At 53.0% G+C, this 69,187-nt stretch overlaps 2 protein-coding genes across 4 annotated transcripts; one reads left to right on the top strand and one right to left on the bottom strand.

The window, feature by feature from the left end:
• Positions 1 to 33,942: 33,942 nt before the first annotated feature.
• On the top strand, positions 33,943 to 45,394 carry GPAT2 (glycerol-3-phosphate acyltransferase 2, mitochondrial). Its single transcript, XM_081254187.1, has 22 exons — positions 33,943 to 34,048; positions 34,977 to 35,101; positions 35,236 to 35,349; positions 36,062 to 36,135; positions 36,488 to 36,592; positions 36,827 to 36,955; positions 39,368 to 39,467; positions 39,874 to 40,007; positions 40,317 to 40,416; positions 40,517 to 40,729; positions 41,067 to 41,186; positions 41,355 to 41,437; positions 41,777 to 41,895; positions 42,564 to 42,634; positions 42,708 to 42,966; positions 43,055 to 43,203; positions 43,385 to 43,462; positions 43,988 to 44,119; positions 44,201 to 44,321; positions 44,425 to 44,490; positions 44,725 to 44,780; positions 45,131 to 45,394. The coding sequence occupies exons 1-22, from the start codon at positions 33,967 to 33,969 to the stop codon at positions 45,245 to 45,247; spliced, it is 2,547 nt and encodes an 848-aa protein (XP_081110313.1). The 5' UTR covers positions 33,943 to 33,966; the 3' UTR covers positions 45,248 to 45,394.
• A 148-nt stretch (positions 45,395 to 45,542) lies between these two features.
• LOC308628178 (oxaloacetate tautomerase FAHD2A, mitochondrial) lies at positions 45,543 to 55,344 on the bottom strand. 3 transcript variants are annotated; one of them, XM_081254868.1, is made up of 8 exons: positions 55,189 to 55,344; positions 52,342 to 52,613; positions 50,926 to 51,142; positions 47,501 to 47,560; positions 47,143 to 47,305; positions 46,093 to 46,201; positions 45,893 to 45,960; positions 45,543 to 45,771 (listed from the first exon to the last, which is right to left on the bottom strand). In XM_081254868.1, exons 2-8 carry the CDS (start codon positions 52,584 to 52,586, stop codon positions 45,749 to 45,751), a joined length of 885 nt encoding a protein of 294 aa, XP_081110994.1. In that variant the 5' UTR covers positions 52,587 to 52,613; positions 55,189 to 55,344; the 3' UTR covers positions 45,543 to 45,748. The 3 variants fall into 3 exon arrangements, with proteins under 3 accessions (XP_081110994.1, XP_081110992.1, XP_081110993.1); XM_081254866.1 differs by having other exon boundaries at positions 45,893 to 45,980; positions 55,189 to 55,343; XM_081254867.1 differs by having other exon boundaries at positions 45,893 to 45,980; positions 52,342 to 52,592; positions 55,189 to 55,343.
• Positions 55,345 to 69,187: the final 13,843 nt, after the last annotated feature.

Here is a 69,187-nt window from a genome sequence, read left to right as displayed (position 1 = left end):
CTCTATGCCCACAAATTTGATAACCTGGATAAAATGAACAGTTCTTTGAAAAATGCAATCTGCCTAAGCTTACACAAGAAGAAATAGACAATTTGAATAGGCCTATATATATTAAAGAAATTAAGGCAATAATTAATAACCTTCTAAAACAGAAAGTGCCAAGCTCAGATGGGTTCACTGGTGAATTCTACTAAACATTTGAGGAAGAAATCATACCAATTCTCTACAATCTCTTGCAGAAGATAGAAGCAGAGGGAATACTTCCCTAACTTATTTGGTGAGGCCATTATTACCCTAATACAAAAACCAGACAAAGACATTACAAGAAAAGAAAACTACAGACCAATATCTTTCATAAACATAGATGCAAAAATCTTCAACAAAATATTAGCAAATTGAACCCAGCATGTATAAAAAGAATTATACACCACAACCAAGTGGGATTTATCCCAGGTATGCAAGGCTGGCTCAACATTTGAAAACCAGTTAATGTAATCCATCAACAAGCCAAAGAAGAAAAGTCACATGATCATATCAATAGAGGTAGAAAAAACATTCACAGACTCCAACACCCATTCATGATAAAAACTCTCAGCAAACTAGGGATAGAGGGGAACTTCTTCAATTTGATAAAGGACATCTACCAAAAATGTACCGCTAACATCAAACTTAATGGTGGGAAACTAGAATCTTTATTGCTAAGATCAGGAAGAAGACAAGGATGTTCCCTCTCATCTCTCCTTTTCAACATCATACTGGAAGTCCTAGCTGTTGCAACAAGACAAGAAAATAAAATAAAATGTATACAGATTGGAAAGGAAGAAATAAAACTTTGTCCACAGATGACATAATTGTGTGTGTAGAAAATCTCAAAAAATTAACAACAGCAACAAAAAAACTCCTAAAACTAGTAAGTGATTGTAGAAAGGTTGCAGGATAGAAAGTTAATAAGCAAAAGTCTATTGCTTTTCTATATGTCAGCAACGAACAAGAGAAAAATTAAATTGAAAAAAATACCATTTACATTAACACCCCATCAAATGAAATACTTAAGTGTAAATCTAACAAAATATGTACAAGATATATATGAGGAAAATACAAAACTCTGATGAAAGAAATCAAATAAGTAAATAAATGGAGAGGTATTCCATGTTCATGAATAAGAAAATTCAATATTGTCAAGATGTCAGTTCTTGCCAACTTGATCTGTAGATTCAATACAATCCCAATCAAAATCCCAGCAAATTATTTTGTGGATATTAACCACCTGGTTCTAAAGTTTATGTGAAGAGGCAAAAGACCTAAAATTGCCAACACAAAACTGAAGGAGAAGAAAAAAGTTGTAGAACTGACACTACCTGACTTCAAGACTTACTATAAATCAGCTTCAATCAAGATGGTATGGTTTTGGTGAAGGAATAGACAAATAGATTAATAGAATAAAATAGAGAACCCAGAAATAAGTCCAAACAGATATATTCAACTGATCTTTGACAAAGGAGCAAAGGCAATACAATGGAGAAAAGACAGTCTTTTCAACAAATGGTACTGGAACAATTGGACAGCTGCATGCAAAAAATTAATCTAGACACAGACCTTACATCTTTCATAAAAATTACCTCAAAATGGATCAAAGACATGAATGTAAAGTGCAAAATGATAAAACTCCTTGACGATAATATAGGAGAAAATTTACATGAACTTGGGTATGGTAATGACTTTTTAGATATAACACAAAGACATGATTCCATGACAGAACTATTTGATAAACTACACTTAATTAAAATTTAAAACTTCTGCTCTGTGAAAGACACTGTCAAGAGAATAAGACAAGTCACAGACTGGGAGAAAATACTTGCAAAATACTTATCTGATAAAGGATTGTTATCCAAAACTTACAAAGAACACTTAAAACTCAATAATAAGAAAATGAATAACTCTAGGACTTCCCTGACAGTCCAGTGGTTAAGACTCTATACTTCCAGTGCAGTGGGCGTGGGTTCAATCCCTGGTCAGGAAACTAAGACCCACTTGACAGTGTGGCCAAAAAAAAAAAAAGAACAACTCAATAAAATGGAAAAAGACCTGAAGAGAGACTTCACCAATGAAGATATACAGATGGTAAAATAAGCATATGAAAAGATGCTCAACATCATATGTCATTAAGGTACTGCAAATTAAAACAACAATGAGATACCACTACACACCTATTAGAATGGCCAAAATCCAAAACACTGACAACACAAAATGCCAGTAAGAATGTGGGAAAATAGGAACTATCATTCACTCTTGGTGGAAATGCAAAATGGTACAACCACTTTGGAAGACACTTTAGCAGTTTCTCACAAAGCTAAACATATTCTTACCATATAATCCAGCAATTGTGCTACTTGGTTTTTACCCAAATGAGTTGAAAACTTATTTTCACACAAAAACTTGCATATGAATGTTTATTAATAATAGCCAAAACTTGGAAGCAGTTTTGTCATTTGGTAGGTGAATGGATAAACTGTGCTATATCCAGACAATGGAATATTATTCAGTGCTAAAAATAAATGAGCTATCAAGCCATTAAAAGACATGGAAGAATCTTAACTACATTTTATTAAGTGAAAGAAGCCATTCTGGAAAGGCTATGTACTGTATGATTCCAACTGTATGATATTCTGGAAAAGGCAAAACTATGAAGACAGTAAAAAAATCAGTGGTTGCCAGGAGTTTAGGGGGGGAGTGATGAACAGGTAGAGAACATAGGATCTTTAGGGTACCGAAACTACTCAGTGATACTACGTCACCACAGTGATACTACAGTGGTGGATACCTGTCATTATACATTTGCCCAAACCCATAGAATATACAACACAAAGAGGGATCCCTAATGTAAACTATAGACTTTGGGTGATAATGATGTGTCCATGTGGGTTTATCAATTGTGAAAAATGTCCCACTCTGGTGAGGGATGTTGACAGTAGGGACAGGGAGAATATGGGAACTCTCTGCACTTTCAGCTCAATCTTGCTGCGAATATAAAACAGCTATAAAAATAAAATAAGCAAATTGAAACTCTGGAATTAAAAAATACAATATCTGGGGGCTTCCCTGGTGGCGCAGTGGTTGAGAGTCCGCCTGCCGATGCAGGGGACACGGGTTCGTGCCCCGGTCCGGGAAGATCCCACATGCCGCGGAGCGGCTGGGCCCGCGAGCCATGGCCGCGGAGCCTGTGTGTCCGGAGCCTGTGCTCCGCAACGGGAGAGGCCACAGCAGTGAGAGGCCCGCGTACAGCAAAAAAAAAAAAAAAAAAAAAAAAAAAAATACAATATCTGAAATGACATATTCATTTAATAGGCTTGATAGCAGATTGGAGACAACAGAAGAAAGGATCAGTGAAAACTGAGAGGCCAGTCAAAATAAATTATCCAAACTGAAGCGTAGAAAGAAACCACCACCAATAGCAGACTAGAGTAAAAATCAGGAGCCTATGGATCCATGGGCCAAATCTGGCCTTCTGCTTATTATTTTTTAAATCTCTTAATTTAATTTAATTTATTTATTTATTTTATTTTTGGTTGCATTGGGTCTTCACTGCTGCGTGTGGGCTTTCTCTACTTGCAGCAAGTGGGGGCTACTCTTGGTTGTGGTGCGCAGGCTTCTCATTGCAGTGGCTTCTCTTGTTGCAGAACACCAGGCTGAGTAGTAGCCTGCAGAGCGCAGGCTTCAGTAGTTGTGGCACACGAGCTTAGTTGTTCCACGGCATGTGGGATCTTCCCGGACCAGGGATCGAACCTGTGTCCCCTGCGTTGGCAGGCCGATTCTTAACCACTGTGCCACCAGGGAAGCCCCCTGCTGCTTATTTTTATAAATGAAGTTTTATTGAGACATAGGCATTCTGATTTGTTTAAGTATTGTCTATGTCTGGTTTAGTACCACAGTGGCATTGCTGAGTAGTTGTGACAGAGACCATATGGCCTGAAAAGCCTAAAATATTTACACTCTGGTCCTTTAGAGAAAAAGTTTGCCAGCCCTTGGAATAGAGCAACAAAACCTATGAAACAATATTAAATAGTATGACATACGTATAATTGGAGTCCCAGAAGACAAGGAGACAGAGAATGGGGAGAGTAAACAGCTGCAGAAAGAATGACTGAACATTTTCCAAAGCTGATGAAAGACGTCAACCCACAGATTTAAGAATCTCAGGAAAACGAGTAGGATAAATACAAGGAAGGCTATTTCTAGGAACATTATAATCAAGCTAGAAAACAGAAGTAAAGAGAAAGTCTTAAAATCCTCCAGAAAGTATAGTCATATTACATTCAGAGGAAAAACAGTAAGAACAATAACTGACTTTTTAAAAAAATACTTATTTATTTATTTGGTTGTGCTGGGTCTTAGTTGTGGCATGTGGAATCTTCATTGCGGCATGTGGGATCTTTTAGTTACAGCATGCAGGATCTAGTTCCCTGACCAGGGATCAAACCTAGGCCCCCTGTATGGGGAGCGTGGAGTCAACCACTGGACCACCAGGGAAGTCCCACTAACTTATTAGAAACTAAGGAAGCCAGAAGACAATTGAAGAACAATTTTAAAGGGCTTAAAGGAAACAAACCCTGCAAACTTAGAAGTCTATTTCCAATAATAATCTCCTTCAAAAATAAAGGCCAAATGAAGACATTTTTAGACAAATAAAAGTTTGGAGAATTCATTGTAAGGAAACCTACACTACAAGAAATACTAATGGAAGTTCTTCAGGCCAAGGGAAAGAATCCCAGACGGAAGTCGAGACTACCAGAAGGAAATGGAGAGCATCAGACATTGTAAACATGTAGACAAATAGAAGAGATGAATTTTTTTTTCACAACAGAAACAAAAGCCTTTGGGCTGTTTGAAGCAAAAAATAATAAAAATGTAGAAATAAAGTATATGGTAACACTAGCACAAAAAACTGAGACGGTAAATAAATTATACTGTTGCAAGGTTCATTTATTATCTTGATGTGAGTGATGGATACAGGGGTGTGTATATATTTGTAGAGATTCATGGAGCTGTACAGTTAAGATTTGGGTACTTCATTATATGATAATTACACTGTACTTCACTATACATAAAAAGAGAGAAATGATGGACACGACAGAGCTCTGTCAGCTGTACTGGACTCACAAACAGAGCGGATGTTTATGTTTGTCAGGGGGCAGTCAGGTCCTGCTCCCTGGAAGAGGTCGTTACAAGCTGAAGATGGAGTTGGGCTGAGGTTCAGTCTGCTTCCTGCCGTGCTGACAAGGCAGGAATTTCCTTCTCTGACTGGAGCCCTGCTGGAACCCATCTTCCTGTCTTCATGGAGAGATACACCAGGACTTGACCCATGACATGAAGGGCCCTGAGGCCTGGCCTTCCTGTCCTGGGACTCGGGGGGTGGGGCTGGGGGGACTGGGAGACAGCCTATCTCCTTCCTGGGACCCTCTTGTTTGTGGTGAGGAAAACTAGAATGTCAGCCTGGAAGAGACTTCTGATTCAGTCAGTTCCCTGCAGAGGTAGGACCTGGAGCTCAGAGTGAATAAATTCAAGAAACTGGATTTGAAACTAGGCCTTCTCTTTGTGCTATAACAGCTGCCTTGGGTCCATTTAAGCTTGTCCTGCCTGAACAACAAAGCTAGAGGATCCACAGTTATCTCTTTCTCTGCACCTTTCTTAAAAATCCTCATTCCATCAATGCCCTTGCTTTGTTAGTTCAGGGGGAAGCAGCTGATGAAACTAATTCATACTATAGTATGAGTGACTGATACCCATTTAAAGCCTGCCTGAAAGGGCAGGTATATTAACCACCTCCAAGAAACCATCCTCACAGTGCGATCCCATTCAGCATGGCAGGCTGAGGAGGAATATTTTGGGTCAGGGGCAGGCAAAGAAAGTGAGAAGAGTTACCAGTCTGGAGGCAGCATAGGGTAGGAGGGAAGGCAGAGTTCCATCTCCACTGTGTCCCACCCTGGGCACATGCTATGGCTTCCCTGCGCCTGGTTCTTCCTTTATAAAATGAGGGCTGGACACGAGGATAGCTCAGAAGCCCTTCCTCTCTGACATCCCAGGCCCTTTCACTCACATCCTTCTAGTGTGTTCACTTTACAGGGGTGGTCTTGTTATCAGCTTAGGCTCTCATGACCACCCTAGAGGGTTAGAGCCTCAGGTATGGGGGGATCTGCAGGGCAGAGAAGGAAGGTCATTCTGTGGGGTGGACTCTGAGTTCCTCCCTCCTCCCCGTCCCGCACCCCCCCAAGCTGTCTCATGAAAGGGGCTGGGGTAGCCTTCTTTTCACACCTGAACCCTGGCTGCCTCTCTGGCCAGCCCCAGGCAGCAGTGGTGCCCTCCCTGGACAGCGGTGGAGGTGGAGTGGGGAGCCAGGCCCACTCGAGGCCCCAGAGAGAAGTAGGGGACCCCTTCCAGAGGAGCTCTTCCCGCTCAGCTCCTTCCCAGCATCAGGCGCCGCAGCCACCCGAATGCCCTCACCGACTCCCAGCTGCCCCCCACCCTCTGCCCCCCTGTGCTTTTGCTCACACATCCCCTCCATCTCGGCTGCGCTTCTCGCCTTCTCTGCCTGCCATGCTCTCACTGAGGTGGCTGCCCTAGCAGGGTGCAGTGCATGATGACCGCGGAGACAGGCATTTCTAGCTTACTCAGGGGTCTCCCTTGCTCTCGGGGGACTCCCTGAGGGAAGGACCATGACTTCTTCCCGTCCACCCACTCCCCAGTGCACAGAGCCTTTTAGGGTTTGGAGACACGCATTCTTCTTCTTTTTTTTTTTTTGCGGTACGCGGGCCTCTCACTGTTGTGGCCTCTCCCGTTGCGGAGCACAGGCTCCGGACGCGCAGGCTCAGCGGCCATGGCTCACGGGCCCAGCCGCTCCACGGAATGTGGGATCTTCCCGGACCGGGGCACGAACCCGCGTCCCCTGCATCGGCAGGTGGACTCTCAACCACTGCACCACCAGGGAAGCCCTGGAGACACGCATTCTGATCCCCTCAGTATGCTGGCGCAGCACAGCGTCCCTGAGCACCCTCGAGGTCCTGGCCCAACCCAGGCACATTCTTGGGAGGCTGAGGAAAGGACAGGCTGAGAAGCTACAGAGGCAGAAGAATCTGGGTTCAAATCCCAGCTCATCACACCGGAGCTGGTGGAAAGCAAAATCGTGTTATGTGAAGGAAAATGCTCAATTAATGACAATTCTTCTTCTTACTGTCCACCTGTGAGACCCCGGCAGGCCATTTACCATCCTGTTTTCTCACTGTAAAGGGAATAACGGCCCCAGCACTGCCTGCCTCGCCAGGCCCTGGTGTGCATTAGAGGCAGTTCAGGTGATGACGGCAGTCAGGGGGCCAGAAGAAGTGAGGAGGGCCGGATGGGGCCCGTGGCAGCTTCCCACAGCTCTGGGCCCAGAGATTAGCGGCCCCGCTGCTCCCCTCCGGCCACAGAAGCACCAGCTGCTGTCCTGCCGGCTCCCAGGCTGTGTTTGCTCACTGACTGGGTCCACAGGAGCCTGGGGACCCAGAGCCCCACACCTTCCCCAGAAAGAACCCCAAGGTGGTGTGCTCTTCTCTTGCTCTGGGGATTTAAAACTGTTTTATTTCCAGAATAAAGAGAACAAAGCCCCTCTGACGGCAATAATTATGCGGTAATAAAAGGAGGCTTAATGGGCTCTCATTAAGAGGTGCGCTCAGGGAGTGAGAAAGCTCTGGCAGCTGCCACTGCCGGCTGTCACAGAATCATGGTGCCACTCCTCAAGCGACCAGGAGGAGGGGAGGGCACCGTGGGGGACAGCCTGGAAGGCACGTCTGCCCAACCCCAACCCTGGGCTGCAGATTCTGCTCCGGAAAATGGGGTTCCAGGTAAAAAGGGTCAGGAGCATCGGTTCCTCGTCTGGCCCCTCAGAGCCATCTCAGGTGGCTTGTGGCCGTGTCTGTGGCACTTGCCATCTGATGAGAAGAGCAATGAACATGGGCCAGGACAGGATCTCAGGGGCCATCTGGACTAGGTTTTGCAAATTCTTGGTCACACGTAACCATTCCTGTGCCCATCACACATCCGTCCCTGCTGAGCCTGGGGGCAGCCTCGGGATTCCTCTTAAGATGCCATTCAGACTGCCATGCCCAGCTGGCCTGTGAGTGGAGGCCTGTAGAGCCACAGCCAGACCCCAGGGCCAGTGCAGCCCGGTGTGGGTGGATCCATCCCGCGGCTTGTTTTGCATGAGGAGGAAGCGGCAACCTAGGCCTGGCTGAGGGACCCGGGCAGATGCTTCACGTCTTCGTCCTGAGCCCTGTTTCCTCTGGCTCAGGCCAGGAGATGCACTGAGTCCTCAAAGTCCACGCAAGTGCACATCAGGGTTAGCTGGAGCTCCGGTCTTAAGCTCTGGGAAAGTCAGGGTACCATACCCCAGTTCTTTTTTTCCCCGTTGTGTCTTTCCTCATTGATCTGAGGCATCGAAAGGGTAGGGTTTGTCCCATTTTGGTTCCATGAATGGAAGCTGGCCCCTCTGTGTCGAGTTGAACAGGGGTAGGAGTGCAAACACCCCCCAGGGGTATAACACAGGTCACAGGTGCAGGGAAGATGCATGTCTTGGGGCCAGAGGTGAGGAGGCCACGTAGGAGCCCCCAAGGAGGCAGGGAGGGAGGAGCGGAGGGACAGAGAGAGGAAAGAGAGGGGAGGGGACTGCACACACCACAGTGGAGGCCTTCTGTGAGGCTCCCTGGGTCCTCAGTCATGTGACTGAAACTCAGTAGATGTTCCCTGAGCCCGGGTAGCAGGGTTGGCCAGGAGGAGGCAGTCCCAAGCTGCCCTTAGAGAAGGACCCTGGACTCCCCACCCCAGGCCAAGGACAGGGGGACAGGGAGGGGCTCCAGGCAGTGTCATTGAGCTCTTGGGGTCAAGGGGCAGGGGCAATATCCGGGCTACATTTTTATTCCACAGCAGTGATGTGAGGGGGTGTGGAGCGCTGGGCAAGCAGTGGGTAGACTCCATGGGTGTGAGGCTGGCCTCTACAAGCTGCCATTTTTGGTTGTACAGTAGCCAACCTGTACAACAGGACCCTTGCCATGTGCCCACACATGGCACAGCCAAGGGGTCTTGGGAACCTGAATCCTGAATTCACTCCTATGCTCTTCTTCTCTCTGTGGACCACTCGAGCCAGGTTGTCTGGGTTTGTATCATGTTCACCAACCCAGCTTCTGCCTGGTGCCCCCCAGCCCAGCCTTGGCATTGCTTGTGGAACAAAGACGGAGGAAGAGTCGCCACTTTCAGGAAACTGACCAGTGACAGGTCTGGGCACTGCCAGTGTGGTGACTCTTTCTTGTTATATAGTTTCTCGTTTTGATGGAACATCTCTTCCAAAAGTTTCTTGAGAAAAGGCACAGAAGAGGAAGTTATGTCTGAAAATGTCTTCAGCATTCCATCCCACTTACCGGATGGTTTGGCCAGTGTATTCATCCAGGTTCTTGTAGCAGATGGCTGGCTCCAGGGCGGATTTGACCTCCCTGGCTGGTCGACCCTTTTGGCTCCCAGCTGCAGGGGCAGCATCCCCCGACCTTACGTTCATGTCCCTTTCGCGACGTCCACTGTAACATCCCATCACTCAGAAGCCCTCAGCAATCATTACAAACAAGGCAAATAGGCAAAGGAAACACTAACAAACAGCAACTTTAATCACCAGCAAAGCACATGGAGATCATATTCTAGGAATGTATCTTTTTTTTAACATCTTTATTGGAGTATAATTGCTTTACAATGGTGTGTTAGTTTCTGCTTTATAACAAAGTGAATCAGTTATACATGTACATATATCCCCATATCTCCTCCCTCTTGCATCTCCTTCCCTCCCACCTTCCCTATCCCACCCCTCTAGGTGGTCACAAAGCACGGAGCTGATCTCCCTGTGCTATGCGGCTGCTTCCCACTAGCTGTCTACTTTACGTTTGGTAGTGTATATATGTCCGTACCACTCTCTTGCTTTGTCACAGCTTACACTTCCCCCTCCCCATGTCCTCAAGTCCATTCTCTAGTAGGTCTGTGTCTTTATTCTCTAGGAATGTATCTTAACTACAGGCACCTGCTGGGGAAAAATTGAAAATACTAATAAGAAAAAAAAAAAGCCCGCCCCTGCCTCTGCCATACTTGGCTCTAACAGCAGCTGCCTCCTGTTTGAGAAGACCTACTTCCCAGGAATATTAAATTTTTTGTTGTTCCTTTTTATTTTTTATTTTTTTTTTGTGGAGGGGGTGTTTATTTGTTGAACCAGTAGCAGCAGCAGTAGAAGGAGAAATGGGGGAACTGCAAAACTTGTTCACGGTGTCTGCCTTGACTGGGGGTGGCCCATGGGTGGCTCCCAAGCCCGCTCTACTGGGCCTTGCAGGCCACACAGGGCACACACACTCCCGGTCCGTGTGTGACATTCTTACGGGGCTCATGCTATTAGAATGAATAGAGAAGTGAAGGGGGGACAGGTGTAGTTGTGCCCTGGCTGGAGTTCTGGCTGGTGGGTTTCTGGCAGGAGGGGCCATCTACTAGGAAAGGCACAGCCGATGTGACCCCCTGCCCATCCTTGGGGAGGCTGGAAGGGACAGGTAGACTCCACCCGCCACCCTCATCCCCCAGCTCCAGTGGGGGAACTCAAGGCCGGTGGCTGGCCTGAGGTCACCAGCATCCAGGAGGTGGCAGGACCCTCCTGGGGCTGCCCTAGGTCCCCACAAAGGCAGCTCTCTTTCCTGGCAGCCCGGGTCCCTCTGAATGCCCATCGCGGCACTCCGAGCGCTAATGGCGCCTGGCACAGCAGCCTGGAGCCAGGGTCCCTGTGCTCTTCCCCAGGGTGCCGGGGAAGCTGGAAACAACCCAGTGGTCCACCCTGGGGAGAGGGTTAAACAAAGTGCGGGAGCCAACGCACGATGTGCAAGGAAAAACCTCCGAGGGCGTTTGTGAGAACACCCAGAGGCAAGACTGCATGCTGAATATGACCTCATTTGTGCAGAAAAATAATGATTGTATATTTTATGAGGAAACGACGAACCTCTTATGCCTGTATGTGAGTTTTAAAAGATTCAGAGGAGTACCACAAAATTGTTAATAATGATTATTCGGGCAAGGGAGACGTTTCATCTCAGACATTTGGTATTTGCTTGGATTGTTAGCATGAACATGTATATATTTTTTATGGTGTATTACTTTCGTTAAAAAAAAGAACTAGCTTTAGTCATTACCTGTGGAGACAGAAACATGTTTTGGGGAGGGGGAGGTAGTTGAGAGACACATTAGCATTGTCTGGAATATTTAAGTTTTTTTTTTTTTTAACAAAGATATTCTTGAGCAATTTAAATACATCTTAAAAACCTAGTAAATAAATAAAAAATAAAACTTCTGGCTGTGGCTTCTGAGCTCCCTCCACCCCATACCTCCTTTACTCTCACTCCGCTTGGGAAGCTCAGGTCTTAGGAAGGTAAATCTTTGCAACTGGAAGAGGGCCTGCAGAGGCCTCTCTGGCTGGGCTCGAGCAGGTGCCAGGCCCAGAGAAGCTGTGTGCTCTGGCCAGGGCAGCTCAGCACTCAGGATCCCAGCTCCATGGGGCTCTAGGGGGGCTCAGAGGTCACATAACTTACCCAATCCTGCAGTCAGCTTCAGAGGAGCAGGGCTGGACCCATGAGCCCAGCAGAGCTCCCCAGAAATGGATGGTCCCTGCCCTACTGCATGGGTGAAACACCATTCCAGTCTCTAAAGCCCTCCAAGTCCCCCTTGTTGGGTTCCCCAAGGGGCCCTGGTGGTCCCTGAGCCCACCAGCCCAAGGGTCCACACCTTTGTCCAGAGTGAGGCTTGATCCAGCATGGGCTGGGGGAGGGGTGTGTGCTTGGGGGAGGAGGTCCCAGGTCCCTTCCCAGGACCGAGCTCCCTTCCCCCTCCTCACCCCCTCTGCTCCTCAGTGGCTGGCAGGTCAGCTCCTGCCTCCCGAATTGTCAGGCCAGCTCTGAAACACACCCATCGCCCAGACTTGGTTCTGGAAAGGGCCCTGGACAGGAGCCAGGAAACCCATCTTGGAGTCCTCACTCTGCTCCAACCAGTCTGGTGACCTTGGATCTCCTTTTCCCTGGGGAGTGAGAGATTTGCCACTTTCCTGCCTCGTAGGGCAAGAATATTAGGAGAGCTGAGGGCTGGAGAAGGCAGAGGAAGCAATGTTTTCATTCATTCGATGCTCAGCTTTTACGAAGCACCTGCAGGATATCAGGTACAATGCTAGGGGAGACCCAGATAAAGGAGAAAGGGTCTTTGCCACTGAGGAGCTCACAGTGCAGTGGGGTGGCCAGCTGACAAGTGGACAGAGAATTGTGTGGAAATTTTACATGAAGACATTTGAAGTAGCAAGACAGTCCTTGAGGTCTGCCTGAAGGAGTTCAGAAGCTTTGCAGAGGAGGGGACATTTGATCTGGGCTTTTAGGGATGGCTAAGCCTTCCCCAATTAGAAGAGAACAGAGGGGCCTTGTAGGCAGCAGGCAAAACGAAGAGAAAGCAAAACGCGTTTCTCCTAGAGATGCATTAGAAGGGTAGAGGCGGAAGACGAAGCTGAAGAGGCAGGTGGGCACTAGACAGCGTTGGACCTTTTCATCAGTTAGAGTGCTTCTGGCTGCAAGGAAAAGAATTGCCCACTTAAAGTGTGTAAACACACGTAATGTTTTATTATGTCACATAGCAAAGAGAGACAGGACATTAATTTAAAAACTCATGGTATGGTTCATATATATATATATATATATATATATATATATATTCTTATTCAGATTTTTTCCCTTATAGGTTATTATAAAATATTGAGTGTTGTTCCCTGTGCTATACAGTAGGTCCTTGTTGGTTATATAGTTTATATATATATAGATATATAAATACATATATATATATAATATATATATATCCTTCCCCCCTTCCCCTTTGGTAAGCATAAGTTTGTTTTCTATGTCTGTGGGTTTATTTCAATAAAAAAATTTTTTAATTTTTTAAAAATAAAATTAAAAACAAATAAATAAAACTCCTTAAGCCCCCCCCACAAAAACAAACAAACAAACAAACAGAAAAACCTCATGGTATGGTTAAGGAACATTGTTTTCCACCTTGGGCTGGTTTCCTCATGATCACAAAATGGTTGCCATAGCACTAGACAACGTGCCCGCACACATCCAAAGACACAAAAGGGTAGTTTCCCTAGAAGCCTCAGCAGACCTCTCCCCAGGTCCCCTTATCTAGGATTGGGTCACATGACAAGGCTTAGGCTGAAAAGGGGTCTGGAAAAAAGGCGGCTGGCATTTTCTCTCTCTAATGGGAGGCTGAGTGGGCCAGTAAGGAAGAAGGGTGGAAGTAGAGGACCTGGCAATGGCCATTGTTAGAGAACCAGAGAGTCTACCAGGGTCTTGAATGCCAAGCTTATGAGTAAGGCCACCATGATGAAGCAATGGGGCAGCCATCAGAAGCCTGTGGCCAGGGCAGTGGTGGTGTAGGCTGAGTGCTGGCGAGCTCTCCCTCTCTCTCTCTCTCTCTCTCTCTCTCTCTCTCTCTCTCTCTCTGTCTCTCATACACACACACACACACACACACACAGGAGATCTCACCTTATTCCCCAGAGGAAGGAAGGGTAATTGGGAGGGGATCACCCAGTTCTCAAAGAGCAGTGACCTCACTTGCTCAGTGAGTCCCTGAAGGTGGTGGTCTCGGGGGGCGGGGTGGCGTCTGCAGATGGCAGTGGAGAAGGGAGGGGCCTGGGAGCCCAGGCCAGGCTCGGGACACATGGAAGGGCAGGGGGTCCCACGCCAAATTCTTCCCCACCAATGCCTAACCTCCCACCATTAAAGCTTTACTCCTTTGGTTAAACATTACCCTCCTCTATTTTTTTTTGCGGTACGCGGGCCTCTCACTGTTGTGGCCTCTCCCGTTGTGGAGCACAGGCTTCGGACGCACAGGCTCAGCAGCCATGGCTCACGGGCCCAGCCACTCCGCGGCATGTGAGATCCTCCCGGACTGGGACACGAACCCGCGTCCCCTGCATTGGCAGGCGGACTCAACCACTGCGCCACCAGGGAAGCCCAGCCCTCCTCTATTTTACAATACAAATACCCCTAGCAAGGCAAAGACCACAGTGGGAGCAAGTTGACAGTAACATCGTTATCCCAGAAAGGGCCCAGGGCAGCTGGCTGGGGGAGGCTCTAAGAGTGAGGAAGGGGCCACCCAAGACTACCACCGCTGCCATTCCTGGGTTTTCCTGTTCTTCCTCTGGAGCCCTCACTCTGCCACTGAGGAAGAAGCAGGAGGCCCCCATCATGGTTGTGGCCCCAGAGGCCCAGGCGAGGATGGGTCAGGTGGGGAGCAGTGGGACCAGAGGAAGAAGCCTCATGGCCTTCAGCCTCCCCCGAGTCCCTGTGAGAAAGGCCCCTCTCCTGAGAGTACGGGCACTGTCACCCTGTCCTCCTTACAGACAAGGCAACCGAGGCCCAGAGAGGCCCGGCGCACGGCTGAGGAGCACGAGCAGAGGGAAGAAAGGCAGGATTCTGCACGTGCCTCCTCTCGCTGGTGCTGCTGGGAGGTTCGGGGCTGTGGGCTGGGGGAGGGGCTCTCCCGACCTCAGAGCAGAGCCCCTGAGTTGGCTCCGGGCTCCCCACAGACAGGTGTGAGAGAGAAACAAACTTCCATCTCGTTCAGGTGCTGTTGCTGCGGCAGAAATGAATCCCGTCGGACACGAGCCCCTCGCGTTTGGAGTCCTGCTCGGTGGCCAAGAGCTGACACCACATCATCTCCCTTGGGACCTGCCCTCCCCTGTGGGATTCTCTGAGTGTTCCCACTTGGCAGGTAGGAAGACTGCGGCCCAGGGCAGTGAGGTGGCCTGCCCAGAGGCAGACCCCGCAGGGCGGCTCCAGCCATGGGCTTCCAGATGGGGACGGAAGGGGCAGTGGCCTGGACGGAGGCAGGGTGGTGCGGGGGACAGTAGCTATGCTGTGGGGGGGGGGCAGATTTGGTGATGGGCGGGGTATCAGGGAAGGTGGTCTGGGAGGAGGGTGGGGAGGATGGGGGCCGAGCCCTGCAGCTGGGGACGCGGGTAGGGAGGCCATAGGCCGAGGCCGAGGTTCGACCTCATCGACCTGCCTCTCTCCTGCCATCTCCTGAGATCCCACGGTCTGAGCCGCAGCTGTCCCCCGTGCCCCTCCATGGCCAAGCGCTGTAGCATTCGGGGGATACGGGGTGTTGTGAGGATGAGTCAGGCCACCAGTCACGGAGCCCAGCACAGGGCAGGGGTGAAGAGGGCGCCAGGGAGCCACATGGCCCAGGGGTGAGGCATTTACTGTTGGGCGGGGGGGCGTCTCAAGTGGGTGCCCGCAACAAGTCTGCCGCGAGAGCCTGGCGGCAGCTGTGAGTGCAGGTCTCTGCCAGCTATGCCAGAGCCTCTGAGAGGCCTAGGACGAGGCAGAGGATCCCGCGTGCACGTTGCTGGGCACAAGCCTAGTGGCTTCCGGAGATGAGCCTCCTCCCCACCCGCCCTCTCCCCAATCGTCCCTGAGTCACCAGCACCCTTCCCTTCCACTCGGTTCCCTGAGATGCTTCCTGTCCCCCACTGTCCTGTGAGTCACCTCTCCACCCTCAGCATCCAGCCCACGCGGTGCGATCATCATCCCCGCTCCCCCAGCCCGCTCTCTGCACAGCGCTTTCAAAAGGCTGACTGGAGGCGGGCCGTCAGGCGGGCAGGGCGCTCACTCTGCCTCTCACCTCCCGGTCCATCTTCTGGGCCTTCTCCTGGGCTGTCTCCTGTCAGGTGGGGAGACTGACCGAGTTGGAGGGCTGAGTGCAGGGCCAGGGTTTGGGGAAGGTGCTGGGTGCCCAAGGGCCTCAGACGGATGGAGAAGTTTCAGAAGGTGTGACCTCCAAGGCGCCTGGGCAGGCTTCTTAGTGGTCTGCTGCAGGCCCACCTTCTCTTTAGCTGGCATGGAGCCCACATTTCTACCGTTAGAGGTGTATCCCTCCAGGCTGTGCACTGGGTCTCCAAGAGACCCTGCCGAGATGAATGGGCTCAACTCTGGCAGGGCCTCTTCAGTTCTTGGCCGTGACTTCACTCCTCAGGTGCTCTGGCCACCTGCCCCCAGCTCAGCACAAGGCCCCGCTGGGCAGTGGCCAGGGGAGCGTGCCTGGTGGAAGCAGGCAGAGCCGGCCTTCCTGCTGTCTGCCCTCCATCCTGCTCTGTGGCCACCTTTCTGGACCTCGGGTCCCCTTTTACAGCATGGTGGGGGGAAGGGGTGTTCTTTGAGCTTCCTTTTGTTTCTACATCAGAAACCAAGACCCACTTCTGTTTGCAGCTGTGACTTTGGTCAAATCACTTGAAATTCCTCAGCCTCAGTTTCATTCTGTGTGGAGGAAACAGATAGTAAGAGCCACCGAAGGTGAGATTTTTTTTTCTTTTCTTTTTGCGGTACGCGGGTCTCTCACTGTTGTGGCCTCTCCCGTTGCGGAGCGCAGGCTCCGGACGCGCAGGCTCAGAGGCCATGGCTCACGGGCCCAGCCGCTCCGCGGCATGTGGGATCCTCCCGGACCGGGGCACGAACCCGTGTCCCCTGCATCGGCAGGCGGACTCTCAACCACTGCGCCACCAGGGAAGCCCGCAGGTGAGATTTTTGATGGAAGAACTGTAACACCAGTGATCCCATAGGGCTTTACCATCTGCAAGGTGATTTCATGCAAACTATCTCATCGGGGCGCTCCCAAGGACCCTGAGAGGTGGTGATGCTTTCATCTAGTCCCCACCCCGGCCCCACACTTACAGTTTGAGAAACAAAGGCCCAGCTACAGGGAGACAGGCACAAGGGCTGGTCCTACCTCCAGGTTCCCTGTCACCAGATGAAAGGCCAGATCAGGGGAAGGCCTGGGCACAGAGCAAGGGGCGGCTGCTCTGACTGTTCTTCTCACCTTTCTCTCCCTGGTCGGGCATCTCTGGGAAGGCAGATGAGCAGCGGCCCCACCCCAAGTGTGGCGTGAGGGGGCAGGGAGATGCTTCTGACAGCTGTGCAGATCATCAGCACTTCTCCCTCGCTGCTAATAGCATGTTTAGCTTGCCGACTCCTCTGTTTGCCTGGCGCCTCCCACGGGCCCAGAGCTGGGAGTCTCTTAGCTCTTGCTTGGGGCGGGACAGCTGTGACAAAGGGGGCCTGCCTGCTCCCCAGCCCTGGTCCACCCGGGACCTCGGGGATCCCCCTGCACTTCTGTGCTTTGGCCCCCCCACCCCAGGGAACTCCCCTCAGGCTCTGGGAAAGTGGAAAGGGCCTCTTGCTCTGGGACACCTGGGTGCTCCAGCCCTCCGAGCTCAGTGCTCCATGGATCTCTTATCTCCACGCAGGACCAAGTCTGGGTCCTTCAGCACAGAGTGGGTCTCATGGACCAGCGGGACCGGGGCCAGGCCACCTTCCACCCCTTCCTGCAACCCCGTTACCTCCCCCAGGCCACCACGGGACACATCTCACGCTTGGAGCAGGACGGACCCCAGCCCCTCAGGCCCCATCACTCCTGAGCTCTCACTTGCTAGGTTAGTAGAAAACCCAGCTCACACTCTCAGGGGCTTTCCTCCTCTGGCTGGAGACGAGCTCATCTCCTCTGCAACCCTTAAGGGTTCATGGACTTCCCAAAAGCAGCCTGCCATATTCCCCTCCACGGGGAGAAGACTCTTTGGTCTGGCTGTGCCCACTGTCCTGGGCCTGGTGCCCTCGGACTGGTGCCTTCACGGCAGCCCTGGCTTTTTTGCTCCTGGGCTCAGCTTCTGCGTGATGAAAGGCTTTTCCCTTAGGGGGTCCATGGCCCTCTGCTGACCCACCAGCCAGATGGAACGGACCCCACAGTGGATAGCAGAGGACCGGGGTGAAGACACTTGTCTGTCTGTCCATCTCCTGTCTTACGGGGGACATCACCTCACGATGCTGTGATTCCTTGTTTACCATGCGGCTCAGTGCTAGAGGAAGTGCGGGGGCCTGGCCATTCGCCGTGGTGTCTCTAGTGCCAGACAGGGTGCTCAGCCACCGTCTGCTGACAGAATGAATATGTAAAAGTTTGTTCTCTTTTCCCTTAACATTATTTCACGAAGAATTTTCCAAGTTTGCCCTTTTTCTGGGCTGCGTAATAAATATCCTGCCTTATTGACGCATCATTCCGTTCCCCCCCTGCCACTTGCAGAGCATCTTGGCACAGTCCACTTTTGTACTATCATAAATAATGTTGCTATAAACAGCTGCGCACATACAGCTATTTTTCCTTCTGCAATTATGTCTTTGGGAGGAATTCCAAACAGTGGGATTACTGGGTCAAAGAACATGGCATATTTACGGCCCTGGATATGGTGGGACTGGCTAATTCTCAGCCCCCAGGCTGGCCCTGTTGTCCCCAAGGTTGGTCTCTGAGGGACGCCCACAAATGTTCCTTCCCTTTGGCGCCAGAAGTGACCCCGGCGTGCGGGGGTGCTCCCTCTGGCTCCTGACGAGCTGGGGGCCAGGCGCAGTGGCAGGGGGTGCTGGCAGGGGGCTGAGTGGAGGGGTCAGGGGGAGGTAGCTGTGGGGACGGTGCGGATGAGACGCGTCCCCCAGATTCTGGGGCCAGGAGCCCTGTTTGAGGGCCCAGGAAGGCACTGCCTCTCCCAGACCCCCTTCTTTCTCTTGGATCAGCTCTCTCCTCTCTTGGAGCCCCTACCTACCTCAGTCTCTGAGGCAGGGGGAGCAGTCCCCACCTGGAGGGCCACAGGAAGAAGGGAGGGGGGCTCTGGTGCCTCAGCTATTCCTGACTTCCCTCCTCAAGGCCCTCGGGTGGAGAAACAGAAGCTAGTTTTGAATTAAAAGTCTGCATCGGGCTTCCTTGGTGGCGCAGTGGTTGAGAGTCCGCCTGCCGATGCAGGGAACGCGGGTTCGTGCCCCGGTCCGGGAAGATCCCACATGCCGCGGAGCGGCTGGACCCGTGAGCCATGGCCTCTGAGCCTGCGCGTCCGGAGCCTGTGCTCAGCAACAGGAGAGGCCACAACAGTGAGAGGCCCGCGTAACGCAAAAAAAAAAAAAAAAAAAAAAAGTCTGCATCATTGTAAAAAATGGGTCTGAGATCTCCTCTCCCCCAACATGCTCTGTCTGCCTTCCTCCCGGTCCCCTGCCTCCAGCCACCCCTCACTTCCTCAGCTCCCCGAGCCCCCTTAACCCATCATCAGAACCCGGAGCCAGGGGCCTGATGGGAGAGGGGGAGGGGCCCACATCAGCCCCACTGGGCCCTGCCCCAGAGCCGAGAGGAGGGCAGGGTGCACCCCATCTCAGGCACACCTTCCCTGTACCGGGGAGGCTCGTTCCGTTTGGGGTGTCGGCCTGGCCGGCATTTAATGGGTGCCTCTGAGGCTTCACTCCACTGATGGCGTCGTGTATTGGGAACAGTAGTGCAGTGCAGGGTGGGGGCCGCTGTTTCTGAGAGCTGGCCGAGCCCCCGCCCAAGCAGCGATGGACAGCTGTGGGGCCCCATGTCCCCAGGCTCTCCTTCCCTGGTCTTTCTGGCTTCCAGGTCTCCAGGGCCAAGTTCTGGGAAGTAGCGCAGAACGAGCACAGGACTTGGGAGCTCTCATCCTGTCCCTGCCTTAACTGGCTGTGTGATCCAGGCCCCCTGCCCTCTCAGTCCTCAGCTGTAACAAACACCAGGGTGCTGACACTCACTCCTGCCTTGGGCGGCTTGGGTCAAAGCCTCAGCAGGGTGAGCCTCGCGGGCGGCTGACCCGGCACAGAGCTGGCCACGTGGCTGCAACCCAGGTGGGGTGGGAATCCGGGAGGAAGCTGGTCCCTGCCTCTCGGTGGCACCTTTGGCCTGGAGCTAGGGGCCCCTGTGGGGTTAGGGCCGTCAGCCCCGCTTTCTTCAGCTTCCCCCTCCGTTTCCCACACCTCACCCTGCTTCTCAGAGATAGGGAGCTTTTTGCTGGCTGATGAGGGGAACAATGGTTGTGGGAGCGTGTGGGTGCCCATGGCGGGGCTGTGAGGGTTGTGTGATTTTCCCGGACAGGCAGGCGTGAGAGGGAGAAGAAATTATTCTGTCTAAAATCTCAGAGATGAGCTCGTCTCCAGAGCTGGTAGAATGACTGCTTCGTGTCTGGGCGGGGAGGCATGAGATGGGGTGGGTTTTAGGGGCAGGATCCCAGGAAGGGCCACAAGAACCAACATGACTTTTATGTCTGCCCAGGTGTCACTCCTTACAAATAGCCGTGACAGCCATCATAACAGCCAGTCCTCACAAGGAGGTCCTCCAGAAGGACCTGATATCAGGTGGGTGGGCATTGTAATTAACCCAGTTTACAGAGGAGGATACAGGCTCCGAGGGGTTAACTGACTTGCCCAGGTCACAGAGCCAGTTAGTGGGAGAGCTAGGGCTTGAACCCAGGCCTCTGGGTCCTCAAGTTCCCATCTGCCTGGCACCTCCTCCTAAATGACCACATGGAGATGATGTTTCTGAAGATGAAGCCAGGGTTGGGACCACTGAAGCAAACAGCAGTTGCAGTTTATGTTCTGAATCCTCAGGCAGGATTTGCCAAAGGTTCCCCGCTACCCCGACCCTAACCTCCACCCTCGGTAGTGTGTCTTTCCTGCTGGAGGAGAAGAAAGGTTAGACTGGGGAGAAGCCTGTCCTACTGGGACCCCAAGTCCCAGGGGGTGGACTTGGCAACTCTCTGGGATCCAGAGGGAGTCTCAGGATCTGTTGGACTCCTAGCTCTCTGACATGATGATTTTTTTTCCCACCATGAAAAAGGAACCAGCTAACAATGGCTAGAGACTAAACCCTACTCAGGAATCTCTTGCTTCTTTCCTGGCAACATTTCATTTACATAATGGGAATTCCTGTGGTGACAGTCAGGTAAAAGGAGAGTGGGCAGGGGCTCTGGGTGACAGGTCATTATGGTAGCCATTGGAGCTGATCACAAACGTTCAAGTCTCTTTTATCCCAGGCCCATTGGAGGAGATGACTTTTCTATCCACTTCAATTCAGCCTGGCCATCCAACTTGCTTTGACCAATAAATAAAATTGTGGCCAATAAAAAGTGATGTGGGTATAACTTCCAGGAAGGAAGGAGTTGATGAGAATGTCTGGGGGCCATGGTGTTGACACCCCTTGAATTTGCATATTGCCCTGCAGCTCACAGCAAGCTTTCACAGTCATTTGGGGCTGCATAATGCGGCGGTGAGGGCAAAGACTGACATTAGCCACTCCTGAGTCCATCTTGCTCCCACTTCCTAACTGGGTGTGGCTCATCAGACATCCCAGAATCTCCCAGAGTCGTCAGCTCCTTTCTAGTTAGGCAGGGTCACACCAAAGCATAGAATTCCCAGTGTGTGGGCTCTTCCAGGCAGAAGCATTAAGTGGTCCTTCTTGTCTCTTTCCTTGTCTCTGAGGTCCTGGACACACCTGTTGAGATGAAGCCTCCATCAGATTGGGTCACGAGTGACTATGATGTACAGGGCCTTCCTGCTGACCCACAGTGGACATGTCACATGTGCAAGAAATCAATTTACTGTTTGAGTCATTGAGATTTAGGGGCTGTTTGTTGCTACAGCATAGCCCAGCCTATTGGGACTGATACAATCACCAAGCTAGTCAATAAGAGCCTTGCCCAGGACTTTAGAGTTAGGACCTAGGCCTTTCTAGTGGGCTGGACTCATAAACCTTGCTGCTATATTTTCCACCATGGGAATGTGGGAGCTGAGAAAGAATTTTTTAAAGAGAGAAAAGGCACACATCGAGGAGAGGCGGAGATACATCCCCAGCATTCCATTTCCTGCCTAAGATGCAGATGTGTAGAAGTCCCCTGGGTCCTTTTACGAAACACTTCCCCCTTTATTATACAAGCTTGGGTTGATTTAGGTTGATCTCAACCAAGAGTCCTAATACTGAGCGAAAGGAGATTCGGGACAAGCCTCCATTTTCCAGATGAGGAAGCTGAGGTTCCGAATGGTTAAGTGGCTTGTCCAAGGTTATAGAGCCACTGAGGGCAAATGTTCACTTGCTCCCTTTCTTAGTAAAATAATTCAAACAGTAAAGATAAAATGCTAGTCTTCCCTTCTCACTCTCCCAATCCCACTCTCCAAAATTAACTACTCATCATTTTGGTGGGCATTTTACCAAACTTTTAAAAACTATATATTTACAAATAAAGGTACACCACATTCAAAGAGTTTTTTTTATTAGAAAAATGGGATATTATACCCATTTTTCTGAAATTTGTTTTTTTCACTCATCAGGTTGTTGACACTTCCAAATTCTATCTGTACCTGGCTCATCTGGTGATCTGCCAGGGAGAGAAGTGGTGAATGAGGTCAGGGCCCAGACTCGAGGGACTCAGGTCAGAAAACCCTGGGGGTGGGGAGTGGGGAGAGAGTCTGGGCAGAACCTTCCAGGCACCTGGTTCCGCCCCTTTCAAGGCTCCCAACAGCCCTCGAGGCAGCACCTCCTCCGGCCAGCTCAGCACCAGAGGAGCTTGGCCTTTTGTTTAAATTGAAATCTGCTCCCCTGCTGAGTCCTCCCACTGGCCCAGTACTTTCCATTAATTCCGGGGCAAATCGCTTTAACCGCCTCCCAGCCTCCCACGGTAGATCAGGCAGGGGTGCAGCGTCTCCTGCTGGCTGCAGATGCAACTCCTGCATCCGGGGCCTGAGAAGCAACAAAAACCAGCTCTGCAGAAGGTGGAAACAAACACCAATACTGACCAGGAAGAAGTCAGGAGCCCAGAGGCTGAAAACCAAGGGCCCAGGGGGCATGGAGAGAGCCAAGAGGAAGCCCAGACGAAACCGAGACAGCCAGAAGGCAGGCAAGCAATTAAAGGAGGGGACTGAGTTTTCAATTAACAGGTACCTCTGCTAGCAGTAGATAATTAACGGATTAGCAAGGCTGTTAGTTAGCAAGGCTGCTGCCAGTGAGGACTGGGGCAGGTGCCTGGGCACGGGGAACGAGGGGTGAGACTGGGGCTCCAGATTCCACAGGAATGAAGAGGCAACTTCAGGCTCAGGAACCTGAGGGCAGCTGAGGGTCGTGGGACTCAGCAGGGATGTAGTGTACAGGCTGGACGGTGGGAGGGCAGGCCGGGAGTTGAGGTGGTGACGGTGGTGTCATTGAACTGTCCCCCGGCCTGCAAGGGCCGGTGGTTTGCAGAGCTGTCTCTGCCTGGAGCTGGGCCAAGGAGGGAGTTGATGAGAATGTCTGGGGGTCATTGTGTTGACACCCCTTGAATTTGCATAGCGCCATGCAGCTCACAACAAGCTTTCACAGTCATCTGAGGCTGCATAATGTGGGGATGAGAGCAGAGACTGATATTAGCCTCACCTGAGTCCATCTTGCTTCCACTTCCTGACTAGGTGTAGCTCATCAGACATCCCAGAGTCTCCCAGACTCGTCACCTCCTTTCTAGTTAGGCAGGATCACACCAAAGCATAGAGGAGCCAGCGTGTGGAGCCTCCGGCTGTATCTTCCCCTGATAGGGAGTTTGAGAAGGGCACTGCTCCAGAGAGTGGAGCCTTCATCATCCTGAATCCCTGAGTGGCCTGCGTGGAGCAGACCCCCCTCCCAGCCTTGAGGAGACATATAGTGGGAGTGAGAAATACCGTTTTAAGTTATGAGACTTCAGAGCTATTTGTTACAGCAGGATAACCAAGCCTATCCTGGCTCTTACCCAGGGTGACCCTCACCTCCCTGAGCCTCTGTTGCCTCATCTATAAAGTGAGTAAGAATGATACTCACCTTGAATGATTATTGGGAAGTTAAGTGAGATGATATATAAGTTGGCTGAAAGATCTTCTCAGTTCCTGGGTTGCACGCCTCCTCCAAAAAAGAGGAGTGTTGCCTTGTGCCAAGGTCAAAGGCCAGGGGCATTTGCTTGGCCACTGCTAATGGTTGGAACTTTTATAGTGCTGAGCAAAGAGTTGAAAGGTTGAGCCCACATGGGGACAGGCAAGGTCCATGGGATGCTGGAGGCCTGGGCGGACCCTCCCAGGGGGAAACCAGGCCAGGTCCCTCCCTCTCTGCCTTTTCCAGCTCTCTTTTTTCTGCATTGTGGGGAGAGAGGCTGACGGCTGCTGCCCTTGTCCATGCCTGGGGAGGGCTGGCTGGACCCGTAAGTGCTTCTCCCTGAGCTACTGGGACCCAGACGGGCCTCCCTTGGTTCTTAAAGGCCTCAAGCCGTGTGTGACCCTAGTGAACGGCCAGCAGTAGAGGCTTCCCCTCTGGCCCCTCTCCTACAGCATCCCCAGCTTCCCTTCCTCTCCTGGCTACCTGCTTACCCTACCATCTGTCCATCATCCCTTTCAGCCTATTCCTGGGCTGGTCCCAGTTTCCTCCATAGAAGAGGAGCCAGGTTACAGGAACAGTCAGGAAGCGGCTGACTGTTCTCCACTCCGTTTTTGGCCTATTCCCCACTGTTCCTGTTTGGTCTACAAGATCAAACCCTTTTTTTTTTTTTTTCCAGCTGATCTCATTCCTCCTGGAGTTTCTGATGCTCTGCGTCCAAAGCCTGAGCAACTGTTTCTGTTCACTTTCCAAATATGAAGCCTTCTCGCCCTCTCTCTGTAGTTGGCTCCCTGCTCTGAGCTCACCTGATTCTTTAGAGGCAGAACGTTCCAGGCACAGGCTTTTAAAATTTCCTTCTTAGTCTGAGCATGTTCCGTTGGGGTTCTTCCCCTCTCAACGCAGGAAGCTGCCATACCCCGCAACAAGCAGCCACAATGCCTCTTCTCTGGGGCCTTCCTGCCCACCATGACTGAGCCCAGAGGTCTGGACTCTGAGATATACAAATACAATCAAGGTGACCTCACGTCCACGGAGCATCTTGATCAGGAAAGCACTTACTCACAGCCACAGATCAGCAGGGATTGGCAGTTTCCCTCGTCTCTCTCACAAATGAATCCCTGTTCTGGCTAATGCCAGCAGCTGCCACCCTAACAGCTAGAGGTACAGCCACCAGGCCTGTGCTGTCCAACACAGTGGCCACTGGCCACATGTGGCTTTGGGCACTTGAAATGTGGCTCCTTCCTTTGTGTCAGACAGATGAGACTGCTGAGGCTCAAAGCATTAACTGAGCACCAGGGTCACAGAGGGCAGCAGGAAGCAGTGCTGGGCTGAGTCCCAGGTCTTCTGGCTCATGTGGCTAGTTGTCTACCCAAAAGCCACCCTCCCCTTCCTTTCCCTTAAAGCTGAGGATGGCTATACAACCCAGGATGACTGATGACAGATGTCCTCGAGTGGGGTTTCCAAGATGGCTACTGCTTTCCCGGCAGCTCTAATGGCTCTTCAACTTTGCCCTTCACCTGCCACTTATTCTTCTCTGAGGCATCAACCACCTTGTGACCATGAGGATGAGGTACCTGCTGAGGATGGCAGGATGGCAGAGCTGAAAGGACCCTGGTCTCTGATGACCTCACTCCAACCCTAACAACTTGACTAGCCGTGGCCTCCTGACCTCTAGACTTCTTGTTACTTCAGGAAAAAAACCCCAAACCCTATTTGTTTAAGACACTGCTGTCAGGTTTCTGTGTTTTTGTTACATGCAATTCCAACCGATCCTGTCCCGTGTCCTTTGGGAATTTTGGTCATGGGCAGAATTTTCTGGTAGGAAAGGAAATAGCTCAGGGAATCTCTAATCTCACCATTTGTCCTCTCAAGTTTGCAGGGACAGACAGAAAGTTAGCAGGAACCTAGTTTTCCTCAGTGGCCTGGTGGGTGAATTCTAGGAGGATTCCCTCGTCACAGAGCATGAGAGCCCAGAGGAGGATGGCCACAATCAGAACCATTCTTTTCACATTACTGATGAAGAAACTGAGCTCTATGTCAGTTAGGGTATGTTTGGCTGCAAGTAAAGAAGACTCAAGTAATGGGAGCTTCATTAAACAGGAGTTTATTTTACTCACATAACAAATCTATGTGGTCGCAGGACTGTCCCACAGCCCCCCAAAAGCCAAAGCATGAGGTTGGCAAGTCTGAGATTTTCTTCATATTTCCCTCATTGTCGCAAGATGGCTGCCAAAGCTCCAAACATCACATTCTCATTAAATGGCAAACAAAACTGGAAAGAAGGGAGGACAGAGGAGAGAAAAGGGGAGGAGGCTTTCTTTATAGAAGACAATCTCCCAGAAGGATCCCAGCAGAGTCCTCCTTCTTTCTCCTTGCCTGGGAGTAGGTCACATGGCTACCCCTAGTTGCAGTGGAGGCTGCCCAGGCAAGTAGTTAACAAAGGGCAGAAGTGCTCCACAACCATTTCCAGTCATGATCCGTTCCCTGGCTGGGCACAATGCCACCAAGCCAAATCAGAGTTGTGTCGGCAAGGCATGAGGAGAGAATGCCTGTGGGTGGGGGACCGATGGGGGACCTGACTTGTCCAGGGTCAGACAACGACTGGTGGAGAAAACAGGACTAGAACTCCAGTCTCCTCTCCACCGGTCTCTGAGTGGGAAGAACCTCTGTGTTCTGGTGCAGCAGATGCTGCTAGAGTATTAGAATTCTGTGCTATTGGGGGAGTCCATGTAAGCTAGTCATGGATTTCCTGTGCCCTCTGCTGGAGACTGACCAAGAATGGGTGTGTGATGCCATTCTGGTCAGTGAGCTATGACAGAAAAACTGCTTACGGGGATTCTGGGGAAGTTCCCTTACTCTTAAAAAGACATATCCAGGAAGAGGTGTCCTCTCCTGGGTGCTATCCCCTGCTGGATGTGATGGCTAGAACTGTGGCAGCCCTCTTGTGATAATGAGGGAAGCTGATTTGAGAACAGACCTGGACCACTGAGGCGGGCAGCATGAAAGGTGCAAGAGGCTTGGGTCTCTGTTGATGCCACTGCAGCGATGAGCTAAGCAGCGTCAGGCTGTCCTACCTTGGGGCTTCTTTGCACAGGAGGCTCATCTCCCTTATTGTTTTAAGCCCCTTCTAGGTGGGCCTTCTGTTCCTTGCAGCTGGAAGCATTCTAACTAATCCACCCATTTGCCTCTGCTCTATGTCCTGCTCCAGAGGCAGGCGCAGACCAGCACCAAGCAGCCGCTACCCATTCTTTGCCCACACAGCTGGAGCTCAGCCTCGCGCGTCTAGCTGCTCAGTACATAACCACGCTGCCCACCACAGCCAGAAAGAGGTTGAGAACTACATTCAAAACCCCAGGCAGTGGGCAGGAGTGGTTTGGGGAGAGGTGTTATGGGGGCTGCATAAAAGAAGTTCATTCCTGACCTTCAGAACCCCACCATGGCCCTGCCCAGCCCAGCCTGGCCCCCAGTGACTCTGAAGACAATGCCAGCAGCCACCTTCCAGCTGCTCCCGGGCGGGGTGGGGCAGAAAGGTTGGTGGTTAAGTGCTGGAGAATTCCCAGGCCCTGGGGCTGGCCCAGAATTGGTTTTTGTTGCGGGAGTGTGACCATTCTGTCCCCAAAGCTTGCCTGGCACGGGATGAATACAGGCCAGTTACTTTTCTGGCCACTGATTATATAGATTTGCTTCCACGTGGACACTCTTGCAATGACCCAGGACCCCACGAGGGCCTTCCCCCAGCCATTTGTGTTGAAACACAGCACGCTGGCCTCTTTGCTCTCTAGGAAAGGGACTCTTTGGCAGGAAGGAGGGCCTAGAGGGAGGTATTTCTTGAGGCACTTTCTTTCTTGGACGAAATGCTAGAGGGCCCTAATGTCACTGCTCCCCCATGCCACCCACCACCAGCTGCCAAGTGAAGGCCTGCAAATTTGATCATACCTCACCCCGTCCAGGACTCTGATGGTGCCTGCTGCCCTGGAATTGCCAGGCAGCAGGGAACTTCACATTCTGCTGGTCCAGCTTCATGTTGCTGGGCTTTTTGCTTGTGCCAGTCCCCATGCCATGATCCCCTTACCGACCCAGACCGTTGTGCCACCCTGGTGTGGCCATCAGAGCCATAGGGATTGGTTCAGGCATGGGCATATGTGACTCTTTCTGGGCCAAAGAGCATCAGTCCTGGGGATTCTGTGGGAAACTCTGGGAGAGGGATGCCGACACCTCTAGGTTTGTCAGACGGAGAGTATACAGCTGGCACTGCCGGGGACCATCTTTGTCCCCCAAGGGGCTCAGCCTAAGAGTGAAACCAACCCAGAAGGAAGCAGATCGGAAAAGCTTTAAGGGACATCCTGACGACATTATTGCAGCACCTGAATGCATCGATGCCTGAAAGCTACCTCTGGACTTTTCAGTCACTTGAGTCAAGAAATTCCCTTTGTTCAAAGAAACCAAAAAACAGAAAACAATTTGAGCTGGGCTTTCGGGCATTCACATTAAAAGTCATTCGTTATGGGACTTCTCTGGTGGTCCAGTACCAGGGTAAGACTCGGTGCTCCCAGTGCAGGGGGCCCAGGTTCAATCCCTGGTCGGGGAACTAGATCCCGCACAACTAAGAAGCCCGCGTGCCACAACTAAGACCCCGTGCAGCCAAAATTAAATAAATAAATATATGTATATATTTTAAAGTCATTCATTGTGAAGAGACAGGCAGGACGCCCTATCAGGCAGGATTACTTCCTCCTTTATTGCTCTCCATAAGCCGCTCTCACAGCACTTACCCACTGGGGTAGCACTGGCTGTTTCTTTCTCCGCCTGCCCAACTGAACCGTCCCTCTTGAAGGGGGGGACATTGCTGCCACCTCAGCTGCCATTGGACCTCAGGTGCGGCTCCTTATACTCTCAAGTTGAGTTAAATTCCTTGGCACATTTTCATCTTTGGTCCACATAAAACTCCTCTCTTGTTTTATTTATTCTCTTTTAGCTCTGTATCTCTCTCTCATTCCCTTCCTCTGCACAGGATACATGCAAATGGATCTTCCCCCCACCCGCCCCCGCCACTGTATACGTGCTTGCAAAATGGCTACTGTCTTTACGTGGTTTTTAATGTACGCAAATGGTAATGTTTTGGTTCTTGCAAAATGCCTACTGTCTTTATGTGGTTTTTAATGTACGCAAATGGTAATGTTTTGGTTCTCATGTTGTTTCTTTTTAAACTCAGCATTGTTTACTCATCCACGTTGCTATGTGTGCATTTCATCTCTTCTAGTTGCGGTATAACTCTCCACGCAGCGAACCATGCCCACTTTTCTTTCCATTCTCCCCGTGGTGGGCACCTAGGTTGCCTCCAACAGCCCTTGCCCCGCCCCTCCACAGACAGAACTCTGCAGTGAACATCGTGAGATGCATGCCTATGGGTCTGCGTCAATTTCGTTCGCATCTACACCTGGAAATGAAATTGCAGGTTGTAGGCGAGGTGGACTATTGACTAAAGTACCTCCACAGGGGCCTCTCCAGTCTACCCTGACCAACATCCCCACATTTCCATCCAACACAACCACTCGACTTTATACAGCTAAGTTTGACCTGTCTATAGATTGCGTTAGTTCTCTGCTGCTGTGTAACAAGTTACCATAAATTTAGTGGCTTAAAATAACATACATCTTTAAAATATTTATTTATTTTTGGCCTCTTCGGGCCTTTGCTGCTGTGAAGCTTTGGGCTTTCTCTAGCTGCGGTGAGCGGGGGCTACTCTTCGTTGTGGTGCGTGGGCTTCTCATTGCGGTGGCTTCTCTTGTTGCGGAGCACGGGCTCTAGGCACACAGGCTTCAGTAGTTGTGGCACGTGGGCTCAGTAGCTGTGGCGCACAGGCTTAGTTGCTCCACGGCATGTGGGATCTTTCCGGACCAGGGCTCAAACCCGTGTCCCCTGCATTGGCAGGCGGATTCCTAACCACTGCGCCACCAGGGAAGTCCCCACACTGATTCTTTAATCCACCAACTGAGTATCCACCTTGTATGGGATAACATCATTTTTCTCTATAAAGTGAGTCAGAGTTTTCCCAGTAAGAACAACAACTCTTTCCCCACTGGCTTGTGATGAACCTCTTAGCACATACTAAGCTCCCCTATAACCAGAGATCCAACTCTGAACTCTCCATGCTGTCCCAGCAGGTTGTCTATTCTTTCATTAACGCCACATGGGTTTTTCGTTTGTTTGTTTTTAAAACAACGTCATTGTAGTATACCTGAGTATCTATGGGAGTGCGTTTCCTGCCCACCCCCATTTCACTTAGACATCTATAGACCTTTATTTCTCCTCACAGATTTCAGAGTAAGTTTACATAGCTGGAATTGTTATTGAGATTACAGTGAAGTTTAGGTTAATTGAGGGAGAACTGACATCATCATATATGGGGCCACCCTCCCAAGAGTGTGAGATGACTACTTGGGGAGCGTCTACACCCCCAATTTGTCCCCATCCAGCAATTAGCAGGAACTAGATAGTTTGATAAATCAATGCTAGGGAGGAAATCTCCAAGGGGGAAGGAAGAGAGGGCCTGGAATGTTCCTCAGCACCAACTCCCTCTCTTCAGCCAAGTCAGGCAACAGGGAGGACACATCCTGCTGAGCCCTAGAGAGAGGGGCCAGAGCCCCTCTGCCCAGATGAATGCCAGCCTAAGTCCTCTTTTCCAGATGACGTACAGAAGGAAAGCCCATCTAATTCAGGGAACACTGGCCCCCAACCACAGGGCGGGCCTCTGTCCTTCTGGGCCCAGGGACCCAGTTGTGTGTGTCAGGACATTCTGGGTGATTCGGCCTGGCCTGAGCCCAGGGTGGGGCTCCTGAGGTCCAGTTCAGGTAGGGCCAAGCCCCAGTGAGTTTCTGTGTTTCCCCCGAGGTCTGGTCAGCCAGTCAGTCTGCACAGCAGCCGGCCAGCAGGTCTTGCTGCATGGCAGCTCCATGCTTTCTGCGCACTGTTTGATGAGCACACTGAATTCTCAGTATCCCAACCAAGATGCAGGTCTGAGAGATGTGCTTCTTTTTAAATGTCCAAATTGCAGCAAACAACACAAACAAAACACATTTCTTCCAAAGAAGCAACAGGACTGAGGACAGAAACTCTGCTAGATGACAGACCTGGTCTCTGCCATCACAATCCGTGCAACTTTCAAGTGTGAAGCATCTGTCTAGGGCTACTTCTGAGCGTTAGGTCTCCCTAAGAAGGAATGGTGGGGGCCTACTGGCAGCTGTGAAACTCAGCTGCCTACACAGATGGCGTTCCCAGAACAAAGGGGCCTCAGGTCAATGCAAGTCTGTACTCTTAGGAGGCAACTTACTGCTAATTACAGGTGGTCTTGGGTTTTTCGGTTTTGTTTTTGGTTTTTTTTCAGATTCTGAAGCTGAAGTGTACCCTGATACAAAAGAAGAGTAGGGCTTCCCTGGTGGCGCAGTGGTTGAGAGTCTGCCTGCCGATGCAGGGGACACGAGTTCATGCCCCGGTCCGGGAAGATCCCACATACTGCAGAGCGGCTGGGCCCGTGAGCCATGGCTGCTGAGCCTGCGCGTCTAGAGCCTGTGCTCCGCAACCGGAGAGGCCACAACAGTGAGAGGCCCGCGTACCACCAAAAAAAAAATAAAATAAAATAAAATAAAATAAAATAAAATAAAAAAAAAAGAAGAGTAAGATGGGGGACAAAATGGATTCTGAAAATGCTAAAAGGACACTGCAACCTGGGTTAAAGTGAACGGACAGAAACACATAGCCTACGTAGAGAGACACAAAACGGCACAAAGAAGGTAGAGGGATGGCCACACCCTGGAGGAGAAGGGTGAGGGCAGTCAGATCAGGGCTGTCGAGTCAGAGAGCAGGTGGGGGTGTGAACCCAGCCAGGCTCCGATGTGACTTTGCTCAGTGTCACAGTGTTCTGAAACTGTGGGATCCTCTGGCTGTCACTACATGGAGGGCAGTGTAAGAACAACGCACAATCATCCCCTCCTTCATTTATTCTGTACACCTTGCCTACTACTTGCTGGTCCCCTGCTGTGTCCTGGGAACAGTCAAAACATGAACGAACCTATACAGTCCTCGTTCACCTGAAGTTAGGGCGGAGACAGGGTATTAATCAAATAACCACACGAATAAGCACACTGGCCACAGGGCCAGCTGAAACTCGGGCACCTCATTGACTGCAGTAAGTTCCTGACCGTGGTCTAGGGTTCTAATCAACAAAGGAAATGACACAGAGGAGCCCTGACTTGTTTTTCACGAACCAAAACTGGCTTCTGGTGATCTCTTTTCGAGGTGTCCCCAGCTCGGGATTTTTAGAGAGCCTACACTCCAACTTGGCAGCACGTATACCCTGGGAACCTCTTTCATTAGAACCTGGCGGCACGTGTACCCTGGGAACCTCTTTCATTAGAACGTGGCGGCCCACGCGTCCTTATCCTTCGGGTACCCTGGGTCTCGCACACGACTGCAGGGGTGCCCACGCACCTGCGGGGGGTCCAGATGGGAAGGCGAGCAGCACACTGCTTGGGACTCACTGAGGCGCCACGGCCAGTCACGCAGCCCCCCAACCCCGCCCACACAGGCAGCCCCGCCTGTCCGCAGCCAAGGCCGCGTGGCCACGCAGCGTGCGGTGCGGCAGCACGCCAGGGGCGGGGCTTCGGGCCCAGCGCACGTCCCAATTGGCTCTCAGAGCTGCCTTTCAGACGGCGCTCAGAGGCCGTACGCCATCACTTTTCGGCTGCTGCTTTGGCGGGAGTCGGCGGCTGGTGTGAGGTGAGTACCGCTGGGGTCGCTTCAGGACTGGGCCGTCTCGCACCAGGCCCAGGGCCACCCAGGGGCCTTCCCGCTTCAGGCGCCGACTCGGAGGTCCTTTCTGGGGCTTGGCAAGGATTGGACGGAGCGCTGGCCCTGTAGGGCTCGCTGCGCAGGTGAGCCCCACTGTGGCCTGAGGGGCAGCCCCTCAGAGAGCCGTGCTGTGCGTGGTCCTCGGCCTCTCGTCACTCTGGACCCAGGGCCCGTGCGGCAGACGCCCTTTCTTCTGTCTTCCGCAGCTCAGGGAATGCTCGCCGTGGGTCTTGTGAGGGCCTCGAGTTCTGAGTTCCCCCTGCCCCCGGGTGCGGGCCGAGGGGTGAAGAGGTCATGTTAAAGCCGTGGTTCTTTGTAGGGAACAGACATCACAGACAGGGGAAAGGGTTTGGATGTGATTCTTTGGTCAAGCTCAGATGCGCACAGGGGCCGGGCGTCAGGTGTGATTGACGCGGCGGCACACGGGAGGGCAAGGGCTGGCGGGGCCAAAGGGACATGGGGACAGTGGCGCTGGGCTCGGGACAGCGGAGGCCCTGTGGGGTGCATGCCAGAGACGTCAGGTCACAGGGGTATTTTAACAACAGCCGCTGGAGACCCTGGTTTTGTTTTGTTTTGTTTTTGTTTTTTTAAATAAGCTCTCTAGTTTTGAACATTGAGGTTAATTCGTCGCGTTTTAGAATATTGCAGGGCCAAAGAAAATACATCTGTGAATTGCATTTGGCCCTCAGGCAGCCAGTGTGCCGCCTCTGCTGTAGATGTCCTGCGGGGAGGGGCGTCCAGGCAAGAGCTACAGACTGATAGAGAGATCCCCATTTGGGGGGCGGCTTGGGTGCTAGAAAGATCTATCCCAGAACTGACCTCTGGATTATGTGAGCTGAGTAGTTGACTTGGTTGGCGACGGGGAGTTACCCCTTGCCTTGTCTTTTAGGGTTAGCATGGACCTAGTGGGGTTAGGTTTGAGAGTAGGGGTGTTCTGAGGCTGGGGAGCAGACATCCTCCTTGCAAAGCAGGCAGGACTCCTCAGATTGCAGCTTGGGCTTGGGAACTCCCAAGTGTCTGTGACTGGGGCTGTGAGAACATTTTCAAAGGAGGAAGTGCATTTGGGATGAGGCTACCAGAGCCGTGCACTGGGGAATTGTGATCCTGGTACTGCTTTGGCCTCATGGTTCTAAACTGCTAACTGGGGAGAGGAGAAGAGACCCAGAGGAACTCTGGGAGAGGAAGTTACAGTCAGTCATGTAGCATTTCCTGGGTCCTTCCTCTGGGCAGGGCAAGCTGCTGGGCATACAGAGATGAGTCAGTTGCAGCTCTTGCCCTCAGGATACTTTCAGATGATGTGGGGAAATGAAGTCTCAGCCCTGGAGAAGGCTTCTTGCCCGACAAGCTTGGGCTGGGGGAACCAAGGAAGAGAGGAAAAACCTAGAAGGTGATGCAGAGGCATCACGGACTTAGAGCCGTGGGCAGAATTTGGGGAAGTGGTAGGGAAGGGAGAAGGCACTCCTGGGTAGGTATGTGCGCGCTGTAGTGGGGTTAGGGATAACGTAAATAACTGAATCAGCCTACCCATCAGGGATGTGGTGAGAGATCAGGGTAGAAGGGTTTTTAGGGCCCAGTTTCTGGGCTGGGAGGGGTTCAGTGCTGTCTTATGGAAGATAGATGTTATATTGTGGTAGGAAGGAGGGGGCTGAGGAGATACCAAGTGGGGTCTTCTATGCAGAGTGCTATGTAAGAGGGTACCAGTTGTGGAAAAGTCTGTCTTATCTCCAGCCAGAAGACCATTCCTTGGGAACAGGTCCGTGTGGCATCGCTCTGTGTTCTGACCCCCCCACCTGTCCCCCATCTAGTACCCTCGGCCCACATTGCTGTAATGATTAAGTGGATAAAGGGCTGTCTTCTGGTGCCGAGGGGAAGACCATCTGAGCAGGACCTGGTGGTCTCGTGACAATGGTCCTGTTCCTCTCTGGCAGTCTCACGCCTCCTTCCTGCCAGTGCAGCCTTGTTCCTTCCCTGTGCACAGAAAGGGTCTGAGTCTCTAGTACAGGCCCATCTGTGCCGTGAGATGGCAGGGTGGGTGTGGATGGTGAGACAAACCATCTCCTTCACGTTAGCCTGAGGGAGCCCTGATCTGAACACTCTGAGACCTTTTGAGGATAGCTGGCTCCTTGGTGGGATCAGTCGGGTGTTGCGGGGAAAGCCTTGATCTGAGCCAGCCCCCAGATTCCAGCCGTGGTTCTCACCACTGCCGGCCTGGGTGTTGTCTGTCTGTCCTGGGGTGGGGGGATGGGGCTCACTCCAGGAACCCCTGGTTGTGGCCCAGATTCCAGTACCTCCTCCATCCTTCTTCCTCTCCCCAGGTCAGGTTCCTCTGGAGAGAGAGGGAGGCAGAGGTGGCTGGTTCCCAGATGTTATAGACCCCGTGGACGCCATGTTGGAAGCCAGACTCCAAACCCAGCAGAGAAGCAGCCAGAATGGTCGGGAGGTAGTGTAGCCTTTCCCATTCCCAGAACACCCCCTGCCCTCCCACCTCCCGTCCTGTGCCCCTCACTCCTGGAGCCTCCCTCCCTCTGCCAAGGACTTTGAGTCCTCTCATCTCTGCCTGTGGCCCTTTTCCAGACCAGCCTGTGGTCCTCAGGTTTTGGGATGAAGCTGGAGGCTGTCATCCCATTCTTGGGGAGATACCGCCCCTTTGTGGGTCGCTGCTGCCAGATCTGCACCCCCAAGAGCTGGGTGAGTGATGGTAGCGCCAGGCCCTACCTTGCGAAGCTTGGTTCTGGGAGCCATGGCTCCCACGGCCTTGGGAGGCGGCTTCCTTTATGTCTCCCAACCTCAGCCCTCCCCTGCACCTGCCTCTGCTGTCTTTCATGGAATGGGTGCACTAGGATTGGCTGGTTGTTGGTCTGGGGCTGGCTCCTGGCTCCCAGGCCTGGGAGAGTCGGGTGGGGAAGTGTACAGGGGCCTGAGAGGAGGTGTGGAGCATGGCCAGAGGGCTGGGGTCTGACTGTGCCCGCGTGAGTCCTGTTGTTCAGTTGTAGGGACACTGCCCACTCAGAGCCCGTGAGCGCTCAGCACGTGCTTGCAGAGCTGTGTGTGTCCGTGCCACGTGCTGGTGCTGATGGGACCCAGGGTTCTGGTGGGGATTGAGGCTACACGTTCTCTGCTGTTGATGAGAGAACTTCTCAGAGACTTTACTATGCTATTCTCCAAGAGGGTGATCCTACGGAGGATGCGGCTCTTCCATTTTGACCATGGAACCCTCTTTCCTAAGTGAGCTTCAGGACCTGGGGTCAAACATCTTTTGGGAACTGCTGAGCTATAATCCTGTCTCCCGGTAAACTCTATGGTCCATCAGGCAAAGACCACAGAAGACAGAGCAGGGGCTTTCCTTTGCCGGTTTGCAAAGGCCCCCCAAGGACATGCTGTCCCTGCCCTTCTTGGGCAGGAGTCCCTCTTCCACAGAAGCATAACGGATCTGGGCTTCTGCAACGTGATCCTGGTGAAGGAGGAGAATACCAGGTAGTCAGAGCTGGGGGTGGGGCAGGGCCCTTGGGTGCAGGGCTGCTGGGGCCCTGCTTTGTGGCATCATGTTCTTCCTTCCTCTGCTCCAAACCCACAGGCTTGGAGCTTTCCTGCAGTTCCTTCTGTGAGCTTTCAGGCCCTGAGCCTGCACCCTGCTCACTGGGGGGAGGGGGAGGAACAGGCCACAGGTGGGCAGGCGCCTCCTCTTCCTGCTCCATGATAAGCCAGGCTCGGTCGTTCCCAGTCCATGGGGCTAGGGTGACCCCTTCCTGATGGAATGCCCTCTCTGGGCCCTAGTCAGGGGTGGGCCCGCTGAGAGATCTACCCCCTGCTTGGGGGCTGTGCCCAGGTTTCGGGGCTGGCTGGTTCGGAGGCTCTGCTATTTCTTGTGGTCACTGGAGCAGCACATACCCCCCTGCCAGGATGCCCCACAGAAGGTCGTGGAAAGCACTGGGTAAGGAGGCAGGGACTGGGGTCTGGCTGGTACTTCTGGGATCCTTGAAGGGGTGACAAAGGCTGTAGGCAGGGCTGATTGAAAGGGCTGGTTTCTAGAGTGTTAGCTTGGTCTGGGGCCCTTCCTTAAAGATGGAGGGTGAAGACTGGAGGCTGTGCCCTAGGGCTTCTGTGGGGCTGAGGGAAGTGAACTTAGGCCTGCTCCAGCCTGACACCACTGCCTCCCACACCACAGCGTTCAGAATGTCATCCCAGGGAGGGCCCCAGGAGGGGCTGGGGAAGGCCAGGTACCCAGCCACGTGAAGAGAGAGGTACAGCGCATCTTGGGCCACATCCAGGCTCCACCCCGCCCCTTCCTGCTCAGGTAACTCTGTACTGAAGGGTGTTTTGGGCTGGGGCCTCTGCCCTTTGGGAGAGAGCATTGGCTGGGCTTGGGTAAAGACTAGACTCCCCTCCTGGGGAGCTGGGTGTTACGTTTACCAGTCTGAGTAAGCCCCTGATCTGGACACTGAGAGACCTTTTGAAGACAGCTGCCTTCTCAGTGGGACCAGTTGGATAAGGGGGAGGGGCTTTGATCTGAGCCAGCCCCCGGGTTCCAGCCCACGTTCTCACCACTGCTGGCCTGGTGGTGTGTATCTGTCCTGGGGGTTGGGGCTTGGGGGTCACCCCGGAACCCCTGGTTGAGACCTAGACTCCAGTACCTCCTCTATCCTTCCACCTTTCCCCAGGTCAGGTTCCTGTGGAGAGAGACAGGAGGTGGCTGGTTCCTCCATCTTATAGGCCCTCCTCTTCCCCCCCACATTCATCCCTCACTACCTGCTCCCTCCTGACCTGTCCTGCACAGGTCTGAGCTCCTCTTAGATGCAGGACACTCTTCTGGGGAAATGGAGGGATGCACAGGTTAGAGTGAGGAGAGGTACATACGCCTGCACGAAGGACAGGACAAGGGCTGGGACTGAATACCTGGAGGGGAGGAAGGGGCTTGTGAGCCAGGGACAAAAGGGGGAAGGGAGCCAGCCTTGGGGAGGTGAGGACGTGAGGGGACAGTCCTACCAGAGGGAAGAGCGTGAGCTGTGGCTGCAGGAAAGGGCCAGGCTTGCTCAAGTAGCTGATGTGGTCGGAAGCTGGCAAGTGAGGGAGAGAGCCGTTGGAGACAAAACTGAGAGGTAGAAGGGGCCAGGTATGCGGGGCCATACAAGAAGTTTGGATTTGACTTCCAAGTGCGGTGAAGACCAATGGAAAGGTCATAAGCAGAAAGTGACAACAAGATTAACTGAGGTCAGGAGTAGAGAGCAGATCATCTGGGGAGGCTGTTTTGTTAGTCCAGGTGGGACGTAATGATGGGGGATGGGCGTGACAGTAGAATTTAGGAAGACGGATGGAGAGACCAATATGCAATTATCAGGACTCACTGATGGATTGGAGGGTTGCAGTGGGAGCAGTGAGGGGGAAGGGGGAGCTGCAGGAGAGCTGGGTTTCTGGCTGAGCACCTGGTGGTGTGGTTGGAGGGGAGGGGGCAGGCGTGGGGAGGAGCGAGTTTGGCCCACAAAAGGTGTTCTGGACATAAAGCGCTTCTGACACCTGACATGCTGGTGGAGGCACTGAGGCAGCTGCTTATATATATATATATATATATATGAGTCTGGAGCTCAGAAGAGACGTTGGGGCCAGGAACATGTATTTGCAGAGCTTTAGCACACAGATGGTGCTTCAAGCCGGGGGATGCGTGAGTCATTGAGGGAAAGAGGGCACGGGGCTGCACGTGTCAGGCTCGGCTGTGTTGAAAGTGCTAAGAGGTCAACTGAGCAAGGACAGGAAGTAGAGGTTGTTGGTGACCTACGACCAGCCCTCCATGTGACAATTCTTTGGCTTTTTCGAGACTTCCAGTCCCTTGACCTGAGCACCTTTACACCAGCCATCAGCCCCCGTTTCCATCTTTCCTGCCCTCCAGGCCTAGCTTTGATTCCAGGGCTCCTTGTGAGGAAAGTGCCCTTGTGAAGGAGTCACTGGGCACAACCTGGCTGTGTTTGAACTCAGCTACCTGCCTTCTCTGCACCTAAGCAGAAACACACACTGGGTGGACCTGTTTCCTTTATAAGTGTGATTCTCAGAGGGGCACACTGCACCCTCCAAGGCTCCAATCTAGACTGCTCCTTCTCTAACTTACCCACTGTTGACCACCCGCCTCATGCTTCGTGGAGAAATAGAAGCCATCAGATGAGGACATGCTGTGTGTCCCGCACACCTCCACGCTGCCTGCGCCTACGCTTCTGTCCCCATCTAAAGCCAGTGCCCCACATCGGGCCGCTGGACAACCCCTCCCCAGAGATTTTGCCCCTTCAGTTATCCCCTTTCCTTCTTGTATCACTAACTCCTCCCTTTTTAGTGCACTCTTCCCGGCAGTTTGCAGAGACAAGGCCGGGTTGTGCCTGGAGAGAGTCTTGGTTCTCTGGTCACCTTTGGGGTAAATGGAGGCGGGGATGCTCGGAGGCTGACGTGAGGCAGGTGCACCGTGAGGGCGTCTTGGGAGACGGCAGCACCTTGCCGGCGCAGGCTCTGCTGTCGGGCCCGCCTGCTAGTCCCAGCACCCGCAGCTCTTGGCTTTCTCGCTTATCCAGCAGCTTCTGTGCCCTCTCTGAACCTCACTTTCCTCTTCTGTAAAGTGGGGACAGCAGTAGTGCCCACCGTAGAGGAGTTCTGGCCGGCCCTCTGGGCTGCCGTGGGCCGCCTCGTGGGCTGCGCCCTGCCATGTCTCAGACTGGGCGCTGCTCTCCAGGCTGTTCAGCTGGGCCCTGCTGCGGATCCTGAACTGCCTCTTCCTGAACGTACAGCTGCACAAGGGCCAGATGAAGATGGTCCACCAGGCCGCCCAGGCAGTAAGGCCCACCCTCCACTGGGACGGGGACGGGATGGCGGGGACCGAGGAGCAGGGGCAGGCCAGGCCCTGAGTCGGGAGCGGCCCCACCGGCTGGTGGGAAAAACCCAGTGCTCTTCGGTGACCTCCTCGTTGTGTCTCACGGTCCTGCTCCCACGAGGCTTCCTCTGACGGCTTTTCATCCTGGTCTTAACAACCATTACGTCAGTGCATTACCTTAAAAGCTGTTGACAGAGCTCCTCTGCTTTGGGGAGATGTGCTCAGAGGAAGAACTGCTCAGCTGAACCCTCCCTCCCCCGCTCCCTCCCTGCGGGGCTGCCCTGGGCCTGTAGGCACTAGGTTTTGGCTCCCTGCATCTTCAGGGTGGGGGGTGGATTGGCACTTCCCTTTGGCTCTCCCTGGAGCAGGGCTCGCCGCTCGTCCTCCTCTCTACCCACAAGTCGCTCCTGGATGGGATCCTACTGCCCTTTGTGCTGCTCTCCCAGGGCCTGGGCGTGCTCCGTGTGGCTTGGGATCCCCGCACCTGTTCCCCCATCCTCAGGTAAAAGTCTTGTGCCCTTAGACATACAAGGGAGAGGTCCCCAGGCCGGGACGGGGGTGTGGGGATGTCAGGCAGTATTCTGGCTGCAGCTCCCTGGAGGCCCTCTTCCTGGCCCCTCTGCTCTCAACTTTGTGCCACTCCAGCCTGTGGGGCTCAGATGGAGGGTCAGCTGTGGGCTCTAGGACCATGCCTGGCCTCAGAGTGTTCAGGCAGGACCCAGGCTGGCCCTGTGTGGACCAAGGCTCTCACTGGCCTCCTGCTTGGTCCCATCTCCTCAGCGCCTTCCCTCATCTGCCCTGTGCCCCACAGAGCTCTGCTGAAGAAACTTGGGGGACTTTTCCTGCCCCCAGAGGCCAACCTCTGCCTGGACAGCTCTGAGGGGGTCCTTGCAAGGGCTGTAGTCCGTGCGGTGAGTGCTGTGCCCAGTGGTTGTTTATGGGGTTAGGCCAGGTTACGGGGGCCTGTTGCTGTTCTGGCTTTGACACCTGCCTCCCCCCACCTACTTCCAGGCTGTGGAGCAGCTGCTGGTCAGCAGGCAGCCCCTGCTCATCTTCCTGGAGGAGCTGCCTGGGGCTCAGGGGCCTCGGCTGTCAGCCCTGGGTCAGACCTGGCTGGGACTGGTGGTGCAGGCGGTCCAGGTGGGCATTGTCCCAGATGCTATGCTGGTGCCAGTGGCCATCACCTACGACCTGGTTCCAGATGCACCCCGTGACACATACCACGTGAGACCCTCCTGCCCTGGGTACCCAAGTGGACACCATCTCCAGAGAGGAGGCACAGTATTGTGTCTGTGGCTGAGTTCCCCTCAGGGCTTGGCTAAGGGGGGAGTGCAAAGGAATTTCAGCCCTACGGTCATTATCCTGTGGCACCTGCTAAGGCCGTTACAGTCATCCTCTCATTTCATACTCAAAAGACCTTGCTAGGGAGGGATTTCTGTTTCACAGGTGATAAAATGAGCTTGGAGAGGTCATGGTCATATAGTAGTTTAGGCCCAAGATCAAGTTGAGCAGAAAGTGTGCCCCAGGAAGGCCGGTTCCCCAAACCCCTTTCTCCCTGCAGGCCTCGGCCCCACTGGGGCTGTGGACCGGAGCTTTGGCTGTCCTGTGGAGCGTGCGAGGCTGGGGCTGCAGCCGCCGAGCCTGCGTCCGTGTGCATCTGGCCCAGCCCTTCTCCCTGCACGTATGGACCCCATTGGGCAAGGCTGGGAGTACCTGGGGTCTGTCCTAGGGCTTCTGGCGGCCTGGCCCTCAAGGCCACTTCAGGGGTAGCATTACGTACTTCAGATGGGCTGTACGCAGGTTTCCTGGTGGGTCAGGGCAGACCACCTAAGAGCCTTGTCCTGGGCAGGAATATACCATCAGCGCCAGAATCTGCTGGGGCAGCAGGCAGACCCTGGAGCAGCTGCTGCAGCCCATCGTGCTGGGCCAACGGTAAGGGCAGAGGAAGATGAGGGTCTCAGGGGCAAGGCAGGCAGCTCTTAGGCCCTAGCTCGTGAGCTGGCACCCCCTCCTCCCAGAACCACAAACACGTCACCAGCTCCAGCCTCCCCCCACCACATAACTTTGGGTCATCTCAGACCATGCCAGGCACCCCTCCGTGCCTGTAAGTTGAGTGTGGGTTAGGGCACACAGGCCTGGAAGGGACTAGGGTGACACAAGCCACCTCTTTTGGGGATGGGAAACACCCTCACCTTTGAGAAAGCTCTGGGCTCCCCCGTGACTGTTTTTAGGTTTGGTCCCTTCATCTTGTGATCTGTGTCTCCATCCCAGTACCGTCGTCCCTGACGCTGAGAAGGTGCAGGAGTGGACCCCAGTAACCGGGCCCCTGCTGGCCCTTAAGGAAGAGGACCAGCTGTTGGTCAGGAGGCTGAGCCGTCACGTCCTGAACGGTGAGGGGAACCTCGGTCTGGCCTTTGCGGGAGGCTCCTGAACGCTCTCTTCTCAGAGGGGGCCAGTCGTCAGGGCCGTCCTCTCCAGGTGGGTTTCTGCACCTGCCCGCTCTTGCATGGCCCACTTGGGACATGTGAAGAAGAGTGGAACACCTTCCCCTGCCCCTGAGGAGGGGGTCAGTCAGGGAGGACGCGATGGAGCCTCTAAGTGAGGGCACACAGGCGGCCGCCCAGCCCGGCCTCAGGCGCGTCACTTCACTCTCTTGAGGTGACATCAGCTGAACTGAACAATGTATATAAGGGACGTAACACAGTGCCTAGCCCAGAGGGGGCTCTTAACAGCACTGTTATTACCATCTTCTCAAGTGTCCCTTCTGTGGCAGAGACTGGGGGTTGGTGGGTAGTAGACCTGCAAGAGGCAGGGAAGGTCCCTGAGCTCCCAGCCTGGCTCTCAACATGCACTTGGTAAATGCCACTTCTCCACTGGGGAGGGTGGCACCCAAGGACCAAGCCTGCACTCCCCTTCCCAGGGGTGGAGTTGTATGGGGGTGTGTATGTGGCTGCTGTCAGGGAGGTGTGTGCTTGACTGGGAAGGCTTGCCTGGTGGCGGAGGGCCCGGGCTGTCGGGCCTCCGCCCCTGAGCAGCATCCCTGCACCCCTGGCCCTAGCCAGCGTGGCGAGCTCGGCGGTGATGAGCACGGCCATCATGGCAACGCTGCTGCTGTTCAAGCACCGGAAGGTAGGGCACGGTGGGGTGGGGGCCTGGGGGAGGAGGCGTGGCCCTGCCGCTGAGCCCCTCACTGCCCACCCAGGGCGTGTGCCTGTCACAGCTCCTGGGGGAGTTCTCCTGGCTGACAGAGGAGACGCTGCTGCGTGGCTTTGACGTGGGCTTCTCAGGGCAGCTGCAGTGCCTGGTGCAGCACGCGCTGAGCCTGCTGCGGCCACACGTGGCCCTGCTGCGCGTCCAGCAGGGGGACTTGCTGGTGGTTCTGCAGCCCGGCCCAGGCCTCACGCACCTGGCACGCCTGAGCTCCGAGCTGCTGCCCGCCTTCCTGAGCGAGGCCGTGGGTGGTGAGTCCCTAGGGCCTGGGATGGGTGGGATGTGTGTAGGGGTGAGGGGAATGGCCTCCTTCCTCACGTCCGGCCCCTCCTCCCCCAGCCTGTGCCATGCAGGGGCTGCTGGCGGGCAGGGTGCCGCCTGAGGGACCCTGGGAGCTGCAGGGCACCGAGCTGCTGAGCCAGAACCAGCTGTACCACCAGATCCTGCTGCTGATGCACTTGCTGCCGCAGGACCTGCTGCTGCTGCAGGTCAGGCCTCTCCCACCAGCCCAGCTCAGTCCTGGGCCTCCCCTTCTTGGCTGTAGGAGGGGGCCCACGCTTGCCCGAGCCCTGACCCTAAGATGTCCTGCGGCAGTAGGTCTGGTCTCTGTCTCTGGCCAGGCCCCTGCCTGGCTCTCCTGAGGCCACGTGGATGCCTCTTTCTCCCCAGCCCTGCCAGTCTTCCTACTGCTACTGTCAGGAGGTGCTGGACCGCCTCATCCAGTGTGGGCTCCTAGTTGCCAAGGAGGTAGGAGGGGCAGCTGGAGACAAAGCCCCTGCCTGGGGTCCGGCCTCCTTCAGCCTCCCCCCGAGTGACGGCGGCCTGGGCTCCTCCTCTGGCGTGTGTGTGTGGGGTGCGTCTGTGTTGGGGGGTGTGTATGTACAGCCCTTGGCCTAGCAGAGAGAGAGAAGCCTGGTCCCCGCCTCGCCACTCCCCGCCATGGGACTTGTCAGACCGCATCTGCTCTGGGCCCGTGTGTAGCTACAGTGACAGGATTGGACAAATGCACCCGAGGGTTTCTGCATAAGCCCCGCTCTCCACATTTCTTGTCCACAGGGGCTGTGGCCCTCGAGGGTGGGTGCTCACTTCCTCTCACCCCGCAAGTTGGCTCCACAGCTGTGATGGTCTGGTGTGGCCTGGGGCATCCTCCTGGGCTCCCCAGGTCTGCGTGTGCTGGTTTCATCTCCCTGGCTGGCTATGTGCCCGGCCTGGGGGCCTCGGGGCTGAACCTTGGCCAGCCTGACAGGGACCAATGGCTCCCACGGCCCTCAGACCCCAGGCTCCCGGCCAGCCTGCGACACAGGGCGGCGGCGTTTGAGTGCGAAACTGCTGTGGAAACCAAGTGGGGACTTTACCGACAGTGACAGCGACGACTTCGAGGAGGCTGAGGGCCGGTACTTCAGGGTGCGCTGGGAGAAGCCATCAGGGGAGGGGGCCGTCGGGAGGCGGTGGGAGCCGCCCTCACCCTGGCCTGTCCCCCTCCAGCTCAGCCAGCAGTCACGCTGCCCTGACTTCTTCCTCTTCCTCTGCCGCCTGCTCAGCCCGCTGCTCAAGACTTTTGCGCAGGCTGCCACCTTCCTCCACCGGGGCCAGCTGCCGGATACTGGTGAGGCCCGCGCGACCGCGGCCGTCCTGAGGAGAGGCCGAGAGCTCAGGGTGGGAGCCCTGCCTGCGTGGGGCCCCAGGCCTCAGACCTCTCTCCCCCCCAGAGTCGGGCTACGTGGAGCAGCTGTTGCGGTTCTTAGAAGCCACCGCCCAGGAGGAAGGGTTCTTCGGTGAGTCCCGAGCAGCCAGCCCAGGCCCTGGGAGGTGGGGAAGTTTTGCTGGTGGCTGCCTCCCCCTAGTGGGCAGTGGAAGCCCAACTCCAGGAAGGCTGGCTGAGGGGTACAGAGAAGGCCTTTGGGTCCAACTTGAGCCCTATCCTTCGGTTGTCCCATCCTTAGACAAGAGTAGGAGAGGAGCTGGGCCCCAGGGCTCCCTTCCGTAGCCTTCACTTCTCTTTCCTCCAGAGTGTGTGGACCCAAATCTCGCCATCAGTGCCGTCTGGACCTTCAGAGACCTGGGGGTGAGAGGGGCCGGTCTCTCCACCCTCCTGTCCCCCTGCCTCCCACCCCCATACCCTGAAAGAGCTGCTCAGGGCAGCCCAGCTGTACCCACCCTGGGATTTCCCCAGGGTCTCCCACGAGTAGGTGTGGTGACAGTAGATGTTGGAGGAGGTAGGACAGTTTTCCTGCCCCTCTCAGTCTCCCAAACCCCTGGCTCATTCTGCTCCCGGGTGGGGCCCTGGGGGTGTTTTGAGAGGCAGCATTTGCCCTCAAACACTGAGGCTCACGGGGCCACAGGTCTCACTGCAGTTTTCCAGGGGAGGGGCACAGCGCCCGTGGTGAGCGCTCAGAGCCCTTCTCTGTGGCCCAGGTGCTGCAGCAGACGTCCAGCCCCGCAGGCCCCATGCTGCACCTGTCCCCCACCTTCGCCAGCCGGGACAATCAGGAAAAGCTGGAACGGTTCATCCGGCAGTTCATCTGTAGCTAGAACTAGGAGGAGGGGCCGGCGTTGAGACCTCCCAGCCCCAGAGCACAGCTGTGCCCTGGAGCCAGAAGGCTGGCCTGGGAGGAGCTGCAAACCCTCAGCTGCACTGTAACACCTTTGAGGTCTGACTGCCCCTCGCCATCTCTTGCTTTCTGCCTCCTTTGGTGTGATAAACGAGAGGACTGGATGAGTCCTCTTTTCCCAAGCTCAGCAGTGTCTTTCTTTTTGGTGTGACTGTATTTGCTCTTTGCTTCCCCAGTGTGTGAGAAGGCCCTATCTCACTCCTTGAAACAAATCCTAAAGGAAGCCAAAAAGAAGTTTATTGAGGAGAGCACCACCTCCTCCCCGTCTGCCTGGAAGGGGAGCTACTCAGGGGGGCTGCCACTGGGCCTCTCCCTGTGCAGGGCTCAGTGGGGACGGACGCCCCCACCTCGTCGTAAGTCCACGGCCCGCGGTAGAGGCCGTCACACCACCTTGTTGACGATGACACCTAGTTCTTCGATCTCACACTGGACTTCGTCGCCCTTCTGCAACAGAGTGGGCCGTGAGGCTGTCAGGCCTTTGGTGTGGCACATACACAGGCCTGGACTTCTCAAGTCTGAGCCCACCCTGCCAGGCCTTCTTCCTTTCCTCGTTTAGCCAACCTACCTTGAGAAAGACAGGAGGTTTTCTGAATACACCAACACCTGGGGGGGTCCCCGTCAGGATGACGTCCCCTGGGAAGAGAGTGACGAACCTAGGGCAAAAGGGCCAGGTGAGACCAGGGGCCGAGGTGGCTACAGCCTGCCATGGAGCGCTCGGTTTAGCCTCCAGGTGGGTGTTGGGGGGCAGGGCTCCATCCCACTTACTGGGAGACCCAGGCTATTAGCTCTTCTGTCTTAAACACCATCTGGTTGGTGTTGCTACTCTGGACCACCTCCCCATTCACTCGGCAGCAGATCTTTAAGTTGTGTGGATCTGAAATGCAAAGACAACACTTTGGGGTTCTCTTCTTTCCCTCAAAGCCCTCCCAATAACCAGCTAGAAAATGAAAGCACAGGGAGGCCTGTGACTCGCCAGGTGCGAGGGTTGGGTGCTGGGCTGCCTGTGCTTGGCCCTGGCACTCCCTACCCTGGAGCAGTGGCCTCCTCAGGCCTCCCTGTATCCACCACAGAGCACAGTGCCTGCCAGTGGTCCCTTGGGTGGGTTAAGGAGGGGATGTTCCGGACTCTCAAGGGGGAGAGAAAAATGGCTGTTTCTGCCTTAAGAGACATGTCTACCCACAGCAGAGGCTGCCCTGGCACAAGCAGGAGTAGTGAAGACTCCTGCACCTGAAGGCCTACCTGTAATACTGTCCCGAGTAGACAGTTCCTTTAACTTTTCGGTGTTTTACACATTCACACCCCCCCCCCCACCCAGGGATCACCATTTAACTTCTCTGATGACTGACTGTACGGGGTGCGTGAGGCTGAACTGCATGGACGTGGCCCCACCCAGATGGCTGTGCTCTGTCCTCTTGAGCACCATCTCTCTTCCTGGCTCTCACAGGACCTCACCCAGCCACTGTGTAGGCAGGCAACGGCAGCTACAAGCAGCAAGGGCACGGTGAAGGTGCACCTGGAACAGCCATTCTCTGTGATGCTCAAAGGCCAGCTCTGCTGCTTTCCAACTTGGACTCTCCCAGACGGTGGCAGCTAGAGGAAGCCTGACCCACCCATCCTGAGAGCACTGTGCTTCGTTACTCACTTCATGAATGCAGATTCACCACCTCTGCAGCTGTGGCTCTCTATGGGGCGAGGGGACACGGTGAGGCCCACGCGGAGCCATACCCCTCACTCCCATTTCCCGGAAAGGTGCTTTCTCTTCACTGACGTGTGCAAGAGCGACAGGAGTCACCAAGTGGGCTGTCAGAGACCTACCTGCTACACTGTCCTTGGTCACCAAGGCAGGGCCCAGGGGGCAGAAGGTGTCAAAGGTTTTTCCCAGCAGCCACTGCTTTCCATTGCGTCTCATTTGCCAGTCACGAGCACTCACGTCGTGTGCCACAGTGAAGCCAGCCACATGGGCCATGGCATCTGTGGCCTATGGGGGCAGGGGTTTGGCCAGATTGGAGGTTAAATCATGACGACACCAACCCCTGTAACAAAGGATCTCAAAGCCTTGGTCCCACGTTAGTGGCCAGAGGTGGTGGATGAGAGGCAAGGCAGGGTCAGGAGCAGGTAGATGCCAACCACCTCCCAATGCCAGGGACAGATGGCACTGCCCTTTTCACCTCACCTTGATGTGCTTGCCTTTCTTTCCAATGACCACGGCCAGCTCCACCTCCCAGTCCACCTCCTGTAGAGCGGGAAAGGAGCAGTGAGCTGCCTGGCTCTGGGCCCCGCTCCTCTACCGAGGGGCTACACACTGCCTCAGGGCCAGGGCCTCTTAACGGTGGGGTTGGCTGCCGGCCCCCATTTGTAAGACCTCGAGCCAGAGTGGAGTGAACAGTAGGGGAGGTATCACGTGCAGACCCATCAACTGGGCAGTGGCAGGCAGCACCCCTAGAGGCAGGCAGAGCTCTCCAAGCGACTTCAGAAGAGCAGCGTTTGTCCGGGGAGGGAGTTTTAGAGTCACTCTTGATAACTTCCAGAAAAGGATGAATACCAAGTAACAACAGCTAACCCTACTGTGTGCCAGGCACTATTCTAAATGCTTTAACGCACTAACTCAAGTAATAACAAGAAAAAGATCAACATGCCAAAATAAATGTGGGCCAAAGGCTTGGATAAGCAATTCACAAAAAGAAATACATATACATGGCCACAAAAAGGAAAACATGCTCAGCCCTTTTCATAAACCACAAAGTGCCCTATAAAATAGATAACAATTTAGCCTTTCAAACTGACTGCTCTTTCTAACAGTAACAACCAGAAACACAGAAAAGAACTGGGTTCCTTGGGGAAATGGCTAATTCCAAGTCTGAGACAGAGAGTACAAGATGAGCCTGCAGTAGCTTGGCCATAGCAAGGAAGTACTCAGAAAGTGATATAGATGGGAGTCATCTTGAAGGCCCTCTCATTGGCCAAATTAAGACCCTTTGAGTATCAAAAAGCATGTAAATGATGGACTATGACATATTGAATAAAACTAAAAATCAGGAATTTACAGTGACACTAAAGGGACATGGGTTTAAAAAAAAAAAAGGAGGGAAGCAGTGTTTCTGCAGAGTACCAGCTAATAAAAGTACACAGACAGAAAAAATCACCTTTTTCTAACCCTTACTGCAATAATGGATTCAGGTAAGGATGACCAGATGATCCTTGGATGAAAATTGTGAGGCAATTAAGATAGTCACATGGTTTCAATGTCTACCCTGCAGATTGTTTACTAATTACCACAGTGAAATGTACCTTTACAATGGAGAGGTCACGTGAGCATCAGGTAAACTAAGGGATCAAACTTTAGGGCCCGACAAGAGTCTCCCAGTGGGATGCAATACAAGTACACACCTGTTGCTACAGACTGAATGTTTGTGTCCCACCCCCCACCCCCCAATTCATATACTGAAACCTAACCCCCAAGGTGATGGTATTAGGAGGTGAGACCTTTGAGAGGTGATTAGGTCATGAGGGTGGAGCCTCCATGAAGAGGATCAGTGCCCTTACAAAAAGAGATCCCAGAGAGCTCCCTTCTACCACGTGAGGACATAGTGAAGAGACAGTCGTCTATGGACCAGGAAGTGGGCCCTCACCAGGCACCAAATCTGTTGGCACCTTGATCTTGGACTGCCTCGACTCCAGAACTGTGAGAATTAAATGCCTTGTTTATAAGCCATCCATCCATCCATTCTGTATTTTGTAATAGCAGCCTGAACAGGTTAAGACACCTGTGTAGAACTTGACAAAAATGTTTAACCTGAATCTAATCATGAGGAAACAACTAGACAAATCCAGAGTGTGAGACATGCTATGAGACAACTTGGCCTGGTTTCTTCAAAAAGTGTCATTAGGGCCTCCCTGGTGGCGCAGTGGTTGAGAGTCCGCCTGCCGATGCAGGGGACACGGGTTCGTGCCCCGGTCTGGGAGGATCCCATATGCCGCGGAGCGGCTGGGCCCGTGAGCCGTGGCCGCTGGGCCTGCGCGTCCGGAGCCTGTGCTCCGCAACGGGAGAGGCCACAACAGTGAGAGGCCCGCATACCACAAAAAAAGAAAAAAAAAAAAAAAAAAAAAAAAAGTGTCATTAAAGATAAAAAAGGGCAGGGGGAAAAATTGCTTGAGATCAGGGGTCGGCAAGCTATGGCCCACAGACCAAATCCTTGCTTGTTTGCTGTCTGTTACTGTAGACAGAATTTTCCTGGAACACACCCATATTCATTCATTCACATATCAGCTATGCAGCTTTCATACTTCACAATGGCAAAGCTGAACTGCTGCAAAAGACACTATTTGGCACTCAAAGCCTAATACTACTTACTAACTGGCCCTTTGAGAAAAAGTCTGTGGATCCCTGTTCTAGATAAAAGGCACTAAAGAGACATAACCAAATACAATGTATGACCTTGACTGATCTTGGACCCAAACCAACAAACAAAACAGGACCCAAATTAAAAGTCACCTTTGGGGGCAACTGGGAATATTCCCAATTGGACTGTATATTAGATATTACTCGTGTTAACTTTCTTAGTTGTGATAATGGCGTTACGGTCACGTAGGACACTGTCCTTATTCTTAGGAGATGCATGTTGAAGTTTCCGTAAGTGAACTGTCTTAATGTCTATAACTCACTTTCAAAGGTTCTTCCCACTCCCCCTCCAAAAAAAGTGTGTGTGTGCCCGTGGGACACGAGGGAAGGAGAGGAAGACGGACAGGGGGAGGAAGAAGGAGGGAGAGGAAAAGCAAATACGGCAGAATTTTAACAGTGAATCCAGGTGAAGAGTCTGTGGGTAGTCACTGTACTTGTTTTCAACTTTCCTGTAATTTCCAAAATATTCCTAAACTAAAAATTTGAAAGTATTAGTAAGGGTACATACACTGCTGGTAGACATGTAAATTGCTTTTGCAACTTCTCTTAAGGTCACTTTGGCTGATTTTTGAAACCCTGCCTACACTCTGACAAAGACATTCAAATTCTAAGAGTTTATGCAAAGGAAATAATCACACATTCATGGATGTGCAAAGTCTTTTCTGTAAGGAGGTTCACTGCAACACTACTCATAAAAGCTAAAAACTGGAAACAACCTATCTAGCAATATGAGGACTACTGAATAAATTATGGCCATTGACACAATAGAAAACTAAGCAGTAACCTAAAAAATGTCAGGGGAGAATATTTAATGGCATGAAAAATGTTCTTGCTGGAGACTTAAGTAAATGGTAGGCATATGTACAGTATAAATAGAAACAGGAACAGAAAAACACTGGGAAGATACACAGCAAAACATAAATGTTGCAAGCCCTGGGCAGTGGGAACATGGGTGATTTTTCTTTGTTTATCTGTATTTTATTAATTTTCTATAATGCAAGTATATTACTTTTGTAATCAGGAAAAGATATAAATTAACTTCTCCCCCCCCACCCCCTGAGAGCAGTCTTATTACTGTATAATCCCCTGGAGTTTCTGTTTAATGCACTAATGAGCAACAGGTGGTTGCTTTAGGCTGGAGGCTGAGCACCTGTGTGATGGGCCCCAGTGACTCGGGGGCACAGTGGGGAGGCACCAACCTGGCTCTCAGGAGGGAGGACGACCTCATCGTAGGGCCCCACGATGGAGCTGGCAAACTTGCTGAAGATGATGGGCTCCTTGGGCACAGGCACATTCTGCTCTTTGCAGTGGTCCACATAGTTCATGCCCACGCACACCACCTTGTCTGGCCGTGTAACTGGGGCCAGGAATGTCACTTCTGACCGTGGTAGGACTGGCAACTGGGCAGCCAGGGCTCTGCAGAGACCAGAGCAGGAGAGAGGGGCACTCTGGGGAGATCCTGCAGCAGCTACAAGTTTTTAAAATGTATTTTCTAGATCAACCATCAGAATCAGCAGGAAAATCAAGCCCAGTTACTGTCCTTTGGTATCAGAGCACTGTTTATATGTATCCAGTGTTGATTTCCTCTCCCCCATTAGGTAATACACGTCCATGTAAGAGAATTCAAAAGGTGCAAATGGGAATAATGGAAAGGTCTCTCTTCTACACCTCCTAGTCACCCTGCTCCAGCCCTGGAGACAACCACTGTGTCCTACGTAGCTCTTCACAGCCACTCTATGTATACTCTTCTCCCATCCTTTTTTATGCAAATGATAGCACAATTATATATACCTTTAAAAAATATATTTTAGAGATCTCACCATAACAGTATACAGCTTCCTCATTCTCGTACGGCTGCCTATTACTGCACAGTAGAGATACACCCAATTCTCTAATGAGGGACATAGAAGTAGTTTCTCATCTTGCGAGAATGTGAAAGTAGGGGAAAAATACTGTTACCAGCACTGTATGCTGTCAAACATCTGTATTTTTTGTCAGTTAAATAGGTGAAAATGACACCTCAAAGTGGTTTTTTGTTTTGGGGTTTTTTTTTTGCCACGCCACGCGGCATGCGTGCTCTTAGTTCCCTGACCAGGGATCACACCCTCGCCCCCTGCAGTGGAAGCGCGGAGTCTTAACCACTGGACCGCCAGGGAAGTCCCCTCAAAGTGGTTTTTAATTTACTGTTCATCAACACCTTTACACCAGATTCCACAGGACTCCTGGCTTCAGGGAGGCCCCTACCTAATCTAGCCCAAACCCAAGAACCATCTTTAAGAACCTCTTTGCAGCCCTCTCTCCTAATGAGCTTTCCAAGATGCCTCTTAGGAAGCCAGGTTCCAGCCCCTCAGGCAAGCAGGAACTTAACCCCCCAGGGAAGGCAGTGTGACAAAGTAGAATTCTGGCTCCACCACCAAGTGTGTGGCCTTCGGATGGTCAATCATCCTCCCTGGGCCTCGGTTTCCCCCTCTGTAGACTGAGCATGTTGTCAGAAAAGATTTCTAAGGCTCTTCACTAAGAGAACAGGTGAGAAACGAAGGCTGGGTTGCAAAAGAGGAGGCGGGTGGGAGGAGAATGGGGCAGCTGCGGCAGGGCACTGCTGCCTGCTGATTTACCTTTTTGCCACTGAGAGAGCGGCCTCTCCCTGCCCCAGGAACTCTATCATCGTCTTGGGCAGTGTGGGGTCAAAGGCGCTGAGGTTGATGACACCTCCACCATTCCCTGACTCCAGGCCCAGATGAGGTCCCGTCAGGTGGGGTGCCCGGAACTGCACCAATCTCATGTCTCTGGAGGGTTGAAAGGGCCAACGCTGAGCCTGCAGCAGAGCCGTGAGCCACCTTCTTCTACCAAAGACCAGCATCGGAGCCTATGGAGAAAAAAGTGGGTCCTAGGGGACGGAGAGAGTCCGAAACCATCACTGGGGTTCCCAAAGCTCCTCAAGCTGCAGCCCAAGTCCTTTTGCCCCATGAGCCATTTTTGGCTCACCACTGGGAAGTGGTCCAGGTTTTCACTTATTTCACATGTTTCAAATGAAACATTTCTAGAGAAGCAACTACTTCATGCCAGCCATTGAGCTAGGTCCCAGGGATTCCAGCCTTCCGTCAACCAGTGCTTTCTGAAAGCTTAGACTGTAGCTGGCACCGCTGGGGCACCGGGCAAACAATGTAGGTCAGACACACTCAGAACTGCCATCCTGCCTGCAGGGGACTGATGTTAATAACGGATGCCGTTAAGTAGGATTCTGCAATTGGGACTGCTGCTGTGTAGATCAAGGGCCCGGTCTTTGTCTAGTTTCTTGAGGAAGTGTGGGCTGGGCTAAGATGAGCAGGGCTAGGAATTAGTTAAGAGTGGGGCCCAGCATGAGCAAGAGATCACAGGTGAAACTGGCTTCACAGCTGCCACAGGTAGTTTTTTAAATGCCAATTTGATCCTGTTGCCCTCCTACTTAAAATGCTTTCCACTGCTCACATGACCAAGCCAGACCCCCCTCCAGGCTGTCGCAGCCTGTTAGGAGCAGCCCCCGCCTGCCTCTCCAGGCAGTAATTATTTAGTGGCTCCTGTGCTGGAGTACAGGCTGCCCTAGGAAAGGGGCTGCAGACAGAGGGCGGGGTCTACGCCTGACAGGCATCACGGGGCTGTCTCCCCTCTGGGTTCTGGGGCCACAACTGTCTCTTTCGCTGCCGAGTCCATAGTGCCTAGCACTGTGCCTGCCACACAGAAGGCTCTCAGCTACTCTCTGTTCAATGATCAAATGCCAGAAGCAGGGGCTTGACTTCTCACTACTTGGGAAAGCTTGGTGATTGTCAGCCTCAGGAGGGGTGGCTGTGCCTTCGCTCCTCAAATCACTTAGAAAGGATCAACAAGGCTCAGGTCCCATTTTGAGTTCTAGGCTCCACGCAAAGACAAACCCCATTCTCTTCTTTTGTTTCTGAGTCTGGCCTCCACCCCAACAGTCCCTCCTCTTCATGGTTCCCTGCCTTTAAAAGTAGCCCTTTAGGGATTCCCTGGTGGCGCAGTGGTTAAGAATCTGCCTGCCAATGCAGGGGACACAGGTTCGAGCCCTGGTCCGCGAAGGTCCCACATGCCGCGGAGCAACTAAGCCCGTGCGCCACAACTACTGAGCCTGCGCTCTAGGGCCTGTGGGCCACAACTACTGAGCCCACGTGCCACAACTACTGAAGCCCACGCGCCTAGAGCCAGTGCTCCGCAACAAGAGAAGCCACCGCAACGAGAAGCCCGCGCACCGCAATGAAGAGTAGCCCCCGCTCGCCACCACTAGAGAATGCCCGCGTGCAGCAACGAAGACCCAATGCAGCCCAAAATAAATAAATAAAATAAAAAATAAAAGTAGCCCTTTTTGCTCAAGCACGTGGAGGTCATCCCAGACTCCTGGTTCTCTGATGATTCCATCTGCCTTGTTCAGTTAAACACTCATTAGATCCACATCAACGATCTGATCGCTGTGCTGGCCGGTGAGTTTAACCAGAAAACCAGGAGTTCTGAACCTCCCACCCTCCTGTCTTACACAAGCACCTACCATGCCACTGTCAGGGGCTGTTCAAGCTAAAGTGTATGCACTCATATACTCCACACACTAAGATTATTATCCCACTGCATGCCAGGTCTTACTTTGTTTTACCTACAATGGCTGATTTAATTCTCTTGACAACTGTGGACGGTAGGGGCTGCTGGTCCCATTTCACAGATGAAAAAACTAAGGCTCGAAGAGGTTAAGGGATTTGCCCAAGTTCCCAAGGACAGGAAAGAACTGGGACTTGAATCCAAGTCCAGGTGAGGAGTTGGACACTTTAGCCCAGAGGTGGTGGTGAGAAGTAGGAACCTCCAACAGGAAATCTTCTGGAGGCACAGCGACACCCTGCATGCCCCGGGAAACTTGATCTCCTGCTGGCTACTGCCTCAGGGATAAGGCTGGTCACCTGCTCTCCCAGATAACCGCAGGCCCCCCGACTGCGCTTCCCACATGACAGGCCCCTGCAGGTTCTCATTCCACCCTCTAGCAATCCCCTCAGGCTGAGCGCCTCATTTTACAGAAGGGGCACTGAGGCTGAAGGAGGTGAAGTCACCTGCCGAGGTACCTGAAAGTGGCCCCGCTGCTCCTGCGGGAACCACTGGGCCACAGAGCCTGAGCTCAATCCAACTGTAGAAAAGGGGCCCTAAGCAAAGAGGCAGGGACATGGAGCGGCAACGGCGCAGGCGAGACAAAGGTTTGCACCTGGGACCGCGTCCCACCATCCACTCGCCTGGGCCCCTGTGCCAGTCTCCCACTTTCCCTGTATGCCCAGCTCCAAGCCCTGCAGTCAGTGGGCGCCCAAGAGGGCCTGCCCGCCCAGTCCGTGTGGTCGGAGCGGCCGGGCACCAGAGTCCAGTCCTGCCCTCAGCGGGAGGCCCGGACGAAGGCTGAGGCCCGGTGCACCCCGCCGTCTGGCCTAAACCTAACCTACCTGGCACCCTGTGTTGTCGGGATAGGACTCGCGGGCCAGAGGCCAAGGTCACCGGGCGCCTGAGCACAGGTACAACGTCCCAGAGACCACGACCGGGCGGGAGTTCTAACGCTGCGGGGCTGGACGCTGCGCGGCTCCTCTAAATAAGGCGTCAGCAGAGGCGGGCGCTCCCTGGTGACGTCACGGGACAACGGCCAATAGCAGGGCGCCTAGTTCGGTGCCGGAAGCCAAGTCGCAGAGGGGGCGGGCCCAGCGCCCGAGGGTGGGTAGTCTCTCTCGCGTTCCAGCAGGCCTGTGGGTGCGGACCTGAAGCTGGCGAAGCCAGCCGGATGCCCCGGACGCCACATGCCCGAAGGCACTCGCTTTCGGGGCGGCGTGCGTTTGCATGAACCCGAAAGGGGGTGCTTATTGACATTTTGCGCCCTGGGCGCCTCGCTGGCCTCGCCCGCGTCGGGCCCAGCATCTGGGCCAGGCCCTGCTCTGATGGTTGAGCGAAATGCGTGGAGACCAAATTCTGGCGCGCTGGTTGACAAAGACAGCTCTTTTTGTCTACTGATTGTGCCATATCAGTAAAGAGAGGAGTGATGATTGCACCGATTTTACATATGGGGAACCTGCGGCCGGAAGTATTTTGCTTAAGATGGCATTCTTAAGCAAAATTACAGCCTTTTACAGCCCTGTCTTCTTATGCACTATACGGGATTGTGCGCAGGGTAGTAGGAGGCATAACCTCCATCGTTAGAAAACAGGCATTCTAGTGGAGGGGTGGTTTAATTAAACAGTTACAATCCAGCTCTCCAGGCATAAAGACATACGAGGGGCTCTGGGCAAGAAGCCCAAGACTTAATCAAGGAGCAGATCATCAAGGGCTTTATTTGCCCCAGAAAGGAGTTTGAGCCTTATCTAAGCACACAGGAGGCCACTGGAAGGTCCTCACCGGGCGGCGGGGGTGGGGGTGGGGTGCTGTGGTTAGACTTGCACTTGAGAAGTTTTGCTCAAGGAAAGGTGTCTGGGTTAAGAGAGGTGCAGCTGAGAGCAGTGGTGGTTTGGTGTGCGGCAGAGATGGTGAAAGTCCAGAGATGTTTAGAAGGCAGAACTGATGGCCCTCAGTGATGACAGGAGGTGGGAGTAAGGTGGAAGGAGGTGCCAGGCCGACTTGTAGGTCTCTGGCCTGGTAGATGGCAGTGCCATTCATGGAGACGGGTTCTGGAGAGGCAGCAAGTCTGGGGGGAGGATGGTGAGCTTAGTGTTGGATGGGTTGTATTTAGTGTGCCCATGGGACATTCAAGGGGACTCTGCAGGGTGGGCCATTGGAGACACGGATCTGGAGCTTTTCCAGTGGAGGAAATCAATGAAACAAAAAGATGTTTCTTTGAAACGATCAATGAAATGACAAACTTCTACCAAGAATGACAAAGGAAAAAAGAAGAAAACACAAACTACCAATATCAGGAATGAAACAGGTGATATCACTATAGACCCTGAAGTCATCAAAAAGATACTAAGAGGCTACTATAAACAAGTATGCACACATAAATTTGACAACCTCAGTGAAATGGACCAATTCCTTGAAATACAGACTATCACAATTCACCCAATATGAAATAGATTATTTGAATAACACTATATCTACTAAGGAAATTTAAATTGTAGTTTAAAAACTCCTGAAAAAGAACTATCCAGTCCCAGATGATTTCACTGGAGAATCCTACCAAATATTTCAGGAATAAACACCAATTTCTACATAATCTATTCCAGAAAATAGAAGAGGTAGGAACAATGCTTAAATTCATTTTATGAAGCTGGTATTACCCTGGTAACAAAAAACAAAGACAGTATTAAAAAAAAGACAACTACAGACCAATATCTCTTATAGATTCAAAACAAAGCAGTAGCAAATATAATTCAGCAATATATTAAAATAATTCTCTGCCATGACTAAGTGGGCTTTATTCCAAGAATGCAAGGCTAGTTCAATAATCTCGGTGAAAGTTTCCTAGACATTCACCAGAAACATAATATAAGAAAAAGATCGATGAAGTGGACTTAATCAAAATTAAAAGTTTCTGCTCTGCAAAAGGATGCTAAGAGTATGAAAGAACAAGCAACAAACTGGGAGAAAAGATTTGCAAACTACGTATCTGACGAAGAACTCATATCTAGGATATTATAAAGAACCATCAAAAATCAGCAGAGAGGGCTTCCCTGGTGGCGCAGTGGTTGAGAGTCCGCCTGCCGATGCAGGGGACATGGGTTCGTGCCCCGGTCTGGGAAGATCCCACATGCCGCGGAGCGGCTGGGCCCGTGAGCCATGGCTGCTGGGCCTGCGCGTCCGGAGCCTGTGCTCTGCAGGGGGAGAGGCCACAACAGTGAGAGGCCCGCCTACCGCAAAAAAAAAAAAAAAAAAAAAAAATCAGCAGAGAGTAAAACAATCTAATTAGAAAATGGGTAAATGACACGAAGAGATGTTTCACTGAAGAAGCTATTCAGATGGCACGTGATCACAAGAAAAGATGTTCATCATCACTAGAGATTAGGGACGTGCACGTTGAGACCAGGATGAGATAACACTGCAGAATTATTAGAACAGGTAAAATAAACAATAGTGACGGGCTTCCCCGGTGGCGCAGTGGTTGAGAGTCCGCCTGCCCGGATGCAGGGGACACGGGTTCGTGCCCCGGGCCGGGAAGATCCCACATGCCGCGGAGCGGCTGGGCCCGTGAGCCATGGCCGCTGAGCCTGCGCATCCGGAGCCTGTGCTCCGCAACGAGAGAGGCCACAACAGTGAGAGGCCCGCGTACCGCAAAAAAAAAAAAGAAAAAAAAATTCTGAATGTTTCTGTGAGGGTGTTTTTTGGATGAAATTGACATTTAAATCAGTGGACTCTGAGCGAAGCACATTGCCCTCCATAATGTGGGTGGGCCTTGCCCAATCAGTTGAATGCCTTAATAGAACAAAGACTGACCTCCCCCAAGCAAAAAGGGATTTTGCTGGCAGATGGCCTTTCAACTCAAGCTGCAACTCTTCCCAGAATCTCCAGCCTGCTAACCTACCCCATTAGAGTTTGGACGTGCAAAGCCTTCACTATCACATAAGCCAGTTTCTTTAAATTATCTATCTATCTATCTATCTACCTATATATCTATGTATGTTGGTTCTATTCTCTGGTGAACCCTGACTAACTCTCCAATCTTCCGTTCCTGTTCCATCCAAGTCCTTGACCATGAAGCCAAACCATCAGCAACTGATCATGAATCAATGACCAGTAGATTCAAACTTCTGCTCATCTGCTGCTCCAGAAAATCAAATAGGCTGCCCAAGTTCTATCCACAGGGAGGCTTTTTCTTTACCATTGACCTTCAGGGTCATCCTTGAATGAAATGGTCATGCTGCAGCTTATAATTTTGGGGAGGTGTCAGCATCGTAACACGCAGACCCATCTTTATTTATCTATTTATTTATTAATTATTATTATTTTTGCAGTACGCAGGCCTCTCACTGTTGTGGCCTCTCCCGTTGCGGAGCACAGGCTCCGGATGCGCAGGCTCAGCGGCCATGGCTCACGGGCCCAGCGGCTCCACGGCACGTGGGATCCTCCCGGACCGGAGCACGAACCCGCGTCCCCTGCATCGGCAGGTGGACTCCCAACCACTGCGCCACCAGGGAAGCCCCAGACCCATCTTTAAATTGTGCTTAGTCTTTTCGTCCTCAGTAAACTGATCCTAAAGAATATCCCAGGAAGCCTCAGTCACGGGTTGAGGCAGAGGAGGCAGCGGGACTGGAGTTGGTTCAAAGGAACCTGAGCCACCTGCTCCTATAACTTAATTGTACCTCTCACACCTGCTGAAGCTCAGCCTCTTCTCTACTGCTTCCACTGATGACAGATTGCTGCTGCACGTCCAACCTTCTGGGTAGGGGGTCCGACAACACCTAGGTTGCTCTGGAAAGCTCAGGCCTCATGGCCACTTGATAGCCCATGGCTAGGTGTTCAGTCTCTACCAAAGCCCAAGAGCAAGCCAGAGCTGTTTCTCGAAAGGAGAGTAGTTATCTCAGAAGAGGGTATGGACAGGCTCCACAGTCCTAGTGGCTGACGTGGTGACTTCCCACCCTGATTTGCCATAAACACTGCAGCTATCAGCTGACCCCTTCCCCAGCCACTGTCTGATCGCAAGTGCACAAGAGACCTTGAACCAGAATCACTGTGGGATGTAATGATAATCCATGACAGCTCTGCAGCGATAACAGACCACATCAGGCCCCTCGGCTGGTTCCCTGCATCCACTCGGCCTCCTCCAATCTGGTGTCCAGTTTCACTCAGAGGGGGATTTTCAAAAACACTCATGTGACAGTACCCTTATCAGTGGCTTCCTGCTGTTCTCAGGACCAGGCCGAAGCCTTCAGGGGACCTTGCCCCCTGCCTGCGTCTCCGTCCTGCTGCCCTCCCCATTTCACCCACTTTTGCGCCCACGATCCGGGCTCTGCCCTCGTCAACCCAGCCCCTGATTCAGCCAGGGCTGTCTCCCCACCCTTCCAACCCTTTACCTGACTCACTCCTATTCATCTGTCAACGAAAAAATAATCAGTTGATCTAAGAAAGAAATGGAAAATTTTATTTGAGCCAAATTGGGGATTATAACCCAGGAACAACAACTCAGAACAAAATGCATTTCCATTCTTTATACCCTCCTTCCACTGAAAACACGCCTCGCATTTTATTTGCATATTGAAATGTTTCCCTGATTATTTTAGTAGCTTTATTACATGTTATAATTCTTAACCTTAACCTCTAGAGAAAACCAAGAAGTAATTGTGAACTGTTTGTCATATCAGGATTTCCTGATTGGCACTTATGAATGTATTTTATAATCTCTAGAAACATACACCTTCTCATAGAATTTCTTTCTTCAATGTGATAAAAGAATTGGTGGGCTTTGGATTATTTCTGGAGCCAGACCTCTGGTCCTGTAAAGACTAGATTTGTAAAACAAGGATAGTTGTTTTTAATTCCTCAAAGAATTGGGTGGCCTCCTCAACGATAGCAAAGGACTGATGTACCCATTCACCTATGCTGGAATGTTTTACTTTCCCTCATTTAGCTTAAGGGAAAAGCCTCCTCTCCCTCAAAAAAAAAATCCCTATCAGGCTCTAAACTTCAGCTATGGTCAGTTTATCCAGACCGGTGGCCTCTCATTTTGGTAATCCATTTACAAACACTTCTGTGGAGCCTCCCTGGGTTTAAGAAGTTCTTTAAACTAACTGTGGCCCCTGGTTCAGCCTTTGATCTGAAGACATTTGCCTACAGCCTCAGGTGGTTCCATTTCTAAAGGTAATGATTTAATAGGGTCTTCTGAGTGGAAAGGCAATTCAGACAGAAGATTGAGTAAAGGCAGATAGAGGGGAGCAGTAGAGTTTTAGGTACCTTTTATATCATTAATCTTTGATTAGCCTGTACAAGTCTTGCAGTGAGGCTATTTTGGAATTTTGAGGCCTTTTGGGGCTTCTGCATACCAATTTAAAACGGTACAATAATTTAAGATGAGAGCTCCCTAAACTTTCAGCAATTTAGATGTTTCTCCACTTCAAAGGATCCAAGGAGCTAGCCCTACACATATTTTTCCTTGCTAACCTAATTTTAGAAAAGTGAAAAACACTTACCACTGTTGTTTCCAGTAGAGCCTGCAGGCGCAGATCCAGAAGACTGCCGGCTTTAACTGTGCACTCAAAATGGTTTAGGAGTGCCCAAAGAACCCCATCTTGGCCATTTTAGGGCCCGATTTCCTTTAGTTCCCAATTAAGTACTTGCAAGTATATATAAATCCAGCTGGTATTCCCATAGGTGGCTGTGTGCATGGAAGCGGTCTGGCCTTTGAGGCACAGTTTCCCAGTATTAATTCTGCGGCCTAATTCAGATATGAGTTACGACCTGAACAACTCTCTGAGGACAGTGTGGTGGATTGCATGTGTGCTGAGGAGTTACCCTTGGGTCAGTTGGACACTTTTACATGGCCTGGCTTCTCCCTGGTGCTGCCAGAGCTGCTCCAGGTCTTTGCTCAAACCTGCCAACCCCGCCTTTAGCCGGAGTTAGTGTCAACCTTTAAGTTAAAGGGTCCAGAGATAAGAAAGGAAGCTACAAACAAACCCCAGATGGAACCAGCTGGGACCACAAGATGGTGATGAATCTGACCTCCAACACACCCTGAGTCTCATTACATGTTGATTTCACTACTTTAGCATATTAAATGACATACCTGGGGCTTCCCTGGTGGCGCAGTGGTTGAGAGTCCACCTGCCGATGCAGGGGACACGGGTTCGTGCCCCGGTCCGGGAAGATGCCACATGCCGCGGAGCGGCTGGGCCCGTGAGCCATGGCCACTGAGCCTGCGCATCCGGAGCCTGTGCTCCGCAACGGGAGAGGCCGCGACAGTAAGAGGCCCGCGTACCGCAAAAAAAAAAAAAAAAAAGACACATCTGGACCAAAAAAGGCTAAAAAGGGGGTGGAGAAAACACCGCCCCTTTCCCAGTAGACTAATGCATATGCCGCCCCATTATTAGCCTCCTCCCTCCTCCCTTTATTTTTTTAAATTAAACCCCTCTCACCAGCTGGGCGAGAAGTTGATCTATGAACTTAGCTCCTGCTTCTCCAGTCTTTGGCCACTGAATGCAGCTTGTGCTGTGTCCATCTCAGCTTAGGTTTCGTTATTTGCCTACTTGAACCCTCAGGGAAAAAGAACCCTCCCCTGCAGAGGCAGAGAGCCTCGGCCAGGCTAGGGCCCGAACAGGGTCCATACGACTTAATTCAGTAACAGTGTGACAGCCTAAAACCGTCAGGGGTGCTCGGAGCGCTAGGTTGCCAGCCTCTGTCTCGCTGCCACCCGGACGAGCAGTATTTACTTAAGGTTTGACTGGGTCTCCCTTATTCTTCAGAGCTGAAGAATTCAGCCTGTCCTTTCAGTAGCAAAAGTTTTGTTCAGACCATATATCAACTCATTTTTTTTTTCGATTTAAGCCAATTTTAACAAAAAGCCACCTATGTTTCCCTGGGCCTCTTACCCAAACCCCCTAGGTCCTGCCTAAGAAATGCACGGGTGCCCATTAAGACTCCAAGTCTTAAGCGAAGCAGCTCAAAATTTTCAGGATCATCACTCAAACAATGAGATCCGGATATCAGGAGAACTCCCCGGAACACCTGAGGAGTACCGAGAAGCCGGTGGGCCTCAATGGGCCATGCTGGTTCTGGTTCCGGGTAAACTCCAGGTGCCCTCTGACAGGTGTCTCTGATATCCTGCCGGCTACGTCATGCATGTCAATGAAAAAATTAGTCGACCTAAGAAAGAAATGAAAAATTTTATTCGAGCCAAACAGAGGATTATAACCTGGGAACAGCATCTCAGAAAGCTCTGAGAACTGTTCCACTCATTAGAAGTCAAGGCATAGTTATATCAGTTTTTTGAGGCAGAGGGCTGGATTAAATGACACATTATTGACAGTTTACACAGTCCAGACCTAAGCGTCATCGTGGCCCCTTACAAGATCAAGAAGGAATGTTATCTTTTAAGGTATTGTCTTGTTGGTGCTAGGAGAATGTTGCTCAGGCCGGCTGAGGTGTCCTACACTGCCAGCCAGCAGAGTTGTTTCAAAGAGATTTTGACCCTGGTGCCGTTGACAGCTGGCCCTTGACCCTGCAGGCTCAGGGCCTGAGACGCCCACACCCCCACCTCCCTCCTCCCCACCCAGGCTGTCGCCGTGGCCTCCTTCCCCATGACCTTCAGTGCAGCAGCCTGACTGATCAATCCCCTCCCCCTGTGCCACCCATCTTGGGTGCCCGTCTTGTTGGGGGCTCCAGGGGGGAATGCTTGCAAGATGTCTACAGCCAGGCAGGGGAGACAGCGCTGGGCATGCTGGCCCCTGGCCCCTCTTCCTTCAGGGCCCGCTGGAGTCTGCCAAGCACGTTCACCACCCACAGCCTGACGTTAGTGGCCGTAGCAGTCGAGAATTTTTCAGCTGAAAGCGCCCGTCAACCCAGTTTTAACTGGCTTCAGGGGGAGGGTGAATCCTATTAGTGACTCTATGACTGAAGAGTCTAGAGATTGGGGAGTTGGGGGTTGCTTAAGGTGTGGTTTGATTTTGAGCTCAAGGGCTGACCCCCTCCCCCTAAGCCCCCAGTCTTGTTTTCTTCCTCTTCACCCCTCAATCAGGCCATCTTCTGCACTGGCTGCATTCCCATGCCTCCTCACAGTGGCAAAACGGCAGCAACAGCTCCAGGCCTCACCCCTCAGCTTCAGATAGTGAGGGAGCAGCGTCTTTCCCCAGCATTCCCAGCACAGGTCTCCCTGGGCCTCATCAGCTGCAATCAGGTTGGCTGCCCGCCCCCCATCCAGCCACTGTGACTGGGGAGTAGGGGGGTGGGTAATGCACCAGTTGACTTGGGCCTGGTCTTGGAGGTCGGGTGGACCCCAGGACTGCACGGATAGAGAGTGGAAGAGGGATCCTCAGGCGCTGCCAGAAGAGGGAGGATGCTGCGGAGGCAGAAGACTGATGTCCAATCAGCTGACCTTCCTCATTGCCCCCATGGTGCCCACATCGGTGGGAGAGAAGCTCCCAGAGGCCTTTTCTTGCCAGGGGAATGGAGGAGGCCATGTCAGGCAGGGGGATGGGCAGACACAGATCCTGCAACCACAGGGGTTCAGCCAAGAAAGTTGAACAGAGGGAGCCCTGTGCCCGGGTCGCAGTGTAAGAGCAAAGACAGGTAGGGCTGGGGCAGGAGAGTTAGAGGGGAGGTGGGCTTTCCTGCTAGAGGAACAGACGGAACAAAAAGGCACACCGCAGTGGGCAGGGAGCCCGGTTCTAAGGCTGGCGGCCCTTGGCAGTCAGGGCAGCTGTCAGGGGGCGATCTGTGGGTTGGATGGTTCCCCGGCTGGTGCCATGACCCAAGAAAGGGCCACGATCAGGTGCCTGCCCAGCAGGCCCTGAATCCTTTCCAGGCCCACACTGGGCCTTCCTGCCAGGCCCACTCCCATTACCCGGTCCCTCCAGGACCTCGCGGCCCTGGCCGACGGCTAAGTAGTTTCTTCCAGTTTCCCTCATCTTGGCTGGCTCTTGTTCCGGCCCACAGACACTGCTCCCTGCGCAGATTGGGCCCTGACTCTACCCCACTCTCTTCTTCAGTCTCTGAACCCCACAGAGCTCACTCTGCAGGCAGCTAGAGCCTGCACATTCTCTGTTCAGGCAAAGTCCACGCGATTACAGCTGATCACGTGAAACCGGAGCTGGCTGGCCTCTGGTGCTCCCCTAACCCGAAGGGCCAGGGCTCCTGTGAATTGGCGAGAGGGCTAGGAGGGGGCCCAGGACCCACTTTGGGTTGGCAACTGGGTCCATGGCCTTGGGGGCTTGTCTGGGATGGAGAAGGTTGATGGGGGCAGCGAAAAGAACGAGGGACCATGTTAGGATGACAAAACCTGGCTCAGGGAGGGCCCGTACGAGGTCTCAGAGCCCTCCTGACTCAGCGGCACGGCTCCTGTCTGGACTGTGTCCACGTCCATGAGGGAAGGCGGGACAGACAAGGGAAAAAAGGCTTCCGAGCACTGTAAACAGACATCCCGAATACTGTACTAACGAGGGCTCTTCCATGCCTGGCTCTGAGCCTGTTTCCTCTTGCTTTCTTCACAATTCTATGAGACGGCCCAGTGCCCTGCAGTCCTCCCCGGCCAGCTCGGTTGCCCAGCCTGTAGCTTCCCTCATGGGCCAACTCACTGCCTTGGAGTTTTTTTTCTTTTTTCTTTTGGCTGTGCCCCGTGGCTTGTGGGATCTTAGTTCCCTGGTGACCAGGGACTGAACACAGGCCCCTGGCAGTGAAAGCGTGGAGTCCTAACCACTGGACTGCCAGGGAATTTCCTGCCTTGGACTTTTTGCCTTCGGTGTCCCCACTGACTTGAATATCCTGAAGGCAGAGCCCGTGTCTTATCCACCGTGGTCTCCTCATGTCTCAGCCCATGCCCGGTGTGTGGATGGTGTTTACTAAGTGTGGAATGACGTCTCCCTTCGTGTGGACCTGGGAACTCAGAACTAGGAAGGAGCAAGGAAGACGGTCATTGGGGCGTCACTGCCTGGTGGGTGGGAAGAGGTAGGAAACGCACCCAAACAGACACGCAACACATGCCTCCTTCCCATGGGGTCTCGGACAGCCCAGACGTTCCTCCAGCCAGTACCCAGAGCACTGTCTCCTGTCTGGCCTTCGAGACCCTACAGGAGCCTGGCAAGTGGGTAAGTGGGGTTTTTAAGCTTCTTTTCAGGATTTTCAAAAGCCTTGGACTTCCCTGGAGGTCCAGTGGTTAAGACTTTGTGCTTCCACTGCAGGGGGCACGGGTTTGATCCATAGTTAGGGAACTAAGATCCCCACATGCTCTGTGGCCAAAAAAAAAAAAAAAAGAGAGAGAGAGGAAAAAAGAAAAAAAAAATGCCTAACGGGTAAGGCTAGGCTGGCTAATCCAAACATGCACTTTATGTGCTTTGGGCTGGCATGAAATCAGCCCCGTGTGGTAACAGTGATGCCGTCTAATGAGAGTTATATGTGTCCTAGTTAATAAAACAGGGCTGACGGTGTGTCCTCACTCCCAGGACCCAGCTCAGTGGACTCTGTGTGTGTGCCTGTGGAATTGTGACTTGATATAATTTTCTGAGGGAAAACCAAGTGGTGAAAGAGGCTGGAATATGAAAACGTCTTTGAGGTCTTGAAAGAAATGACAAGTAGCTTCCCTTCCAAGTCGGTTTCGGGGGACGGTGTGGGGGAGGCGGCGATCCTACGGCAAGAAGTTGGTGACAAGGCTGGTGTGTGGTACCGTCGCCCCCTGGTGGTCAATAGGAAGCAAAGCACTTGGACCCAGAGGATTTGCCTCCAGGGAACCTGAGGTGGAGGAACAGGAGCCGTGGATCTTCTAAATCGTAGACTGGCCAATGCTCTGGAAAGCTGTGCTGCACAGCAGAGTGGGGAAGTGTATGGCTGCCTTACTCAGTGTCTCTGGCCCTCGTTTTTCTCCTTCCATACCGTAAAGTTTGGAACAAGGGCCTTCCTCCATAGGTCTTTGTGAGAATGAAGGAGTCAAGCCAGGCCCATGGGATGCTCAGCTCTTGCTCCTGGCCCTGGGCAGGTCAGCGCGGCCACGCAGTGAGGGGTGGTGGGAGGGTGGGCTGTGTGGATAGCCTTAGCCAGCTGGCCCCCAAATGGGCCTTGGGGTTACCAGGGCAACTGGGGACCATCACAGATTCATTTGCAGCACCTGGAAACTCCTTCTGAAAGGTCTGTCCTTTCTCTGGTGGCTTATCGATATGAATCACCCTTCTATAGAGAGGGAGAAAAATGCATGAAAACTTCAGTGGGATAAGAAGGAAGGATGCTCATGTTTATTAAGAAGCTGGTAAATAAGCATAATCAATCATCAGAACTATCCTATCAGAGACTGTTCTTCTGCTCATTCTACAGATGAGGCAACTGAGGCTCAGCCAGGTTAAGACATGCTTAAGATGAAATAGAAAGCTCCATCATGAAATGGGCAGTTCAGTGCTGACACCTGGCCTGGAGCCACCTGCCTGGGTCCAAGTCCTGGCTCCACTCTTTAACGGCTGAGGGGGCCCCAACATCTTTCAGCCCCGCTTTCCCGGCTGTGCCCAACAGGCTGTGTCCACGGCAAACGTTCTCAGCACAGTGGACAGCCCATGCAAACACAGGACATCCCATCCCGGGCAGTAAGGTCAGGGCTCCCTTGCCTGGGTTGTGCCAAGGCCCTGGGGCTCCGGTAGACTGGAGCCTTCGGTGTGTTTGGTGGTGGAAGGGGGCTCCTGCTATCTATCCTCCCGGTTACCGATGACACACCCATCAGCCAGTGGAGGTGACGTCACATGGCCTGGGGGCTGGCCCTTGAAGCACTAGCAAGACCCCCCAGAAACTCCGTCTCCCAACCCTGAGTTGGGGAACCCCTTCCTCTCCTCCCCTCAGCTTCTCACTTCTTGCCCCTCCTCTAGCATAACCCTCACTGACCCAGGAAAGGAAGATGTCTTCAGGCAAATTCTGCTTCTGCCCTGTGAGCTGCACCCTCCAGCCAAGGGGATACGCAGAAATGACTTCCTGCAACTGGCAGAGAGAAATGACTTGCGAACGAAATACAAAGGGCACCTCAAGCAGTTACCCTACCTCGCGGCTCTGTGTACAGGCTGCAGGGCTGGAGCTTCTCATAAAGGCTTCCCAACCGCGGGCAACTCTTCTTGGCTCCGCCTTCACTGACCGGCACATTGGGAACTTGAAATTGAGTGTGGAAGTCGGCAAACGCTACAATTCGGGGAATGTTAAACATTTACCAGCGTGGCACTGGGCAGAAGCCATTGCTCATAGCAGGGATGGGAGGGGCTGGACCAAATTTCAGAGTCGGGATAAAGCCAACAAGAGTCCCTCTCCTTTGTCAAGTTTATTTTATTAAAATATACAGGACTGAATATTGGTGGGTGCTGAGAACAGGAACCACCCTCCTAGGCTGCTTCCAAGGGAGACACTTCTGCCATGCAGACATGCGGCCAGTTTGCATCCCAGAGTGGGAGCCAGACCCCTCCTGGTTGGACGTGCAGCCAGTCTGACCCAAGGCCAGGGTGGGCAGGGCATGGTGGTGACCCTCTCCTTTGGCCTTGGCCCCTGAGAAGCAAAGCCATACCAGCTGGGAGGGCTAGACTGAGGGGGTGGGGATGGGGATGGGGGAGAATATCCCTGAGCCGGGGAAAGCTGATGCCCTCCTGGAGGAGGGGAGAGGGAGCCCCCAGTCAGACTGGAGACGGGTGTCAGTGCAACTCCAAGGGGGAGGACCACCTGTGTGTGGGTACCAAGGGTCCCTGCGGCCAAGCCAGGCCAATCTCCACGGCCTCCGCCACCCTGCCCTTCCTCTGAGGGCCCTGCTCACCCTAGGGCCAGGCCTGAGCAGAGATGGGGCGGCAGCCGATGGAATGTATGCTTTGAGAATGTTCCTGGGACGGTCTGTACTGCCTGGGACTGGGCTTCTTCCCGGGGCGGCCTGGGCAGGTGGGAGCGGCCTCTCTCTCTCTCTCTCCTGGAAGTTTCTGTTGACCTGCCACCTGGCCTCTGGCCCCTTGGCCCTCATTGTTGGCACTGGCTTCAGGCTGATGCCAGCCTCCATCTTCAGAGCAGAACCCAGCCAAGCAGAATCCCTGGGGTTTGTGCTTTTGAATGTTGGTGAGCTGGGCTGGGCACGGGTGGGGGTGGGGGTGGGGTTCAAGCCCCCCACTGCTCTGAGGCACAGAACTGACTCTCCACAGAACCCTGGGGCCACCTGATGGGGGCTGGTGGCACCCAGCCCTCAGCCCAGCAGGAGGGCCTGGGCTCCCCTCGTGGGCTGTGGCCGGAGCTGCTGGGGGCGTTTGTGCTTTTTGTATGGGGTTGGGGTGAGTCTGTGTGGAGGCATGGCTACAAGGCTCCAGGACCCTAACCAGGAAGAGGGGGCTCATCCAGGCTGCTGGGCTCAGGGAGACGGGGGCCAACAGGAAAGGGGGAGGGAGAAGTCCCTTCCCAGGCCTGCTCTGCGCCCCCGGGCTCCCTGGGGGCCAGGCCCTGAGCCATGTGACCTCTTCTCAGGACCCATGATGACCTGGGTGCCTGAGGGGTGTGAGAAGACCCCCTGCTGCATCCCCACTGAGCCAGCCTGGGGGAGGGGAGGTGGAGTTGGCAGACAGTTCCCCTCAGATTCCCCACCAAGAAACCCCATCCCCAGCTAGAAAGCCCCCTTCCTGGGGTGGAGGAGAACAGAGCCCACTGGCACCTCACCACCGGGGCTCCCACCAGCTCAGTGGCCTGGCAGGCATCCTGGGACCCAGGGAAACGTTTCCAGGAAGCAGCTGCCTCTGTCTAATTACCACCTCTTTCCTAGTCTCAACTCCCTTGACCCCCAGCTGCCCCTCCGGGGTCCTGGAGTCAGGGCCATCCTGGAAGGGTAGTCAGTGGGCAGGG

This window comes from Mesoplodon bidens, assembly GCF_964165515.1.
Source record: "Mesoplodon bidens genome assembly, chromosome: 14".
NCBI lineage: Eukaryota > Metazoa > Chordata > Mammalia > Artiodactyla > Ziphiidae > Mesoplodon > Mesoplodon bidens.
Note: the sequence above shows the minus strand (reverse complement) of the source record. Positions and strands in the feature narration are given on the sequence as shown.

What these genes read in the sequence shown, in the direction of transcription:
- LOC308628178 (XM_081254866.1), bottom strand. Translation starts at nt 52,586, where the DNA reads ATGCTGGTCTTTGGTAGAAGAAGGTGGCTCACGGCTCTGCTGCAGGCT. An exon ending in GACCAAGGACAGTGTAGCAG is followed by an intron (nt 46,202 to 47,142) that starts GTAGGTCTCTGA and finishes TTTGCATTTCAG; the next exon opens with ATCCACACAACTTAAAGATC. An exon ending in AACCTCCTGTCTTTCTCAAG is followed by an intron (nt 45,772 to 45,892) that starts GTAGGTTGGCTA and finishes ACTCTGTTGCAG; the next exon opens with AAGGGCGACGAAGTCCAGTG.
- GPAT2 (XM_081254187.1), top strand. Translation starts at nt 33,967, where the DNA reads ATGAAGTCTCAGCCCTGGAGAAGGCTTCTTGCCCGACAAGCTTGGGCT. An exon ending in AGAGAGGAAAAACCTAGAAG is followed by an intron (nt 34,049 to 34,976) that starts GTGATGCAGAGG and finishes TCCTCTCCCCAG; the next exon opens with GTCAGGTTCCTCTGGAGAGA. An exon ending in TGCTGTTCAAGCACCGGAAG is followed by an intron (nt 42,635 to 42,707) that starts GTAGGGCACGGT and finishes CTGCCCACCCAG; the next exon opens with GGCGTGTGCCTGTCACAGCT.